This window comes from Vitis vinifera, chromosome 9 (assembly GCF_030704535.1).
Source record: "Vitis vinifera cultivar Pinot Noir 40024 chromosome 9, ASM3070453v1".
Classification (NCBI taxonomy): Eukaryota; Viridiplantae; Streptophyta; class Magnoliopsida; order Vitales; family Vitaceae; genus Vitis; species Vitis vinifera.
In genome coordinates this window covers 8125097-8186044 of record NC_081813.1, presented here as the reverse complement: position 1 = coordinate 8186044, position 60948 = coordinate 8125097, and the positions used below count along the sequence as shown (strand labels likewise).

Genomic DNA, 60948 nt, shown 5'->3' with positions numbered 1-60948 from the left:
CTAATTCGCAAAAAAGTATTTTCCAAGGAAACACTACAAAAGGAAACACTTTAAAGAAAAACGTTTTTATTAGAATCACTGCCAAACAGACTTTTAATCTCATAATTTCTTCTTTACTTGTACAAATATTTTATACGACTACAATTTATCACTTTAATGATCTTATGTTATATTTGAAAATATAGTTGTGTAATATTATTGTATTGTGTATGTTGTAATTATTTATGCATTGTTGAAATTATATATGCAACAAATTTAAAGATTACTTTTCATGGATCTTGGCCTTTATTTTTGTTGATGCTTTTATTTATTTTCTATTTAGTATAGTTTTTTTTTACGTCACACCAATATGCTTCTTCAAAATAATGATACAAAGAGAAGGCCCTGGCCAAGGCCCAAGGGGAACTCAAGGCCTTGAATATCTTTATTGAGAATGTTAACTTCTATAATATTAAAAAATATTACAAATATTAATTGATACTAAATCAAATAAAAATTAAATATTTTTCAAGTGCATATATTTTATAGTTTTCTTTTTATAAATAAGTTATTTATTGAAAACAATAATTTTTAAGATTTGATAAATAAAAAAAGTGCATTCTAGATTTTAGTTATTTTTATTAAAAAAAAAATCACTTTGTTGGAGAAAAAAAAAAAGATTTTTGCAGTTTGATTAAAAAGAAAAAAGAAAAAATTGTTTGCAATAATTTTTTTTTTTTTGCAATTTATTAAAAAAAAAAAAGACATTTTGCAATTTTTTTTTAAAAAATAAATTGCCTAACATTTTAATCTTCATTACTTTTGTAGGGTTATATTACTGATTTAAAAGAAAAAATTAATCGTGGTTAAAATTTTTAAATAAATCACCATTTAAGCAGTATGCATCAAGTCAATGACATTCACTCCATTTTGCTTCCTGATTTGAGATTATAAATTCATATTTGAAATGATGAAGCTTCATTCCTGAACTCACCCTTACTTTTGCCAAATCAAAATACGCTCACTTCAAAAGCTATGAGATATAAGATGAAATTTATTCATTTCTTCGTGGTATATAACTACTTTTTGTGTTAGTTCCAATTTGTTTCGTACTTTAAAATCAGCACTATAAGCATAAACCATTCTGGCAACTTAAGTTATATTCTAACTTCAAATAAGCAATATATGCTTTTTTCGTTTTTTACATCAAGCAATTTAATGGAAACCACTTCATGGACAAATTCAGTGAAGAACCTCTCCATTCATCCACCCATGCTGGTTTCAAATTGATAGGCATTCCTCATTTGCTGTTCTGGATCTTCAAATTTTCATGCTCAAACTACAATCAACTCAAGCAGCACACCTTCAATCCATGCAGGTTTTTCATTCGCCTTCAATCCCAGTGCCAGGGTAGAGGGGAAGACTCCAATAAAAGAAAATACTAGGTGACTGCATGCAAGGCTCAACTTTGGTGGAATGGTAATCTTGTCCTGACCTTTAGGGGCGCTGGTTTCTCTCACATCCAAGCTCTGGTTTCTTAGACAGTTCTACCTAACCGTTTCATACATTTTTGTTCAAACTTCAGATAAGGAAGGTAAGCTCATTTGTGGAGGTTGGAGAGTTATGATCTGTTTGCACATGAAAATTCAGTTTCAACCATCTTGAAGCTTTAGATTCCAGTAGTCTAAATGTTTGGACTGGAAGGCTGGTTTTTATTCTCAAATGACAGGCCTACATAAGAAATTAAGCATTGACCATCTAGGCCTGGGCATCACACATTGTATCAGATAGTAGATGCTCATTAAGAGTTTTAAAATCATGTCATCCCTCTGAGGCATAAGATCATTCATAACCATAACATAATTGAATGCACGGTATCTTCCCAACATGCTTGCTGCTTTCCATGAGCTGGTGAGCCTCTGCTGCTTCCGTCAATGGAAAATACTTGTACGCCTGTGATTGCAGGCCAAACATTCTTCTCCGCCTCACTCACAATTACAGCTTTGTTTTCCAGACTTCTGTTTAAACAATTGCCATTTAGTACAAACTCATCCACCGTATTTACAAATTATTTAATACAACCTAATAACCACAGTTACTGACACATGGAGTTTTGTGCATAAATTTACTAGTTTGGGTAGTGATAACAGGGCTGACAAAGCAAGGTGCATGATCCAAAACCAATAAAGAAAGTATGATATAGAAGCAACTTGTCAAGAAATCTATCGAAAAGCAAGACAGACCCGATTAAAAGCTGTGTCAAGAGAGAACAAACACCTAAAAAATATTTTGGGATGATACAAGAAAAACAAATGTTGTAATTAGAAAACCATTGCTATTTCAGAGGAAAATATTAAATTCCTGAGTGTTTCCAATTATGGAAAATGTAAAACATATTTTCCTTGGAATTTCCATATACCTGACCAGATCGAGAAACAGGATTTCCAAGAAGTAAAACAATCCAGAAAAAAAAGAATTTATGGTAATTTGGTTTTTCCTTGGCTTGCCAGAATCCACCTTAGTTCTGAACTTGGATGAGATTAATCAAATTGATTCAACTCCAAAACTACAGAAAAATCTTCTATAGAGAAAGTGGTACCTTGCACTGTAAGGCACCTTGCAAGTAAACCTGAAAGATTTACTTCTGCAACTGTTCCACCCTGAAAACCAATAATAAAAAGCGTTCCATCAACATTTAAACTATCGATGTCTCCCTCAAAGTAGGCCCGTCCAATATTATCCAGTATAACATCAACACCTGTCATTCAACATTTTTGGAGTTAGATCTTCACAATCGGAATCAAGTGGAAGATGACTATTTATCTTTTCAAACATACCAGACTAGTGGATTAGGTGCACTAAAAAATTAAAAGCAATTCCATCTTCAACTGAAATTATTGTTAGGATACAATAGAATATACCTTTCCCTCCTGTTTCCTCCACCCAAGCAACAAAGTCTTCAGTCTTGTAATTGATGCACACATCTGCTCAAAGATCCTTACAAACAGCTAATTTTTCCTCGTTTTCAGTTGTAAAAAATGGTCGAAAACATGTGAAGACAAGGAATTGGTGCCATGAGATGAGGTAGAATAGTGATGGCAAACCTGCTGTAACAAATACCCTTGCTCCTCGGTATTTCGCTATTTGAATAGCAAACGTACCAATTCCAATTGAACCCCCATGAACCTGAAATATTATCAGTCCTCATTTCACAATTCATCCATGCATAAAAATTCCATCTGGATAAAGGGGGAAAAAAAGTTTACCATTTGGATTGTGCATCAATCGCCCATTTGATGATAGGAACAACCAAAAGTAACTCTTTGTGGTACTCATCTTACTTCAACATAAAATTTCTTCTTTTGGGGTAATTAATATCAGCCATCCAACATAATTTTCCAGAGAAGGGTTGAGAAATTATCATGACAAACCATGCAATAAAAAATAACATGGCCTTGGATGCAATGAAATTGTGAGACACGATGTATCTAAATAAGAATATGATGATGTAATGTTTTAATTAAAACCATGGCTCTTCTGCCTCCCTAATCCAATATTGACGCACACACATTAAACACCAACAGTGTAAATTTGTGCTGGTAAATATATCAGGCATCAGAAAATTTTCAGTAAGCAAATTGGTAATGAACCCATGAACCCATAACCTTACACTGACCAATTTTCTTACAACCATAAATTTGAAAAACCAATAAGCTCAATAATTAACCTATATTGATACACAAAATTAATCATAAAATCACAAACTAATCATAAAATTCTCAACAAAGACTCCTTAACACAAACACAAACAAAAAATTCCCGTTTTCGCAATCAACTAACCTCCTTATTTACACGTTCCTAGTGTTTGATAGCCGAGAAAAATACAGGAACAGAAACGAAATCAAAATATTAGGCAATTGAAATACCTGATCGCCAACCTTCCATCGAACGACGGCTTTTCCAACAGCTTCGATGATTTCAGAACATTCGAGACCCGGGTAGGGACTGCCGCCTTTGAGGAAGGGTGCAAGCCCTTCCTCTGAAGCTTATCTGCTCGGTAAATGGCAGCGGCGTCCACTCTAATTAGAACTTCATCATCTCCAATTTCAGGGTTTTCGACTTCTTGCACTTGGAGAACTTGGGGATCACCGGAAGTAGTGATCACTACGGCTTTCATGGCTACAGGCCTGACTGTTGAAGCTACTTTCGGGATATGAATGAGAGGAAGATGAGGCAGTTGGGGTTTGGCTTCGAGGTGAAAATTAATTCTGAAGAATTATGAATCTTCCGATTCCGGTGGGTTTTCGGAAAGAGAAGAAGAAAACGAAAACGGGGGCAGCAGTTAGGGTTTGGATTGGAGGTGAAAATTAATTTTGATTTGGGTTCAGTGTCTCAAAATGTGAAGACTCGAGAAAGAGGATCGCACACTTTTGTTTTTTTCCTTTTTTTTTTTTTTAAATTAAAGGAAAAAAACCCAATCAGCACATAAAAATTAGGTTATGAGATTCTTATTATTTTCTTTTTAGATTAGCATATTTACCTGGAATTTGGAAAAATTAGATTATGAGATTCTTATTATTTTGAAATGGGCAGCCCATAATTAAATTTAAATATTTTTAAATTTAATTATTTTACAAAATATTAAAAAGAAAACTCATTAACAATATTATATCTATGTTTTTTTATTTTTTTTAATAAATGTTAAATATAATTCCAAAAAGAAAATAATTAAAACTAATTTTATTTAAACAAAAGTTTAAATGAACAAATAATCTAGGGGGAATGATGTAATCATGTGTCATTTAAAAAAAATTATATTTTTTTAAAACTTTGATTTTTTATTTTCAAAGAATATGTGTTTCGGAAAAAATAACCTTCAAAATATCTACTTAGTGAAAATAATTAATATTCCTAACTTACCCTCAAACCCTCCTCTCTCACCTTCGGCCAACTGCCACCTTTTTTTGTCATTTTGTTTTTTTATTTACTTTGATAAGACAAATGAGCTCATCATTACTATTATTATTTTTTAAAGAAAACAACTTTGACACGTGGCAATTATCATACCACATGATTTTTCCTTTATCTTTTTCCCGATGACCCAAAATACTTCGTTTAAAAAAAAAAATCCATAAACGTCATATAGTTGGTAACTACGATTTCATTTTTTAAAAATAGTCAAAACCCGTAGTCACCAACCATGGTTTTAACTTTAAGTTTAAAACCGTAATTTGTGACTACGACTTTGACTATTTTAAAAACAATCAAAGCCGTAGTCACCAACTACGGCTTTAACTTTCCTTTACCTTTTCCCCTATTCCTAATTAGTTTTATTCATTTAAACTAATTGGTTTTAGGTTTAAATTTAAACTAATTATATTTATAACTAATTAGTTACAACAACACTATATTGATATAGAAAAGATAATATATTAAAAAAAATTTACAATCTAAACCTCCAATCAAAATAATTTTTAAAAAATTGAACATTCATATGATTTAAAATTTGAACTTAAAAAATTGGCTTTAGGTTTAAATTTAAAGTTATGATCACTAACTACTATTTTGACTATTTAAAAAAAAAAAATCAAAAATCATGATTACCAATTACAGTTTTATGATGTGAATACCCACATGAATAAGACACACATCACATTAAAAATTATTTTGAGAATAAAATTATTTTATGAATAAAATTATTTTATGAATTTTCTGTTTTAAAGAAATTATTTTTGCCCAAAACTCCCATTAGTACCCAATAAAAAACATTTTTCTTATTATCAATGAATTTACAAAAATATTTCAAAAGCATTTTCATCTATTTACTAAAACAATTAAACTAAATAGCGAATTGATTGGAAAAACAAAGGTATTTTCTTTCTACAATTCTATATTTTAAGAAGTGGAAAAACAAATTCTTTTAGGTTGACATTTTAAGTTTAACATTTTAAGTCTTTCCATTCCATTTTGATCCCATTTCGAAAGGAGAAAAATGGAAAAAAAAAATTTATTTTTGTTGTATTTAAGTAATTTTCCAATTATTTACCCACTTGAAGTCATATTATATTTTGAACAAGTGCATAATTGCCTTTAATTTTTGCACAAAGTTACAAAATAATATAATATTCTTCATTATGAGGGTATAAAATAGTATATTTATAACTAATTATATTTATATTGAATGTAGTGCCAAATATTTTCATAAAATTATCAAAATATATTTTTATATCAAATTAAAGACATCAATTATTTAATTTTATATATTACTATTCTTTAAATAATGAGATCAATTAAAGTTAAATATTTTTATTACACCACTTACATATTTTTAATCAATATAAAATCAAAATAATATAATATTTTATTTAAAAAAATATAAGTTAAATATATATTTATATATAAAATTAAAATTAAAGTCGTAGTTGGTGACTACGGTTTTGACTATTTTTAAAAAATAAAACCGTAGTTACCAACTACGGTTTTATGACGTGGCAATCTATGTAGCACAGAGACATTAGATTGGACATTATTTTAGAAAGGGTGGTACTTTATGAATTTTGTTTTTAGAACGTAGTATTTTGGGTCAAAGCTCCTTTTTCCCCTCCTTTATAATATCCCCATTTTTTTTTGCTTTTTTTTATAAAAAAAAACATGTTAGCTTGATGAAATCTTTTTAATTTAATTTTTTTAATATTTTATTTTTTATATTTTTATTAATTTTAATTATTTATGAACATTTTTAAACATAAATAATAATATATAATAAATAATTAATGATAATAAATTTAATATAAAAATAATACATGATGAACAACTTTAGAAATTTAGGACATAAAATAATAATATATTCAATTTTTTTATATATTGGTTTCCTAAGGAATTAAAGAAATTCATGATTATTTTTTTTAATATTTCATACTTTATTATTAAAAATATAAATTAAAATAACAAACTCATGATGTTTTAATCTCCCTTAATCTGATAAAATAGTTCAAAAAATGATGCAAATAAATTAAAATAAATAATATTACACCCTAATTAGATGGCTTATTTACCATCACAGTTTTAGAAATATTTCACGTATTATATTTGTCATCCCTCCCTTTTTAAAAACAAATAACTGTGTAAAATATTTATCAATTATTACTATCAAAGAAAAAGTGTTAGTGCCCTACAAAAGAAAAGAAAACATTACTTTGTGATTGATATTTCAATCATTGCCATAATAAATAAATAAACATGTCTAACAAATTGAAAGATTATTTTTTAATTCCCATACTATACCAAACAATTCTAAGATGATAATTTAATACTCCCTTGAATTGTTTTTCCAATTATTTATTATTTTCTTTCTTTTTTATTTTTTAAAATCTGATTATGAAATTATTTTAATGCTAAAAGTTCCTAAAAATTTGAATTTGTTTTTATAAGAGTAACATAATATGGTTAAATCTTGAAATAAACAATAAATAAAAAATAACGAAACTTGAAAATAAAAGCAAAGGATGCCGAAATTTGAGCAAAGTACGTAAGTTTCAACTCATAGCAATTATACATCCCATTTCTTTCTATCCTCTGGAAACAAATAGTAGTTAATTATGCAAACATCATCCAACTAAAAGTATCTAATTATACAAATATGTTGATAACTTGGAAAGACTATCGGAAACAAAATAATAGCAGGAATATATACATTCCTCGATAAAATTGAACCATCTATGACGCCAATAAGGATTGATGTAAAGGATGGTAGCAAATCCTAACAAGATAATGATATATGAAGTAGTAAAACTTGCAAAGAAAACAACATGATTGATATCATACCATTTTGCCTCACTTTCAAAAGATTGTGATGGTGCGCATGGTGACTCAATACTTGTGTTGCATTTCCTCTTTAATAGTTCCCCACAAAGGAAAGGATTACCTTCATAGTTGCTTTCATCAAATGTTGCAAATTGTGCTTTGGTATCTGGAACTCTACCGGAGATGTTGTTGTAAGCCACACTAAACACCTCTAAAAAATTGAGTTCAACTAGCTCTAGAGGAATTTCTCCACCCAGTTTATTATAAGAAAGGTCTAAGCTCTCTATTTGAGAAAGATTGGAGAAACTCTTTGGAATGGAGCCATTCAATTGATTGTGAGACAAGTTCAATGCACGAATCCAACTTAGCATTCCAAGTTCGTGAGGTATTTCGCCTGTCAAGTTGTTACATGATAAATCCAATCCAGACATGAATTCAAGGATGCCACCTTTGTAGGAGTCACGCCTGTTCTTGGTGACAAAGTCAACTTCATCTTTTTCATTATATACTAAAATTGGGGAGCCTAGATCTTTCACCAAGTAACCTGCATATGCAAGAGAATTCCATCCATACTCACTTTCAATGAACTGTCCAAACACGTTGTCCTCCTTTTTCATCTCCCCAAATCGGATATGGCCAAAGAATTTGGGAATTGGCCCTGAAAAAGAGTTGTTTGAAAGATCCATCAAGCTTATTTCAGTCAAATGACAAAGATGATTTGGAATAAAACCACTTAAAAGGTTTCCTCCCAGCAAAAGAATCCTTAGCCTCAAAAGTGCAGAGATTGAATCTGGAATACTTCCAAATAACCTGTTTTCTCTAATATCCAAAGTCAATAGATTTGAGGAATTGAGAAAATCTCTGGGTATTAATCCTGTAAACATGTTCCCTTGCAAATGTAGATGCTCTAAATACTCCATGCTCTTCAAAGAAGGAAGAGATCCTGAAAGAGCATTTTGAGAAATGTCAAGAAACATCATCCCCGACAATTGAGAAATCTCAGGTGGTAATTTGCCTTTAAAATTATTGTTGCCCATGACCAATGTTCCCAATCCTGTCATGTTACCTATCCAACTTGGAATTTCACCTGACATGTAGTTGTTGCTCACATCCAACACCCTCAACAAAGAGCTTCTGCAGATTACATTTGACAGAGTTCCCGTGAACTGATTATTACCCAAATACAAATGCTTCAACCAAGTCAAGTTAAAGTCCCTTGAAAATATTTCACCATGAAATTTATTATTTGATAATTTCAGAATCTCCAAATCTTTTGCTGCAAGCAATTGCTTTGGTACTTCTCTAGAGAAATTATTGGTAAACAAATCCAACATCGATAAGGCTCTTAGTTCAGCTATTGAGGATGGGAGAATACCTTCAAAACCATTGTTGGATAAATTTAGAGACATAATATTTGGAATCATATGGGCCACATTTTCTTGAAGTTGTCCGTCCAACTGATTGTGTGAGATATCCAATGAATTGATACGGGTATTAGGTCCCAGGGGAAGTAGTTGACCCATTAAAGAGTTATTCCTCAGGACTAGAAATTCTAGTCTCGTATTGTTTGCAAGCAGCCAATTGGGGAAACTTCCTGTCAAGTTATTATGGGAGAGATCAACCCCCACTAACCTGAATTGGTATTGAAGAAAACCAGGAAGGTCACCGGTGAGCTTACAGCTGGATAGAGAGAGAACCTTCAACTGAAACAGGGGAACCCAACCAACTGGATATTCAGTTTCTACCTCAAATTTGTTGTTATCCCTTCCAACTTCCTCAAATATGTTGTTATCCCTTCCAAGTATGACCACTTGAAGCTTGGAGTGATTAGCAAAAGAGCTGAAAGAGAATGAACCCTCAAACTGATTGTAACTGAGATCGATGTACTCCAAGGATGTGAGATTAGGTAATAAAGGGGAAGAAAGATTTCCGGAGAATAGGTTGGCAGAGATATCCAATAACCTCAGAGATGTGAAATTATTCAAACATGGAGGAAGGATCCCTTGGAATAAGTTGTAAGAAAGATCTAACTCTTGAAGCTTATTCAATTGGCAGAAACCTACAAAAGAGAATAAGACATGTAACTAATCATCTCCTTAACATGTCTTTGACTCCAAACTTACAGCCAACTATTACTCACCATTACATTAATGAGGTCTTCATGAATTAAGAGCTCTAGATGAATTAAATTAATGTTTTTCATTAAATATTAAAAATTACAAGACATCAATTAATTACCATAAAAAACAACATATTAAAAAAATTGTTGAATATGATCTTCTTAGACATCAACAATGATGGTAATATTTATGATCTTAAATAATAATCTTTAAATCTAAAAATTATTCTTCATTGAATAAGTTTATTCCAAATTGTTGAATTTTTCAAATCTATAAAAAGAAATATGAATATAAATGATGTTAAGAGATTTTTTACATGATTTAGTATTATAATCTAGAGACAAAAATGTTTATTCCTTTCCTTGAATTTTCATTGAAAGAATTTTTATTCAAATTTTGTATCAAATGAAGCAATTTGATTATACTTACTTTCAAAAATTCAATTTCCTTAATTTTTTGTTATTCGTGATTCATTGTTTCTCCTTAAATTTATCTTAACTCCTAATTAAAAATTAATTTTCTTTTAAAGTGTGATTCATGTATGAAAAGGAGCAAGAAAAAAAAAATAATTTTCCTATATTTGCATAAAATACTACAAAGTAAGAAAACATTCTAAAAAAATAAAAATAAAAAACTGAAAATTTTCTTCCCCATTTATCTTAGGTTGTGTTTACTACCAAGAAAGTTTGAGGGAAAAGAAATAGAGTAGGGAAAAAAAGAGAGAGAGAATGAAAAAAATAAAAAAGGAATTATAAAATAATTTTCTTGTTTGGTTGTCCATAGCAAAATTAAAGGAAAGAGAAATAAATTTTTGAAAAATATACTTTTTTTAAACTTTCTTTTACCTTTTTCTTCCTTAACATTTTTTAATGGGAACAAAATAATTTCCTAATTCCTTGCTTTTCCCTCATTTTGTTTTCCTTACTTTTTCCACAATTACTTACAATTAGTTGTTATTCACTGTTAATGAGGTCTTTATGAATTATAAACATTGGTAACTCTAAATGTTGTAAAGATTCATTAAGAACAAACACATGCTTATATAATTTATAAGGCAAGATACTTATTTCTAGCTTACATTAACTACAACTTTTTTTTTTTTTACAATATTTATCTTCTCTAATCTATATGAAACAAACAAATCATAACATATGTACCTTGATTTTGTAAAGAACCATTGAGATAATTTCCGGCCAGGGATAAAGACTTGAGATGAGGCATCAATCTTATAGATGATGGAATAATCCCACTTAAGGAATTAAAACTCAAATCTAGCATCTCCAAATTGCTTAAGCTTGCAAAATCTGTCAAAAGAAAATTAAAATAACTAGTATAAGAAAAGACATTGTTCTTAAATACAAATAAAATAAAACGTTTGTTACTTTAAAAAAAATTACCAATACCTATCGCTTCATTTTTTTATACCAAACTAAAGAAATTCATTGTTTTTATAAATTAGAATACTTGTCTACTTTTCTATAAAATTATCTAAATTCCCAACAAATATTTTTATCTACTCTTTAGGAGCTATACCTATTCTTGGTAACAAACTCAACTTCATCTACTTCATCAGGGAGTTCACTAGAGAAAAATAAATATTTTATTAAGTAACCTGTATATATAGAAGGATTGCTTTCTCAATACGAATCCAACATCGGTATATTCACATTGTGCTCAGTTTTGAAATCTCCAAATCCGATATGACCAAAGCATCCAGGAATTGACCTAGAAAAATTGTTGTTTGAAAGATCCATCAAGCTTATTTTAGTCAAATGACAAAGCTGATATGGAATGAAACCACTTAAAAGGTTTCCTCTTAGCTCTAAAAGTCTAGAGATTGAATTGGGAATACTTCCAAATAACCTGTTGTCTCTGATATCCAAAGTCAATAGATATGAGGAATTGAGAAAATCTCTGGGTATCAATCTCTGGGTATCTAAATACTCCAGGCTCTTCAAAGAAGGAAGAGATCCTGAAAGAACGTTTTGAGAAACGTCAAGAAACTTCAACCTCTGCAATTGAGAAATATCAGGTGGTAATTTGCCTTTAAAACTATTGTTGCCCAACACCAGTGTAGTCAAATGGGTCATGTTACCTATCCAGCTTGGAATTTCACTTGACATGTAGTTGTTTTTAAGAAGTTTTTAAAAATTTCTTAATAAGAAGTTTTTAAGTTTAGCAAATATGAAATTATCAAGTTAATAATAGAAAAATTCTAAATGAAATTTATTTTGAAGAGGGGGAGAAAATTAAAGAAAAATCCATATGCTAGATTGTGAAGCTTGAATCAGTGTTGTTGGACTTCGCTCAAGATGTTGAGAGTCGAGTTGTTTGGTCAATTACAACTGCAATTAAAAGGTTTTTTCTTTTTTTATTTAAAGTTTAATCATTGTAACTTTTTTCATTCGTTTTTTTATTAATGGATTGTTAAGTGTTGATGTACTCTATAGACTAAGCATTTCCGACATAAATATCATTAATAAAAGCACTAAAAACTAAAAATATTTTTACAAAAATCACTAAAAAAATATATAATTAGTGAAATTAATATATTGGTAATACGTCATTGAATAAACCTTGATAGTGAATAAAATGAGTGTGGGGGCCAAACACATCCAATCCCATAACCTAGAGATTCTGGAGATTACATTTGACAGTGTTCCCTTGAACTGATTATTGTCCAAATGCAAAAACCCTAACTGAGTCAAGTTAAAGTCCCTTGAAAGCATTTCACCATGAAATTTATTATTTGATAATTTCAGAAGCCACAAATATTTTGCCGCAAGCAATTGTTTTGGTACTTCCCCTGAGAAACTATTAGCAGACAAATCCAACGACTCTAAGGAACTCATTTCGGCTATTGAGGATGGGAGAATACCTTCAAAACCATTGTTGGATAAATTTAAAAACATAATATTTGGAACCCAACATACTGGATATTCAGTTTCTATCTCAAATTTGTTGTTATTCCTTCCAAGTTTGACCACTTGAAGGTTGGAGTGATTAGCAAAAGAGCTGAAAGAGAATGAACCCTCAAAATGATTGTAATTGAGATCGTTGTACTCCAGGGATGTGCGATTAGGTAACAGAGAGGAAGAAAGATTTCCGGAGAATAGGTTGGAAGAGAGATCCAATAACCTCAAAGATGTCAAATTATTCAAACATGGAGGAAGGATCCCTTGGAATAAGTTGTAAGAAAGATATAACTCTTGAAGCTTATTCAATTGGCAGAAGCTTACAAAAGAGAATAAGATATGTAACCAATCATCTCCTCGTCTTGTCAATGCCCCCAAACTTACAACTAGCTGTTACTTACAGTTGATGAGGTCTTTATGAATTAAGAATAAAGTTTTTTATTAAATACCAAAAATTAATAGACATGCATGACTTAATTGGCATAAAGAACAAACAAGATATTAAAAAAGAAAACAGAAAAACTTGTAATCACAATATATGTACCTTGATTTGCTAAGGAACCATTGAGGAGATTTCCAACCAGAGATAAAGACTTGAGAGAAGACAACAATCTTATAGACGATGGAACGATCCCACTAAATAAATTATGACTCAAATCCAATAGCTCCAAATTGCTTAAGCTTGCAAAATCTATCAAAAGAAAATCAAAATAACTAGTGTAATAAAAGTTATTGTTATTAAATCAAAATAAATTAAAATGATTTAAACAAACTACCTTAAAAAATGATCAAAGCCTATCATTTTACCTTTTTTCATATCATACTAGAAAAATGCATTTGTCTTATAAAAGTATCTAAATTTCCAACTACCTTTTTTTTTTTTAATCATTTATCATATTCAACAATGACTATAATATTTATGATCTTCTTAAATAATAATCTTTTATTCTAAAAATTATTCTTCCTTGAATCAGTTTTTTCCAAATTATTGGGTTTTTCAAATCCATAAAAAGAAAGATGAACATAAACGATGTTAGGAGATTTTTTAAGTGATTTAGTATTATAGTCTAGAGATCAAGTTTTTTTTTTCCTTTCCTTGAATTTTCATTGAAATAATTTTATTCAAATTTTGTATCAAACAAACCAATTTTATTATACTTACTCTCAAAAATTAAAAAATTAAATTTCCTTAATTTTTAGTTACCAGTTGTATTGTTTCTCTATAAATCTATGTAACTCTTAATTAGAGTTTAAAGTATGCTTGATTCTTGAAAAGCAACAAGGAAAAGAAAAAAAATAAAGAAAAGTAGTTTTCTTATATTTGGATAAAATACAAAAAAAGGTAAGAAAAATACTAAATAAATAAATGATAAAATATTTTCTTCCCTATTTATCTTAGGTAATGTTTACTACCTAGAAAGTTTAAGGGAAAGGAAATAGAGTAGAGGGAAAAAAAAGAATGATAGAAAAAGGTCAAAAAAGAATTTAAAAATCATTTTCTTGTTTGGTTGTCCATACCAACTTTAAGGGAAAGAAAATTCAATTTTTGAAAAATATACTTTCTTTAAACTTTCTTCACCTTTTTCTTCCTTAGCATTTTTTATGGGGATGAAAAAATTTTCCACTTTCCTTGATTTTCCTTTATTTTTCTCCTTATTTTTTTCCATGGTTACTTACAATTAGTTGTTACTTGTTGTTAATGAGGTCTCTGTGAATTATAAACATTAGTAACTCTGAATGTTGTAAATATTCATCAAGAACAAAACACGCTTACACAATTGAAAAAGCAAGTTTTTTAGTTTTAGCTTACATTAACTATGACAACTTTTTTTTTTTTACAATGTTTTCCTCTCTAATCTCTATGAAACAAAGAAAGCATAACATATGTACCTTGATTTTGTAGTGAACCATTGGGGGAATGGGACACATGGTTGTTGATTGTCCTTGCCTTAAAAACATTAGGTATGAAGGCTATGTAGGTGACTTGGAGTAATTCCATGTTTCATGATTGTAGGGCTAAGAACTCAAATGAAAGTAAAGATGTACAAAATGATAATCTTATTGTTTTTGTTCATATGCAACTAATTTTGATTATGATCCACTGGGTTAATTGAATCCTAATGAAAAAAATGAGTTTTATTTTAATGATGTACATGGGGTCTATGATGCATTATTATAGGAAAACTAAAAACAAAGGTTGAAAGCATAAAAGTGAATAAAAAGACATTAAAATTAATGAGCTCTATGATTCTTTGAAAATTAAAAATATCAATATATTAAATGAACATATTGTTAATAAGGTGAAGTTTCTAGGGACTAAACATAAAACTATCAATGATAAAGATAAAGATTTAACTCTAAAAGTTGAAAAGTTGAGGAACGACATGACCAATACTAATGAAATATTTAATTTTAGGTTCAAGATCATTAAAGAAATATTTAGTAAAGAAAAATTTGTATATGATAAACATGGCATATAATATATTAGCAAGGTTAGCATTCCCACAAGTGGGAAAATAACCTTTGTAATAGTTAAGTAGGGTCTTTCTTATGTGGAAGCATCCTCGACCACTACCCCTTTTTGCACCATGTGCAATAAGTTTGGATATGACCAAAGTAAGTGCTATTGCAAATTCTTCAATAGGTTTTAGTCATATGTTAAATTGCTAGTAAATGAGTCCAACTTCCTTATATTTCTTTTTTTACAAGGCCATTGCATGAAGTACCCAAAACATATGTTAAATTGTTCCTTAGTACTTTCATTGCTATTAGATGACATAGATTCTAGTATTATATTGAGCATTGTGGGTCTCACTGCATATACCACCCATATTGGCTCATATTATACACCTTGTCATTTTTCATATTATTTTAGGAAGTTGTAAATGAGAAATTAAAAGTAATTACTAGAGGTATATAATTTTCATAGGTAAAAGGAATTTCCTCAAGGATTATAAATGGATAACTAATAATTAGTTCCAGAATGTTAATTAAATTATGTTTTCAAAATATATAAAATGTTGGTCCTAATGTGAAATTCCACATCACCTAAGGAGAAAAGTTTCTACGACTTTATATTTAGTAGACTTCTCATAAACGTATAGAGATATTTTAAAGTAGGCCTCGACCCAAAGTGAATAACATCTATATAGGAGCAAGCGAGCCCTTACACTTAGGCTAAATTTGTATATGATAAACATGGCATAAAATATATTAGCAAGATTGAGACTTTCATAAGTGGGAAAACAAAGCATCCTCTAGCAACACCCCTTTTTGCACCATGTGCACTAAATTTGGACATGACCAAAGTAAGTGCTATTGCAAATGATTCAATAGGTTCTAGTCATATGTTAAATTACTAGTAAATGAGTCCAACTACCTTAGATTTCTTTTTTTACAAGGCCAATTGCATAAAGTGCCCAAAACAATTGTTTTTATTACTTAGTACTTTCATTGCTATTAGATGACATAGATGCTAGTACTATATTGAGCATTGTGGGTCTCACTGCATATTCCACCCATATTGGTAGATATTGTACACTTTGTCATTTTTCATATTATTTTAGGAAGTTGTAAATGAGAAATTAAAGGTAATTACTAGAGGTATATAATTTGCATAGGTAAAAGGAATTTCCTCTAGGATTATAAATGGATAACTAATAATTAGTTCTAAAATGTTAATTAAATTATGTTTTCAAAATATATAAAATGTTGGTCCTAATGTGAAATTCCATATCACCTAAGAAGAAAAGTTTCTACGACTTTATATTTAGTAGACTTCTCATAAATGTATAGAGATATTTTAAAGTAGGCCTCAACCCAAAGTGAATAATATCTATATAGGAGAAAGTGAGCCCTTACACTTAGGCCAAAACTTTTACTTGACACGTGTTGACCAACATTGAATATAGTACGAATTTAATTAATTATGACCTACCATTCATTTTGTAGTTTCGTATATTACATAGTTATTTGAAGACTAATTTCAAAATTTGATTATTTGTGTGTGTGGGAATATAATACTAGTCTATGAACATCTATTAATAAAAGAGTTTAATTATGCTAGTCACACCTTTATGTAGTTATGGTAATTTAAATTGAAGTTCTTTTTATCAAATTTAGGAAACCCTATCTTCAACAAATATTGACCATTAAATCCAAAAGTAGTCTAACCTCTTCAATCAATATAAGGTATAAGTTAAATTATGTTATTTATGACTTTTCTCTTTGATTAAATTGGGAAGACAAATATACTTCTAGCCCAGTGCTTAAACACTAAGCATGGGTTGATTTTTCCATTTCATTTTCCTATGTAAAATGCTAAACAATATCAAGAAAATCCAAATAACCAAGTAATGATAATAGATAAAATAATTTAATTAATTTATTATATGCCCTAAATATAATGATAATTCTGATTAGAATTTACCTTGGATTGATAGGGAGCCATTGAATCTATTCCAGCTTAAATCCAGTGTCATCAAGTTTCCAAAAATAGATAATTCTGTATGGTTCAAGAAAGAAAATAAAATTGAAAAAAAAAAAATCATGGTAGAGTGGTTACTAAGGATATTAAAAGAATAAGCAATACCTTGGGAAGGAAAAAGTCCCTCAATATAGTTGTACCTTACAACTAGTGTTTTAAGGGATGTGAGTCCACTCAACTGTTTTATAATGGTCTTGTTGAACTGATTATCACCAAGGTTTAAGATTTCCAGCTTTTTCAGCTTAGACAAACTTTTAAAACCTACAAGAAGATCAAAGAAAGTAAAGATATTAATATTTCATATTTTTAAAAATAAAAAGCTCGTAGTTGATTATAACCTTGGTAGTTGCTAAACCTTTAAAAATATTTTCAATATATATTGTTTAAACTCTCAAGAAATAATATAATTACCATTAGTACAACTATTGTCTCAATGTTAAGTAGATATAATTATCACTAACACGTTTGATTACTTTTGTTTGTTTCTTCTCTAATTTAGTAGAAGACCTAAACAAGATCATTAACTTAATGCTATTACAATCCTATCACTTCTACTTAGCCTATTTATTCTCTTTCCCAATTAATTAATATAAATTCATAGGTTCATCTAAGCCTTAAACTTGATTGAATAGAGGAACTGTGTTGTCTTACATCACTTTTGGTATCAAATGTTTCTTAATAAGAATGTATTTGATCATTTCTATCTTTATTGTCTAAGATAGGAATTGAATAGATACCTAATGCTAGCTATTTTGACAAACCAATTTATTCTTTTACCTAGATAACAAAGTCTAGACTCACAAGTTCTTGACTGTATAAAGTACATGCTCTCTTGCATAAATTTTGGTATCTAAGTCTGGTTATTGATAGTCATAAAAAAGAAGCTTTAGAGCAAGACCAACTGATGATGAACAAAACATAATACTCTTGAATCATGGAGGAACATAGGCCCGCTTGTTAATGGACAATAAGGTTCTATATTCAAGAACAAGTAATGATAATAGTGACAAGGATGTGAATCAAGAACAAGTACACCAGGTTTTAAATTTACTTGAAATGCATGGATTAAAGACTAATTGAGTTCAAGAATTTATGCAATATCCCATGCTTTGGACTGATTATAGACTTGTTAGAGAATGATAAGTACTGCATAGTCTTATCATAAAAATAAAAATTTGTTCTAAACTTTCAAAGAAATGTAGATCTCACTCTATATTTAGATTTGTCTGCAACTATACTCAAGGGTTTTGATTTTTCTTTATTTTTCCAACATATGGTGCCAGTCAATGAGTTTGGATGGAAGTCTATACCTTCAACCTATTGAGTTCTGAGACTCAGTCAACTTGTTAAGTTAAAAAGTTGTTTTTATTCTAGTGTATATGCAAATTTATTTAGAAATGAAGGAATTGATCAATTTCTTCATTGAGCTAATATGTTGTACCTAGCAAGCTTTCCAAAGTGCACAAATAGTGACAACGAATGAAAAATTATAATTTCTAGTGATGAGTAATATTATTGATAACACCTATTATATATACATTTTTTCTTATTGATATGCCAAATGGTGAGTGAATACAAAAAAATTACATTTACCATCTTTTTTTATATTAGTAATACTATTTATATGCATGAATTATCACCTTGATAATCCCTTGTTGTGTAAAAAACTAACATATGAATTTAACCCAAATTGAAAGACAAAAAGACCCACTTGTGACTATGCATATAAAGTTGAATTTAGTTTAAGTTCGACAATGGATTTGGATATGTTTTTTTATAATGCCATACACTATTGGTTGATTTTTATGTAATATATTAAGTTTTAAAACATCAAGGGCACTTTGAAAACAACATGATTTATGTGATTTGAAAGTGGATGTTGTTCATAGAGCTTTTGATAAATGGACTTAGTTGTGCTATTGAAAAGTTTTGGGTTTTTTTTTTTTTTTTGTAGGTGAAGTTGTAATTGTATTAATTAAAATTTTTAGCCATTTTAGGTTTGAGGACTAAAATACTTATTTTCCTTTTTAGAAATGTTATTTTTACTTTATTATGCAATTATTGTTTATCGAATCTTTAAAATTAATCAAATCATCCTTTGTATAAGATGAACCCTCCTTCACCTCTTAGTCATACACACCCAATAGCCTAGTGTCCAATAATTTTGTTGTCTTACAAATTTTTAGGAATTATAATTACAAAACCTATTGAATTTTAAATCCAACACTAGTTTGTTCTTGTTTGATGTATAAATTAAATTCAATTAATATGTACTTTTTAGGAGTTTTTATCATTTTTGTCTTTGTTTAAAGCACAAAAAATAAAAAATAAAAAATAACAACTAAATCCTAATGCTTAAACATTGTTTCGATGATTGACCGACTACATTTCGCTATCTTGTAAAACAAGTTTCAAAGGGAGACTTATTTATCATCAAGTTAACATTGATTAGTGACTTAAATTCAAGTAACTTTCAACCTACTTGTAATTGGTAAATTCTCAATAAGGAGATTAGTATGTGAGTAAAAAGATAATGAGATATGAATAACTACTTAAATATACCCAACAACTAGAAGGTATTTTGAAAAAATTATGTGTTTTTTACTGTGTTCAATTGATTAACTACATCCATTATAAACAAATATCAATAATAACTTTAAATTCAAATCAAGTTATTCTTTAGAAGCATTGCTTTTATAAAAGTTTTAAATTGGACATTATATTTATTGATCAGTTAAAATCTAACAAGTGATTTCTTAGAAAAGTTCTTACTTTCTATCTAGAACTTCTATTGTTCATCTAATAGGCATTTAAAAAATCAATAAATTTTAGTTAAAGTTTTACTTGACAATCTTAACCCTTGGATTTGTTCTTTTATTTAATTATGATTTCAACTTGCTCAAAAGTAAGTTCATCAATATTTTCTACATCTTCATGAATGCTATACATAGCTTGAGTACAATTCTCTTCTTGAATTGGTTTCTCTCCATTTATTAGAAGCAAATTAACATGCAATTTAAAATATTCTTTTAAAACAATTTGACCAATTAGAATCATGATACCAAACTATATTGGTGAAATTTCTTACTAACTATGTCCAAGGTTATGAATTTGTTCTTCTTAAATTTATCGACCTAAGTTATCATGAACATATGTAGAGGTGCATGAATATTTCCACAAATAATGCTCTATGGGCTACCTTATAAGTAAATACTCATTAATTTAATCAACTCATATTAGCATTATCAACATCAAGTATGCAATTATTACATCTATCTCTTGATGCAATCACTCAATGTATTTTATTTTCAAACAAAGTTGTTGTTTATAAGTATCAATTGACTCTAAAAAAAATGAGCATTCTATGTTTGTGACCATCATAATGGTAGTAGCAGATATAGTGTTCACTATTTAGTATTTGACTTTAATATAATAAGGCTGGTTTAAATACCAATTAATATGAATATAAAAAGATTACGGAGACTCTTGAATTAACATTTATTAGAGAGAAAATTTTCACCTAAAAGTTTATAAACTTACTTTATTTAGTTGGTCAATTTATAGGCTCTATAAAACCCTAACATTAATCAATGAATTGGGAGAAAAATTACAAAGATGGGCTCAGGGTTGGTTTAAACGTGGAGCTGAACAAGGCCCAAGGACCTAGGTGCAACCCAAGCTTGGTCCTAAACTTGAAACCACTTTTTAGACTTGAACAAACCAGAAAATTTCTTTAGCTTGCCTACAAGTAGCCAAGAAAAGTCATAAAAGTCATAAAAGTCATAAAATAGTTGGGAATAGGTTCTTGGTCAAATTGCATATCACTGACAAGACCATAAGTGCAGCCCATTTGTGATTATAATGCTTTTCTACTCATAGAACCTCCATTGATCCTCAAAGAGTTCTTTAACTTAGTAGCAAAAAGTGCATCAAAACATTGAAGCTCATGCTTTAGTATGTAGAAATGTGAAATATCTTATAATATTCGATTCAAAATTTCGATGGGCAATGGATCCTACGAGTTACATTCTAATTTGAAAAGAAAAAGTTGCAAAATTGAATGAAGGAAACATGGTTCTTGTATATATAAGGTTAGAACATTATGGTTATGGTTATGTTATATTTCTCTACTTGCCACTAGATCAAATAAATGCTAGTATTGCCTCTATATTTTTTATCCTATGACTCATATACATGTGAGACCTTATAATCTTCCTATTGCTTTCTCACCCACATATACATTTGAGAGAAAAAAATTGAAGATTAGAAATTCAATTTTTGATAATTGGGTAGTTTCAACTATCAACATGCTTGCGAATGAGTAATGATAATCTCCACAAAGATCTAGGACCTCATTTTTTCTAAATGTACAATAAAAGGTATTAAGTGTCATCACCATTATTATTCTTCATAGTTTTCTTAACTACATTTTTTATGTCACTACACTCAGAATACATTTAATACACAAAATAATAATTCTAGGCAATAAAAAAATGTTAAAAAATAATAATTACTCTTTATTCATTTGGCTATTTTAATCCAATATTTAGCATCTAATTAGTTTTTATTTCTTTGAAATTTGTTTTTTTTTTTAATATCCATCCAGTTCAAGTTTAACTAAGTCTATCTCAAAAATCTTCATTTAGTGTTCATGTTAATCTATGTATTTTTTTTCTTTTAAATTTTTATTTTTATTTATTTATTTATTATTTTGTTTACATCTCTATTTGTACTCTTGACCTTCTTACTATTTTTTTTTACTTCTTAAATTCTTGTTTTCATTAAGTTTTTATTTTTAAATTTTAAGAAGATTAAAATTTTCTATTTTATTGTATATTGTTTCTTATTGATATTTTTATTTAAATAATTATATGTATAGTTATGGGTGTCTACCCTTGTCTCCATATAATATTTTTTTATTTTTCCTATATATATACATATGTGTGTGTGTGTGTGTGTGTGTGTGTGTGACTCATAAATGCTTAAATTCTTAAGAAACTCAAAAGCCCATATAACTATTTGAAACTTTTTGTTCTAACAATAAGATGAAATAATTGTTTTAAAATGGAATAGTTATTCCATATAACAAAAGAGATATCAAACTAACTAATACCATGGAATTATTATTTTGTTTCTTCACCTATTATATATATCAAACAAGATTCTAGGTTTTTTCCAATTAAAGTGTTATTGGATTTCTTTTGTTGATAAATGAGCTTAGCAATGCTACTAATACATTTTGTAATCTTTTGTAGCACAAGTTGTAGCTTTATTGATCATCAAAAAATTGCAAACCTAACCATGGATTCAAAGTCTAAAGTAATTTTATTATATTTTATTCATAGTTGCAATTATAGTTATAAAGAACATTATTTCATTAATTTTTATATTTCAAAATTATATTACTAATATTAACCATCTTCACTTTTCAGGTTGTAAACTCCTTGTTATCTAGAAAATTTTAGGATAAGTTAAGGAACTAATCTTTTTTTTTTTTTTTTTTTTGTCTATCGATATATAAAGTCTAACTAATATTCATTTTCATGATTTTCTCTTTGTTCTAACCTATACATGAACATAAAATTACAACAAAATTCTTTTTCAACTATTAGAATTTTATTGCATACATTGATTACCATGTTTTTCATTGTGCCATGCAAAATTCTTAAATGTTGTACAGCTAGACATTCCTTCAATTATGTTGATAGACAGATTGATAGACAAAGAATGTTGATTTTAGTTATGTTCTTAGATGATATATACATAACCAAAACTTCACTTTGTATTTACCTTGCATGCCAATAAGGCCATTCCCACTTAGGTCCAACATCACCAAGTTTTCCAGAGTGCATAATTCTGTAGCACCATTGAGAGGAAAAAAGATAAGAGATGTTGATAATTTTAATATTTTACCATTAAAAGTAATAATAATTACACAAACCTTGGAAAGGAAAAAATCCTTCAAAATTGTTCCATCGTAGAGAAAGATTTTTAAGGGATGTCAATATATTCAATTGTTGTAGGCTGGTGTTTTTGAACTTATTGTCATCGAGGTTCAAGGTCTCGAGCTTTTTGAATATGGACAAGCCTTTTGAATCTACAAGAAAATTATAAAAAATTATAAAATTTCAAATTTCACATTTGCATATGTAAACAATTCAAACTTTTAACCTTCATAGAACGATTGAACCTTTAGCAAAAATAATTTGTGTTCAATATAGACTATAGAAAATTATCATAATTAACTTGCTTTTGAACTTCCTCATGTTGAAAACTACATGCACTTACTTCTAAATAGTTTATTTATATTTTTATATTATATTTCAATAAAGGAGCTACAAGATTCTTAATCACATAGGTACAAGAAATAGAGAAAATGTTGATTATCTTATAACCGACATTTATATTTTATTACAAGATTTTCACCTCCTATCATCCACTATTCTTTTCTACATATTTATTATAAAGGAAGTCTTATTCATATTTTTATTTAGATATTAATTTCTTACAAACCAGAACCTGCCATTGTATGTTATGCAAGAAGGTGTTTTCTTTCACCTTCAAAAAGTAATTGCAAATGTTGAGTAATGCAAACTCTCTGCAACTTTCATTATCTCTTGATTTGACAAACATTCTTAATTTAACAAATAAGTTGTATTTTGGATACATTTCTATTTTTTTTAAACAAAAACTTTTATATAAAATATAGGAATTATTATACTAAAAGTACAAATTCTTAAAAACACTTCTCAAAATTTTTAAAATTTGAAGAAGATAAATTCTTTTGCTTTAAAAATTTTTGAAAATAATTTTTTTATATAAGTCTTTACTTTTTATGCATATAAGAGTTCTTATATTTCATTAAAGAGTTTTTTTTTTCAAAATAAAAAAAAAAAAAATAGAAGAAAGGAAGTGTATTCAAACCATATCTAAACTATCACTTGTTAGTTCAACAAAAATTGATACTTAATTTCTTTTGCATTATCATTAAGGAAAAGCTTTCTTCTCATGTAAGTACTATAGTTCAAAGTGGTAACATGAATTTAGCTATACAATTAGGAAGCACTAGTGGATGTTTTCAAGTTGTAGATCATTAATCATTACAATAGCACCCAAGCTACTAAACTAAATTACATAGTTGTTTTAATCTCCATATGAATTATTTCGAAACCAACTAGTCTTAATTAGATTACAAATGGTTAATTAGCTTTATAGCAGTCTTTTCCATAATTCCAAAAGTATGATTTTTGACTTGTTAGCTTTATGAAATATAATTCATTCCAATGCATATAGAAGTGATGCAAAATGGGTATTTGTTGCAAATTTCTAACAATTAATAATGGTAGCAATCAAATAAAATCAAAAGCAATCACTTCAAATCATCAAGTATTTTCATTAGAATAGTTTATTTTTCTTTCTAGTGAATTAGATAAAAGACTTCTATGACTATTTTAAAATATTTATGAAACTACATCAATATCATATATGGAAGTATTCATTGATAATCAAGTTAATTGATTTGTAGAAAAAAACTTCAATTACTTATAAAAAATATTAGTTATATCAAATATGTTGCACATGCTTGATACATCTAATTGGAACTTGAAAGTTGAAATGATGACCAAGACTACTTTATATCAAATTTTATGACATTACAAAAGAAAAATAACTAATGAGAAGAATTTGTTGGTTAATTTGATAATTAAGAGTAATATAATGTTACAAATAAAATAGTCCATAGAGCAAGAAGGAGCTTTCGTGATCTTTGTGAATTTAAACATGAAAATTCATGCTTTGTGCCCTTTTAATATGAATCCTAACTAAATAAGGAAAATTATCTTTTGAACTTAAAATTTTGTATACATTTCTAATAGGTTTAATTGATCAAAGTTTGTCCATGTCGATAGGTTGTGGATGGATGGAAATGCACAGATGCTCATAAGTTGGGCTTTACTTAATCTAGTGTCAAACCAGGTGGACTACATCTTAAAATAATAAAGCGTGGGCCCTAACCAAGGCCAGGTTATTTAGGCTCCAATAAATAGATGGGTTTTTATTAGTTGGGTCTAATATTTAGTCTTAGGCCACCTAGTTACATTTAACAAGGATTAGGTCTAATTGAGGTCCTTGTTAGAGTCAAAATTTATGATATTTCATTAACGAAACACTATCAATCAGAAATATTGGAAACCAAGACAGAAACGACCATCAGAATCCTACTAACTATATTAATTATTACATGATTGTATAAATAATAAGGGTGCATGTATGTGTTAGGGTAATGTGCTTTCAGTCAATAGGCTATTTAGGAAGGTATTTCATTTTTTAGTTTCAACAAAAATATTTTCTTTCACCTGAAAAGTCATTGTAAAGCTTGAATAACACAAACTTCTCTGTAATTTCCATTATTATTTGCTAGAAATGAGTTTAAATAATTTAAAATAAGTGAAATAAGTTTAAAGTAGCATATAAAAATAATTTATTAATTTTAAATTTACTTTTATTTTACTTCACTTTTCCTTTCCTTCTAATTTTCTTCTATATTTTCTTTTCCTCATATTTTGTGCAAACCAAACATAACTCAAGTATTAAGATTTTATGTTTGGTTGTATTGTAAAAAATATTAAATAAAATATAATATAATATAAAATAATTAGAAACTTATGCATTTTCAAATCTTTCATCTTTATATTGAAGAATTAAAATAAGTGAAACAAGTTTAAAGTAACACATAAAAATAATTTATTCACTGTAATCAATTTTATATTTTTCTTCACTCTCTTCTTTTCTTTTAATTTTCCTCTCTACTTTTTCTCCTTTCATTTTCCCTCAATTGTTTTGGGAACCATACATAGCATAAAAGTATCACACACCTTTCATTTTCCCTCAAATTTTCTTAGAACCAAACATAGCATAAAAGTATGTTATGTGTGTGTGTGTGTGTTGTAAGACAATTTTAAAATACTTATGAAACTATATTAATATTATACATGTAAGTATTTATTGATAATCGAGTTAATTAATTCATAAAAAAAAGTTTTCAATTACATATGAAAATATTAGTTATATCAAACATCTTGTGCATGCTTGATGCATTTATTAAAACTAAAAAAATTGAAAGGATGACTTAGACTACTTTATATCAAATTTAATGATATTACAAAAGAAAAATAACTAATGAGAAGAAATTGTTGGTTAATCTTACATTTAATTTAATAACAAAAGATCATAAGTTTTTTTAACAAGTTAATAAAGTATCTTGCACTAGTTGAAAGCTTTCCAAATTATTATAGCTTAGATCTAGCACTTTCAAATTTCTCAAACTAGTTAATTCTGCATCAAATACAAATCAAAAGAGAGATGAAATTGTTGGCTAATATTGTTAATTTAATAACAAAATATCATAAGTTTTTTTTAGCAAGTTATTGAAGTACCTTGCACTAGTTGAAAGCTTTCCAAATCATTATAGCTTAGATCCAACACTTCCAAATTTCTCAAACTAGCTAATTCTGCAACAAACATGAATCAAAAGAGAGATTAACTAAGGAACATTAAAAGTTAGAAATATATTATACTTAATTTTGAAGAAACAATGTGAACATATAACATGCCTCGAATGGGAAAAGATCCAGCCAGTCCCATGCTGCAAATAGCCAATGTCTTGAGTGATGTTATTGCGCTCAAAGATTTTAAGGCACTTTTGTCAAACTCGTTACCACTTATGTCCAAGATCTCCAATTTCTTTAAACTTGATAACCCTTTAAATCCTATAAAATAGAGTAATATAACTTTAATTAGAAGCATGTAATTACAAGTTGAGATCTTCATATTTAAATCTGTAAGCTTACATGTCTTTAATATAAGAATATGTATCCAAATTATTAATTCAATTTTGTGATTTTTGTGTTTAAATGTTAGAAATAAAAAAGTCCATAGAGCTTCAAAGAGATTTTGTGATCTTTGTGAATTTAAAATGAAATTTTTCATGCTTTGTGCCCCTATAATCTGAATCCTAACTAAATAAAGGAAATTATTTTCTGAATTAAAGTTTTTATATTCATTTTAACATTGTATGTAGAATCCATCTAATAGGTTTAATTGATTAAATTAAGTCCCTGAAAATGTCATATCAATGGGTTGTGGATGGGTGGAATTTGGAAATGCGTAGTAGTCATGGGTTGGGCTTTACTCTGTTCATTGTTAAACCAACCCAACATCAGAATAAAACAATGAGGCCTGGGCCCTACCCAAGGCTAAGTTTTTTTTTTTTTTTTTGTAAATGTGAAATTCTAAAAATGGTGATTCCTCATTTGAAAGCAATAGTCAATTTTTGTGATCACCTTTCTTTAACCAATCTCTATCAATTTGGAATATAGAAATCAAACTTTTTAGGAATGGAAGATAAAGAAAGACAATTAAGCAAAAAGGATAAGAATACGGGAGCCTAAGTGTTCCTGTTAATTAATAAATAACAAGTATGCTTATATATATAAGGCTAATGTAATCTATAATATTTTAAAATAATAATTTTTTATTGTTCTATTTAAATGTTAATTCATATTTTAAATTTTAATCATTAGTAATTTATATTAAATTCAATAGTTATTAGTGACCATTTGGTCTCCATTTGAACACTCTTAAGAACATATGCTAGTAGTTCCTTTAGAATGTTTGGAGTATAAGTGAAAAGAAATTTGAAAGGTGAGAGGTAACATACCTTCATTCTCAATAAACCCATCAAATGAGTTTCCAGACAAATTTAGATGGTGAAGTTCTTCAAAATGAAGGAATATAGAGACATTTAGTAACCAGAATTTGACATTTTCATAACCGTACCAACTGACTTCCAACCAATTTTGTTGTTGCCTTATATCATTGAGGGAAAGCTTCTTAACTCGACCTGTGGTGGGATTGCAAATAACTCGCTCCCAATTACAACATTCACTAGTGTTGTTATCTATCCACGAAGGAAGAAGAAAATCTGTGTGCTCATCATTCACTTTAAGAAAAGCCTTGAATTCAAGCAAACCCATCTTCTCTTCTTCGATGCAACCTTTGCATCCACATATTTGAACCAAGAGTAGTATAAAAACCCACATCAAATATTTAGATGACAAACTCTCCATTGAAAGTTCAAACATGAAGTACATAAGAAAGACACTACTAAATTGCTCTTGATATGCAAATAGATGAAGAGTATTTAATCTAGTTGGTTCATCATTCTTGCTTACGAATTGTCTTGACTAGTAGTTTGATAGGGTCCACCATACATGCTAAAGTCTATATTCAATTCAAAAAGGCTATTTATGAAGAAAGAAATTGTGATAGATACAAATTATAGGGAAGACTTGGTCTCACTTTAATATGTGCCACATGTTTAAAGGATGAAGTCTTTCAAACTAATATTTTCTTGTGAGATTCAATGAAGTCATGATGTTCATGTTAATATCAAATCTAAGAGTCTTCATTTACCAATTTAATAGTGGTAAAGTTAAACTAACTTAATTCAATTGTTTAATTTATTGATTTTATTTCTATTTCCTTTACAAAATAAAAATATGAAGTGAAAAATAAACAATAAATTTTTTTTAATGGATGTGAACATTTTTTAAAATAGAAAAAAAAAATAAAGAAATTAATTTCATATCAAATACACTCTTGATCTTGAATATCTTTTTAAGTATGTTAACTTCTTTTGATATTAAAATATCTTACAAATATCAATTATTAATTCGAATAAAATACTAAATTAAATAAAAAAAAAAAACTAAATGTTTTTCAACTGCATATATTTTATAATTGTTTTTTAACAAATAAGTTCTTATTTATTGAAATGATAATTTAGTAAAAAATAAAACTCAATTAATAATTTTGCATCTATAACAATATATTTACAAAATTTTATCATATAATAAATAAATTATTTATATTTTGTACTAAACAAAAAAAGAAACCTTCACCAAATATTGTCACCTTAGACCTCATACAATATGGAGAGATATATTTTCAAGTGAAGAGTATATATATATATATATATATATATATATATATATATATATGTATATTATATTAATGATATTCTTTTTAGGTGTAAAACAAAAAGTTCTTAACTTTGGCGATATTTCCAATATCTTAGTGGTCGTTACGAAAATGATCAACTTCTAACACCACAACTACAAATATACTACCTATAAATATTTGTAAAAGGACTAATTTTAGTCTACGCCCCCTAAGATTTAGTGCAAATACATTAAATCGACATTGGTTTTAAATTTTATTAGTTGGAACTTCCATGAATGTATTCCATCTATATAAATTGTTTTTAGAGAATTGTTGAACATATATACCAAAAATATTTTTACTTGCAATTCTTCTTAAAAATAAAATTTAAAAATAAATTACTTCTATAAGGGTGCTACAAATTTGAAACCATTGGTGGTCAAGTATATTTACCGAGTAAAATTAACTTATTTGTAAAATGATTGGTAATATGAAATACCAATTAATAGGGAATTGTAGGACCACTAGACATAAAGGATTTGAAAGTTTCAATAATAGAAGAAAATTCTTTGAATTAAAAAAGAAAATATCCTATCAAAAAAGACGTGATGATTTTTGCAATCAATCAATATCTTATATAGTTGTCGTAATGGAGAAGGCTAGATAGAAATAATTGTAAATGACTTGACTTTAAGAAAGTGATATAAAGCTTATGAGAAGCTAATAAGTTGTGGGACCACTAATATATGTGTATTTTTATTTTTATTATTACTTTTTTTTTTCTAGAAAAGTCATTCTAATACTATTTTAAAAGATTTATCAAATTGTGTCAATGCCATACCTACATGTAGGTATTCATTAATAATCAAGTAAATTTTTTTCAAAAAAAGTATTCAATTGCTTAATAAAATATTAGTTATATCAAATATGTTGCACATGTTTGATGCATCTAATTTGAACTTGAAAATTCATAAGATGACTTAGTCTACTTCTCTTCTTTGATGCAACCTTTACATCCACATATCTGAACCAAGACTGGTCTGAAAACCCACGTCAAATTTTTAGATAAAGAACTCCCTATTGAAAGTCTAAAAATGAGGTACATAAGAAAGACACTATTAAATTACCATTGATATGCAAATAGATGAAGAGTATTTAATGTAGTTGGTACATCGTTCTTGCCCATGAGTTGTCTTGACTAATAGTTTGATAGGCCCCACCATGCATGCTAAAGTCTATATTCTATTCAAAAAGGCTATTCATTAGGAAATAAATTGTGATAGATACAAATTATAGGGAATACTTGGTCTCACTTTAATATGTGCCACATGTTTAAAGGATGAAATCTTTCAAACAAAAATTTTCTTGTGAAATTCAATGAAGTCATGATGTTCGTGTTAATATCAAATCTAAGAGTCTTCATTTATCAATGTAACGGTGGCAAAATTAAACTAACTTAATTCAATTGTTTAATTTGGTGATTTTATTTCTATTTCCTTTACAAAATAAAAATATTGAAGTGAAAAATAAACAATAAAAAATTTTTAATGGATGTAAAAATTTATTTAAATAGAAAAATTAATTAATTAATTTCATATCAAAGACTCTTGATTTTGAATGTCTTTTTAAGTATGTTAACTTCTTTTAATATTAAAAGATCTTACAAATATTAATTATTAATTCAAATAAAATACTAAATTAAATAAAAAAACTAAATTTTTTTTCAACTGCATATATTTTATAATTGTCTTTTAACAAATAAGTTCTTATTTATTGAAATGATAATTTAGTAAAAAATAAAACTCAATTAATAATTTTGTATCTATAATAATATATTTTACAAAATGTTATCATATAATAAATGTATTATTTATATTTTGTAGTAAACCAAAAAAACTTTACCTAATATTGTCACCTAGCTACGACTTCATACAATATGGAGAGACTATACTTTCAAGTGAAGAGTATATATATTAAATTAATGATATTCTTTTTAGGTGTAAAACAAAAAGTTCAAAACTTTGGCAATATTTCCAATATCTTAGAGGCCTTTAAGAAAATGATCAACTTCTAACAACACAACTACAAATATACTAGCTAATTTCAGTATACACCCCCCCCCCCCCCCCCCCCCCCCCCCCTTAAGATTTAGTGCAAATACATTAAATCGTCATTGGTTTTAAATTTTATTAGTTGGAACTTTCATGAATGTATTCCATCCATATAAATTATTTTTAGAGAATTATTGAACACATATACCTGAAACATTTTTACCTAAAATTCTTCTAAAAAATAAAATTTAAAAACAAATTACATCTATAAGTGTGCTAACCAACTAAATTTGAAACCATTGGTAGTTAAGTATATTTACGGAGTGAAAAATTCACTTATTTATAAAATGATTGATAATATGAATTACCAATTAATAGGGAATTGTAGGACCACTAGACATAAAGGATTTGAAAGTTTCAATAATAAAAGCAAAGTCTTTGAATACAAGAAAACTATCATATCAATCAATATCTTATACAGTTGTCATAATGGAGAAGGCTAGATAAAAATAATTTGAAAGTTCTTTGAATTAAAAAAAACTATCCTATCAAAAAAGACATGATGATTTTTTCAATCAATTAATATATTGTACAGTTGTTGCAATGGAGAAGGCTAGGTAGAAATAATTGTAAATGACTTGACTTTAAGAAAATGATATAAAGCTTATGAGTAGCTAATGAGTTGTGGGACCACTAATATATATATATATATATATATATATATATAAAGTATTTAGTTGCTTGGTAAAATATTAGTTATATCAAATATGTTGCACATGTTTGATGCATCTAATTTGAACTTGAAAATTTGTAAGATGACTCAGCCTACTTCTCTTCTTCGATGCAACCTTTGCATTCACATATCTGAACCAAGACTAGTATGAAAACCCACGTCAAATTTTAAGATAAAAAACTCTCCATTGAAAGTCAAGAAATGAGGTACACAAGAAAGATACTACTAAATTACTCTTGATATGCAAATAGATGGAGAATACTTAATCTAGTTGGCACATCATTCTTGCCCATGAGTTGTTTTGACTAGTAGTTTGATAGCTAGGCCCCACCATGCATGCTAAAGTCTATATTCTATTCAAAAAGGCTATTCATTAGGAAATAAATTGTGATAGATACAAATTATAGGGAAGACTTGGTCTCACTTTAATATGTGCCACATGTTTAAAGGATAAAATGTTTCAAACTAAAATTTTCTTGTGAGATTCAATGAAGTCATGATGTTCATGTTAATATCAAATATAAGAGTCTTCATTTACCAATTTAACGGTGACAAAATTAAACTAACTTAATTCAATTGTTTAATTTGTTGATTTTATTTCTATTTCTTTTACAAAATAAAAATATTGAAGTGAAAAATAAACAATAAAATTTGTTTAATGGATGTAAAAATTTATTTAAATAGAAAAATAAATAAATTAATTTCATATCAAATACTCTCTTGATTTTGAATGTCTTTTTTAAGTATGTTAACTTCTTTTAATATTAAAAGATCTTACAAATATCAATTATTAATTCAAATAAAATACCAAATTAAATAAAAAAAATTAAATTTTTTTCAACTGCATATATTTTATAATTTTCTTTTAACAAATAAGTTCTTATTTATTGAAATGATAATTTAGTAAAAAATAAAACTCCATTAATAATTTTGCATCTATAATAATATATTTTATAAAATTTTATCATATAATAAATATATTATTTATATTTTGTAGTTAACCAAAAAAATTTCACCTAATATTGTCACCTAGCTACAACTTCATACAATATGAAAAAACTATACTTTCAAGCGAAGAGTATATATATTAAATTAATGATATTTTTTTTAGGTGAAACAAAAAGTTCAAAACTTTGGCGATATTTCCAATATCATAGAGGCCTTTAAGAAAATGATCAACTTCCAACACCATAACTACAAATATTATAGCTACAAATATTTGTATAAGGGCTAGTTTTAGTACACCTCCCCTAAGATTTAGTGCAAATACATTAAATCGTCATTGGTTTTAAATTTCATTAGTTGGAACTTCCATGAATGTATTCCATCTATATAAATTGTTTTTAGAGAATTATTGAACACATATTCCTAAAATATTTTTACCTACAATTCTTCTAAAAAAATAAAATTTAAAAACAAATTACATCTATAAGTGTGTTAATCAATTAATTTTGAAACCATTGGTAGTTAAGTATATTTACCGGGTGAAATAAACTTATTTTTAAAATGATTGGTAATATGAAATACCAATGAATAGGGAATTGTAGGACCACTAGACATAAAGGATTTGAAAGTTTCAATAATAAAAGCAAATTCTTTGAATAATAATAATAATAAAAAACTATCTTATAAAAAAAGACATGAAAATTTTTCCAACCAATCAATATCCTATACAGTTGTCGTAATGGAGAAGGCTAGATAGAAATAATTACAAAATGACTTGATTTTGAGAAAGTGATATAAAGCTTATGAGTAGCTAATGAGTTGTGGGACCATGCACACACACACACACACACACAGAATATATATATATATATATATATATATATATATTCTTTTTTAATTTTTAATTTTATTTAATTTTATATATATAGATGTATTTTTATTTTTATTTTTACTTTTTTTTAGCAAAGTTATTCTAATACTATTTTAAAAGATTTATCAAGTTGTGTCAATACCATACATGTAGTTATTCATTAATAATCAAGTAAATTTAAAAAAAAAATTGTATTCAATTACTTAAGAAAATATTAATTATATCAAATATGTTGCATATGTTTGGTGCATCTAATTTGAACTTGAAAATTTGTAAGATGATTTAGCCCACTTCTCTTCTTTGATGCAACCTTTGCATCCACATGTCTAAACCAAAACTAGTATGAAAACCCAAGTCAAAATTTTAGATGAAGAACTCTCCATTGAAAATCTAGATATGAGGTACATAAGAAAGACACTACTAAATTACTCTTGATATGCAAATAGATGAAGAGTATTTAAATGTAGTTGGTACATCGTTGTTGCCCATGAGTTGTCTTGACTAGTAGTTTGATCGGCCCCACCATGCATGTTGAAGTCTATATTATATTCAAAAAAGGCTATTTATGAGGAAAGAAACTATGATAGGTACAAATTATAGAGAAGACTTAGTTTTACTTTAATATGTGCCACACGTTTAATGAATGAAGTCTTTCAAACTAAAATTTTCTTGTAAGATTCACTGAAGTCATGATGTTCATATTAATATCAAATCTAAGAGTCTTTATTTACCCATTTAACGATGCAAAAATTAAACTAACATAATTCAATTGTTTAATTTGTTGATTTTATTTCCATTTATTTTTCTGTTTTTTTTTTTTTTAATATCATTAAAAGTCCTAGATCAAAATCACAAGGATAAAGTAACTTTTTTTATATTTTCTTTTAATGCTCTTAAATTAATAACTAGAATGTGCTAAGTGACTTCTAAGTTTCAAACTGATGTTAAAATGATACCATTGTCTTATATAGAGTAGAATATGAGAAAGCTTATATTGATTTTTGAAATCTAGTCATTGAATTTGATCTTTAAACATTATGTAGTCTAGATGAATGGAGCTAAGGTACCTCTATGGTACCTTCTTGGATGACTTTGCTCCTCATCATGTCTCTCAAGATGTTAATGGAAAGTTCGTATATCTATTGTTACATAAAGTCTAGTCCATCGTACCCAAAACTCCAGAGAACTATTGTTTCAAAAATATTATCTTTTTATATTATTGTTACCTAAATTACAATTTTAGAAGTATTTCTACTTTAATTGGTCTATTTTAAGTATATAGCACTTGCTAATAGTCCTACAATGTAAACTTTAATTTTATTGCAATATTTCTTTTTTAGGAGTGTTCAAATCTTTTTTTTTTTCACATGTAGGAAAAAATCTTTTCAAATGTCTATTACAAAATAAAAATATTGAAGTGAAAAATAAACAACAAAAATTTTGTAATGGACATGAAAATTTATTAAAATAGGAAAATAAGGAAATTAATCCAATATCAAACACTCCCGATCTTGAATATCTTTCTTAAGTATGCTAACTTTTTTTAATATTAAAAAATCTTACAAATATCAATTATTAATCCAAATAAAATTCTAAATTAAATAAAAAAACTAAATGTATTTCATATAGTTTATAATTGTCTTTTTACAAATAAGTTTTATATATTGAAATGACAATTTAGTAAAAAAATAAAATAAAACCCAATAATAATTTTACATCTATAAAAATATATTATATAAAATTTTATCATACAATAATAAATTATTTATATTTTGTAATAAACGAAAGAAAAACTTCACCTAATATTGCCACCTAAGGGCTCATACAATATGGAGAGACTTTACTTTTAAGTTAAGAATATATATGTTAAATTAATAATATTTTTTATTAGGTGTAATAAAAAAAAGTCTAAAACTATGGCAATATTTCCAATATCTTAGAGGCCTTCAAGAAAATGATCAATTTCCAACACTACAACTACAAACATATTAGCTACAAGTGCTTGTAAAAGAGTTAATTTCAATCATACCCGATAAGGTTTAATGTAAATACACTAAACAACCATTGATTTTAAATTTCATTAGTTAGGACTTCTATAAATGTATTTTATCTATATAAACTTTTAGATAAGAAAATTTATTTTTTAGAGAATTGTTGAACACATATACCTAAGATATTTTTACCTAAATAAAAAATAAAATTTAAACACAAATTACATCTATAGGGGTGTGGCTAAGTATATCTACCCTAAGTGAAATTAACTCACTTGTAAAATGATTGGTAATATACATAAAAGATTTGAAAGTTTCAATGATAGAAGCAAATTTTTGGAATAAAAAAAATAAAAAAAATAAAAACAACTATCCTATCAAAAAAGACATGTAGATTCTTGCAATCAACGACTATCATATAAAAGTTGTCAAAATGGAGAAGACTAGATAGAAATAATTGTAAATGACTTGACTTTGAGAAAATGATATAAAGTTTATAAGTAACTTTATATTATTTTCTAATATTTGAGAAAAAACAAAGTTATTCTAATATTATTTTAAAATATTTATCAAACTATGTAAATATATGTAAGTATTCACGATAATCAAGTAAATTTATAGAAAAAGAAGTGTTTAGTTACTTAAGAAACTATTAGTTATATCAAATATGTTGCTCATGTTTGATGCATCTAAGTTACAATTTCTAGATGCATGCTTGCTTTAATTGGCCTTTCTAAACATAAACACTCGTTAAAAGTCTGATAATGTAACTCCAATTTTACTACAAGATTTTATTTTTATAGGTGTTCAAATTTCTTTTTGTTAACATATGGAAAAACAATTCCTTTTCAATGTTTATTGAAAAATGCAAAAATTAAATGAAAAATAAACAATAAAAATTTTGTTAAACATATATACCTAGAGGGTTAATTTCAGTCACCCTTCCTAATGTTTAGTTTAAATACGCTAAACCACCATTAGTTTTAAATTTCGTTAGTTAGAACTCTTGTAGATGTATTCTATCTATATAAGTTATTTTTTAGCAAGTAAAATTTATTTTAGAGAATTGTTAAAGACATATACCTAAAATATTTTTCCCTAAATTCTTTTAAAAAATAAATTTTGTACACAAATTACATCTATAGGGGTACTAATTAATGAAATTTGAAATCATTGGTAACTAAGCAAATTTACATCAAATCTCAGACATAAAGGATTTGAAAGTTTCAATAACAAAAGCAAGATTCTTTGAATACGAAAAAAAGAAAAACAATTATCCTATCAACAAAGGCATGTAGATTCTTCCAATCAATCACTATCTTATAAAGTTGTCATAATGGAGAAGGCCGGCTAGATAGAAATAATTGTAAATGACTTGACTTTAAGAAGGTAATATAAAGTTTATGAGTAACTAAGGAGTTGAATGGCTACTAAATTCAAATAAACAATATAGTTTTTTCATAAAAGACATACTAATGAGTATTATGTGTGTGTGTGTATTTGATAAATTTGTTAATTGGGAAAAAGAAAAGCCATTCTAATACTATTTTAAAATATTTATCAAACTATGTCAATACCGTATATGTAGGTATTCATTGATATCAAGTAAATTTATAGAAAAAAGTGTTCAATTTCTTAAGAAAATATAAGTTATATCAAATATGTTGCACATTGTTACGTTGGTAGAAGCTTTGATGCAAGCATCATTAATCAAGAACACAAAGATAAAAAAAAATCAACACAAATGGTATTTGAGGTTTTAACGTGGTTTAGCAACTTGCCTACATAGATGAGAGAGAATAATTCCACAATACAATAAAGAACATTACAGAGGACAAAACCAGAACATTATAGATGACATAAGAAAATTGATAAGGAAAAGGAATTCTTGGAGTTAATATTTTTTAGAAAAAAATTTCCATGGCGAATAGATGTTGAGATTTATTTTTCATCAAGTTAGATTGAAAACCTAAATTCTTATCTAAACCAATTTTAGATTTACCTTTAAGTCTAAACCTAATTTCTCTTCAAATTAGGTTATTTAATCCAAGAGATCAATTTAAATTATATATTCAATTCATCTTAAATCATTTTCCAATGATTCATACAAATGCAACTATTCAGTCTCATTAAATCTAGCTTTAAGAATTTAATGAATCTACCTAGTTTGCAATGTAATAGTCATTCAGGACAATTTAAAGAGAAAAATCCTCAAATTTCAATTAATCAATCAATTGGATCAAATTACATTTGCAATTAAAACTCATTTCTATAATTCACCATAGATCTTACCTCTAGATCCTCATTCCTCTGAGAAAAACGAGATTTAGCCACTCATACTTGGAGATTTGGTCTCACTAGGCATGTTTGGCTAATGAGAAAATGAGGGAAAATTAAAGAAAATAAAGAATTCTATTTAGAGAAAGAGTTTCTAGAAAAATCTAAAATCAAAAGTATCTCAAAGCCCTTTACATGGGAAATTCCAGTTTCTATTTATAGACCAAGGTCAAGTGGACACTTGGCAACCTCTCATTGGTCTTCTAAAACCTTCCAAATTCACAAATCTAGAGTTTAGCATCAAAATCATGATTTCACATGAGCTTCAACCATTTTGCATGAAAAGATCGATTTCGCATGGTGGTGAGAAATTAGTGGAGCAACAACAACATTAGAGAGCTTTTTGGACCATTTCACATGATTGTGCAAAATTTTCACATGTTCATGCGAAATTTTCTCATGTTCATGTGAAATCAACTTAAGCATCCTCCTTATACCATAGTCAATTTTCCTTCTCTAATCCATTTCGCATAGTCATGTAAAATTTTTGCATGATCATACAAATCTGCAACATTTGGTTTTTAAGGTCCTCTTTGTCATTTCTTCCATTTTCTTCTTTTGACTCCACCTTAACTACCTCCAAATTAGCAGCAAATCCCGATCAATCTAATTATATTGCTTCTTTCATTTTACATTTGGATCATCATCAATATTATTTGCCTTCTTCAAATCAGTTCATCTCTTTTGTCATCAATTTATTAAAATCATAACTTGAAATGACTCCAAAACTTTATAAAACTTGTTAGTAACTCTTGCGAGGGCAACAACATGTTAATTGAGCATTTTTAGGCATAATTAATGCTCAAAAGATGTGAAACCCATGAGAATTACTATCTAAAATATGTTCTTTTTGAGTAGTAATCAAAACTCTCTCAACCTTTCTCTATCTAAAACCCAATGCACTCTTTGCCTATCTCTCTTCACTTTTTCTTACTTTTTCTTACTTTTTCTTTCTTTTTTTAAATCCTATATAAAACTACAAATTTATAGAGCCTTATGGATTAATATTAAATTAATAGTTTCCTAATCTTAGTCAAACTTAAAAAGATAATTTACCAAATATAATTAAACTCTATAAATAATGGTTTTCCTATAATTTTAAAAATAATAACAATTTGCGTCAAATACCAGTAAATTCAAATAAACAAATATATATAAGTTAATTTAGTAAATTTGTTAATTGGGAAAGAGCAAAGCTATTCTAATACTATTTTAAAATATTTATCGAATTATATCAATACCCTACATAAAAGTATTCATTGATAATCAAGTAAATTTATAGAAAAAAGTGTCCAATTACTTAAGAAAATATTAGTTATATCAAGTATGTTGCACATACTTGATGCATATCATTGGAACTTGAAAATCTACAAGATGACTTAAAGTAATTCGAACCAAATTTTATGATATAGTCAAAGAGAACTATTGTTTCAATATGACATCTAAATCACAATTGTAGATGCATGCTTACTCTAATTGGCACTTCTTAAGTATAAAACATTTGCTTAAAGTTTCACAATGTAATTTTGATTTTACTGCAATATTTTATTTTTAAAGACATTGAAATATTTTTTTAACATGCAAGAAAAAAATTTGTTTTAATATCTATTACAAAATGCAAACATTGAATGAAAAATAAACAATAAAAATTTTGTTATGGATATAAAAATTTACTAAAACATAAACAATAAAGAAATTAATTCAATCTCAAATATTCTCTTGATCTTGAATATCTTAATTGGGTATGTTAACTTCTATAATATTCTCTTGATCTTGAATATCTTAATTGGGTATGTTAACTTCTATAATATTAAAAAATATTACAAATATTAATTGATACTAAATCAAATAAAAATTAAATATTTTTCAAATGCATATATTTAATAGTTTTATTTTTACAAATAAGTTATTTATTGAAAACAATTATTTAAAAATAAATAAAACTCAATTAATATTTTTTTCAAATCTATAAAAAATATATTATAATAATCTTTATTATAAAATAAATAATATTATTTATATTTCGTAATAAATAAATTTTAAGAAAAACCCTCACCTAGTATTGTCACCTAAGGCCTAATGTGGCCTTTACTTTCCGGTTAAAAAACATATATGTTCAATTAATGAAATTCTTTATTAAATGGAATGAAAAAAATTTCTATTTTAGAGGTCTTCATAAAAACGATCAACTTTCCACTCTACAATCACCAAATATACTATATACAAGTATTTGTAAATGATTATACTTTGAAAATGTGATATGAAATTACCAATGGATAGGGAATTGTTGGACTACAACAATTTGAAAGTTTCAACATTAAAATCAAGTGAACAACTTCCCACAATGCAATTGCCAATATATTAACTACAAGTGTTTTTAAATGATTAGACTTTGGAAATGTAATATGAAATTACCAATGGATAGGAAATTGTTGGACTACAATGATTTGAAAATTTCAATAATAAAAGCAAGATTCATTGAGTGAAAAAATCAACTATCCTATGAAATAAGACATGTAGATTCTTTCAATTAATCACTATGTAATAAAGTTGTCATAGTAGAGATAAGTAGCTAGATAGTAGTTGTAAAACAACTTACTTTGAGAAGGTGATATAAAGTTATGAGTAATTAAGGAGTTCAGGGACCATTAAATTCAAATAAACAATATACCCACTCCAAGGGCATAACGGTCATTTCACACCCTAAGCCTGAACGCTCAAAGTGGAAACGACACAAATATTCATCTTGTAACTGGATGATCTCCAACTACTAAATTTCTGTTCAAAGTAGTAAGATAAATAAATTCTATAATTTTCAATTCTCAACTTTAAAACTAACACATCAATCAAAGTGTTATCGTCCAAATAACTCCAAACTCAAATAATTTAAATGGCAATTAAATTTTAACATCTAAACAATGTCCAAAATAAAGATTGAACCAAAATCATAGCAAAGAAAATTCCCCAACCCAGTCATCACTCCTTACCCAAACTGAGAATACCAAAAAAAATTCTCAACAAAGGGGAATGAGCTCAAAGTCCAATAAGGAATATTAATACAGTTTCATGGATCAAACTTACAAATAGGGGATATAACATATAATCATTTTCATAAAAACTTTTGAATTCAACATGCATTAAACATTTGAACTTTTCAACCAAACATTTTCATATTTATATCAAAACAATTTCATATCAAATACATTCAAAATATCTTTACTCTGGTTATTAAATAACAAATGGTACTTAGTTAAGTGGGACTTTACAAATAAATGGCTAGCCTTAAATTTGTTCTTTTTAAGATGGGCAAAACCAAAGGTTAACAATTATATCTGTTGACTAGGGCTATAAGGTCAACTATTATACCCGTTGGCTAGGGTTGAAAATCTCAACAATTATAATCGTTGATTGGAACCAAAAATGTCAACAATTATAATCATTGACTGGAGCTGAAAATGTCAACAATTATAACCCATTAACTAAGGTCATATAAACTAGAGTCAAAAAACTTTATTTCATTATTTTAAACTTACAAAACAAAACATTATATTTCCAAAGTTTTCATTATTTATTTATTTATTTATAAACAAAGAAATTGCCCAAACATGTTTCTCGTGAAAAAATATATATTTGATCCATGCATAAATAAAAATAAAATTTTTCATAATTTAAAATAACTTATAAAAAGAAATATTTTCATTTACAAAATCAGTATTAACATCCCTTACCTTAAAGAAACACTTAGAAACCTTAGAGAATTAATCTCAAAGAATCCATTCTTCACTTAACATAACATAAAAAATAAAAATAAAATAAAAATAAAAAATCATCTATTACTATTAACTATTTATCTAAAATTGTAGGTTTGAGAATCTGAATCATTTCCTATATTAATAATATTATCACCTATATTATATTCAACTTCCAAAACAATAATAATCTAAATTAGTAAATCTCGAAATTTTTATGAATTCATATTCCTTCCAAATCTTATTCTAATCATCTATTTCTTTTATATACTTAAACTAAATTAAAACTTTTACTAGAAGCAATTATTATTATTTCAAGTCCTAATGTTTCCTAACAATTAATCTCATACCCTACACTACCTAACAATTACCCCTACGAGCTTTTACAACAACTCCACCAACTCTACAAGTGCTACCTATTTCTCTCCTACATTACCCAATCTTTTTTTCCCCACAAAAATCAACATCTAAGCATTTATCTCTCTCTCTTTGTCATATCCTATTGCAAGCAACCTTGTATTTTTTTTCCACTAAGGAGGCATGTACAACCACAAAACCTTATTCTTTTTTTTTTTCTTTGCTTTCAACTCTCATATTTTTCTACCTCCATACTCATAGGTTTTATTTATTTATTAATATTAATTTTTTTCCACATCCAAAGCTATAATTTATTTTCTTCTTTTTTTCTAGATTTTTAATTCAAATATTCAAAAAATTTCAATCTTTAATAATAACTCTACTTATGTTCATAAATTTTCAATCTTTTTTATTTAAAAATTAAATTAACAAACCCTAACATAGATTCAGATTTTCAAAGAATATCTGAAGTGTTTAAACTAATTAACGAATCTAAAATACTAATTTAAGGGTTAGAATCTTACCCGGAAAACTAATCTTCAACCCTAAACCTCCAAATCTTCAACCCTGCGTTGTCCTATGTTCTCTAATATTTGATTTTTGTGTAATAGGGTTTTTTGAATAGAGAAGACAAGAAATATATAATTGATACCTAGGAATTTTAAATACGAAAATACATTTTTACCTTAATTAAATTTATTTAACTTTTTATTTATTTTTTTCTAAATTATTTTTTTTTACCCATAAATTAGGTTTGGGGCATCACAAAAGGTATACAATAGAAGAACTTTATTCATAAATCATAGTCCAAGGTAAAAAAACGAACTACTTTTCAAGTGATGCCTAAACCTTTTTACTATTGGATGAAAATATAAAGGTTTGAAAATAGACAATCCACTTTTCTACTATGTCATTGATTTGACGCCATCAATATCACCATTGGCTTACATATCCCTTATTTGATTCTTACTTACTATGGCTAATGGATGAAATTTTCCTAAATTTACAATATATATATATATATATATATATATATATATATATATAAAGATGTTTGGTTAAGTTAATATAAAATCCGTGATAATTTTTTCCCTTAGTTTTATAATAAAGTTGAGAGATAATTGAAGCAAACTAGTTATGCCGATAAAATGACTAGACTTGAGAAGTTGAATCAAAGATTACAGATTACAAATATTCAAGGAGTTGTGATACCATTAGATTCATAATGAACTTGGATGCATTACTAAATTAACTAAATTTCATATATGAAATGAATCACCTATCCCATCCTACAAGATATGTAGCCTCACAAAAGAGAAGTCAATTACTATTCTAATATGATTTAAATTCAATAATGCAGTTAAAGTGCAAATGGTCCACTACTGAGTCGTCAGAAAAAGTTGTTAGTTGTTATGGAACCTTAAATAAATTTCCAACATGTTAGAGCTTTCAGATAAGATAGTGCTTGGTGATATGTTGCTAAATATGAGTTTCTATTAGATGTGATCAAAATCTTATATAATATCTCTCTTTTTCCTTTTTTTTTTTTTGTGGGAATGTGTAAGGCTTTGGATTAGACAATATTGTCTTCTAACACCTTAAACACATAATATTTCACGCTTTATTTTTGTTTCTTTCAAAAAAAATCTAAAAAGGTTCTAAATTGAATACTTCCTTTGAAACTTTTAAAATATTTACATATTAATAAATAATTTGATTTAAGTTAGTAAGGACGCTCGAGTGCTAATCTGCATCAAGCACTCCTATAAGCTATATAAAGGTCATCCAGGACGCCATATTCATTTCAAACTTTCCTATTCCTCTTCGAGCCCTCTGGGTTACTGTCCTTTTGTATTCTGAGGTCAGTTCGCTTCATATTTTTCATTTCCATTTGTATAGTATTGTTCGACGCATTGAGTTTAACATTTTTAGTGGTTTAGCTTTTCTCTGGATTTTCTTTAGTTTTTCTTTAGCTTTTGTTTTTTCATATTATATACCTTAGATATGGCTAGTCATAGATGTCAAAGGGAGGTGACCTTTCCTAGGTCACTGAAACCGTCTAGGGCATCCCACTCCAGGGTCTTTTTAACCTAGATGCACTTCCGGTTGAGCGCTTTCACTGCCAGGTGGCACGGGACCATAATTACGCTTCTTTCACATATCGGTGTGTCGAGCCTGAGCATGCCATTAACCTCTAAGCTTTTCAGGACACTGTCTTCCCTATCATCATTCAAGAGTAGGGTTAGGAGACTGTTTTCTCTCTAGGGGACTTCCTATCCCCATCTTGTTCACATGTTCTATGAGAACATGCATTATATTATGGTCGGAGTCAGCTTTCAGGTGACCATGCATGGTCAATTTTTCCTTATTTCCTCTCATTCCATTCAATGTGTCCTTAGCAAGTCGCAAATTAAGGCTCTCATTCCTTTGTTTTCCCCAGAGGTTCAGGCTCTCACCCGAGAGAAACTTGACACCATTCTGACTTCTCTTTATGGCAGTCTTTGCCTCTTTCCTTCTTATATCCTGATTGTTGGCTTCTCCAAGCAAACATGGTTGTTTGCAACATTATTCACTTACTCCTTCTACCCATTTACACACTGCACCCAAATCCGTTGACCATCTGCTCACTTTATTCACGCCATTCTCTCAAGCCAACAATTTGACATTGGCTAGGTCATCCTGGATACAATCATTCCCCTTCGTGGTTTATCCTTTAGAGGAGGCACTCTCCCCTTTACCCTCCTCATCACGCGGATACTCGAGGATGTGGGATTTAAGATTGATCCTACACTAGGGGTCTAAGCTACCCATGCCTTTTTGGATGGGAGTTCCTGGGCCAAGCACTACATTCATGTATACAGTTTGATGGTTGTTCCAGCTTATGAACTGCATGATGTAGGCCAGCATGCAGAGGCAGTTGTCCAGGAGGATGAGCTTCGAGCTATGGAGTAGAGTGGAATTCTAGAGACAGACTATTTAGAGTCTGCTCCGAGGACTCACTCTAGAGTTGAGGTTGTGTTAGTTCTTCCCGAGCTACACACAAGGCTTTTACTTCTGTAGACCCAACGCCCATGAGGCTCTAAATTCCATGGCTCGACTTCATCAGAAGATGGACTCTTAGGATCTCCAACTCTGAGAGATTTAGGGATAACTTAACTACATCTTTTCCTGTATCCATTCTCAGGGCGCTTCAAGCTCTATCCCTCTACCGCCACCTAATGCATAAATGTTCTATTATTTATGTTTTGGTATACTTGATTTGAATTATTGTATTGATTGTAATTTAAGGGGAGTTACTATGAGTTAAAAATTTTGAATTCTTTAATTCAATTCATTCATTCATTCATTCATCCATTAAGGGAAATTATTGAAATATTAGAGGAAATTAAACTTGAGAAATTGGAGACAACCATATCAACTGATGAAAGCATAACTTAGATGGTTTAAAGAGATACCTGACACGAATGTTTCTTATAAGATATTTATGTTTGAACTATTTATCACTCTAGAACTATTCTGAGTCATAGAAGCTTCTTTCCATGGTTTTCACTACCCATTATCTGGTTGGAGATAGACTTCTAAGCATTATTATTGATCTATTATGTCTTATCAAGCTTCTATTATGTTTTCCTGATTTGTGTGTATCTATATTCCTCTCAAGCTTTGCTTTGTGCCTTAGTGTCTCTACAAAAATCTGTTCCATTTTCATGTTTTCACAAGTCATCAAGCAAAACCTCAAACTATCCTGTTTTGCTTTCTCAACATTACTTTATCCCTCACACTACTTTATGTTATGTCCACTAGCAAGAGGAGGCAGAGGAGTTGCTGAGTAGGATTGTGTTAGGATTATCTCATTTTTTATTTAATTATCTTATTTTTATTTGTTTTAGGATAATAATAGCAATCTGAATTGTTATCAGATTAAAGTATTAGGAGTTTGGTTAGGAATAGTGTTTATCCTTATCTAGGTGATGAGTAGTTTAGGGATGTTGGAGTTGTTTAACTTTGTAAAGCTATTTATAGAGCTTCACGACATATCAATGGGGAACAATCAGAATATTATATAGCAGTTTGCTATTGGGAGGTCTGGTTTTTCCTCGAATTAAAACCATATTTATTCTCTTGATCAGGTTTGTTACAACAAAGAATCACCATAGCTCCTCGTGGCAAACGTGCTGGAAGCCATGGTAGAGGCGGTCGTAACAACTTGGTATCAGAGCAGGTTATGGATGAATCACGCATTGATCGTTTGGAGACAGAGATAGGCTCTATAGCAGCAGAGCAAGATAGGAAGTTCCAGGAGTTACAAGAAACACTGATGCAAGTAATAACGTCAATGAATACCCGATTAGATCAAATATCGGGCAACCAAAGTTTGGAACGAGGAGAGAGTTCACACAATGGTGGGGGGTCTCGGCGATTCAATTATAGAGGCCCTCGTGACTCCACTGAGTCTTATGGTGCGGTAATTCCAAGGGTCACTAAACTTGATTTTCCTCGCTTTAATGGCAGTGAAGATCCAACGAGTTGGATTTGTCGAGTAGAGCAATTCTTCGAATTTCAGAAAATTGCTGAGGAAGAGAAGGTTCCGCTAGCGACGTATCATCTAGAAGGCGAGGCACAATTGTGGTATCAAATACTGAAGGAAGAAGGGGAAGTTGCATGGCTCACGCTCAAGGAAGGGCTGAATTCCAGGTATGGGCCAACGAAATTTGATGATTTTTTTGGAGATCTTATAAGGCTCAAACAGGTTGGTTCAGTACGGGAGTATCAAAGCCAATTCGAGAAACTCCTCAGCCGAGTGGGGAAGTTAAATCAGTCTCAACAGGTTGCTTGTTTCATTGGTGGTCTAAACGAAGATGTGAGGATAGATGTTCAAGCCATGAAACCACCAACGTTGTCTGCAGCAATAGGTTTGGCTCGGCTCTATGAGGTTAAATATCATAAGCGATCCAGTTTCAACCTTGAGCCAAAAAAGACTGTATCAACGAACTCAACAGTCACCAGTCGCCCACTTTCATCTACTCCCGCCATTCGAAGATTGTCACCAACGGAGATGAAAGAACGTAGAGATAAGGGCCTTTGCTTCAATTGTGACGAAAAGTTTGCCCCTGGGCATCGGTGTAAGAAGCTTTTTTTGATTGAAGGATGCTGGCCAGAGGAGGATAACGGTGACGGAATTGGAGATATCGAAGAAAATGTTATGTCCACTAGCAAGAGGAGTTGTTGTATTCATGAGGCTTCGTTTTCCTGATATCACCCTTGAGGACAAGGGTCGAATCTAAAGGGGTAGGAAATGTTATGTCCACTAGCAAGAGGAGTTGCTGTATTCATGAGGCATAGGAGTTGCTGAGTAGGATTGTGTTAGGATTATCTCATTTTTTATTTAATTATCTTATTTTTATTTGTTTTAGGATAATAATAGCAATCTGAATTGTTATCAGATTAAAGTATTAGGAGTTTGGTTAGGAATAGTGTTTATCCTTATCTAGGTGATGAGTAGTTTAGGGATGTTGGAGTTGTTTAACTTTGTAAAGCTATTTATAGAGCTTCACGGCATATCAATGGGGAACAATCAGAATATTATATAGCAGTTTGCTATTGGGAGGTCTGGTTTTTCCTCGAATTAAAACCATATTTATTCTCTTGATCAGGTTTGTTACAACAAAGAATCACCATAGCTCCTCGTGGCAAACGTGCTGGAAGCCGTGGTAGAGGCGGTCGTAACACTTTACCTTTAGTATAGTTTTTTGTATGTGTGTAGGTTACAGGGTTGAAATATAAGTACTATAAACTAATACAAAGTTTTCCCTTAATTTAGTTTTAATTGAGCATTAAAGTGTGTTATGTAAACTCCGTTATGAGAGTTCAAGTGGGTTTATGTAACGATTTTTTGTCACAAAATTGTCAAAGGGAGAGATTGTTAAGACAGTAAGTCTTGCCTATATGTTGGCAATTTTGTTCTTTGTAATGTTTGGTCATAGAAGTCTTTCTAGTTAGTGACTTACTCTTCATTGAAGATCAAGGGTTGTTGTTTGTCCAATTGAGAAGTCACATGTTTAAAGAGGTTTGACTTATGTTAATTAGGCTATGTTGAGGTATTAAAGAGGATCAATTTTGTTTTGAACTTAAAAAGATTTTAAAATTGATTTTTGAAATAGAGCAAGACTGCTCAAGTGGCCTAGAGTGCTCAAGCACTAAAGACTACTCAAGCGCTTAGGACCGCTCAAGTGAGCCATACCACTCAAGTGCTTGAGGCGCTTGAGCAATCATGTTGATTCTACCAAGTTTTTCACGAAATTTCAATTAAGAAACCTTCCAAAATCGAAACTCTTCAAACTTTTGTCTATAAATACCTCCCTTATAACCTCTTGAGGGTTAGAGATCTTGAAGAGATTCGAGATAGATTGTTGAGAGACTTTATTCTCTAAAAAGGGTCTCCTAGAGACAAAACCTAGATTGCCACACCATTCTCAATTTCTCATTCAAGGATTTGTTCTTTAAATATTATTTTGAAGACCTTCATCCTTTCAAGGAAGCTGAAGTGATCCACTGGAGCAATCAAGGGTTGCTATGTTGTGGATATGAATCAAGTTGTACCTACCGGAGAGTAAATCTTTAAGGTAAAGCAGTCAAGTAAATCTGTGTAACTTGATTTCATCTAGTGCATTTAGATTAATAGGTCTTAGACCTCGTGGTTTTTATCGTCACAGTTAGTGTGAGGATTTTCCATATAAAAATCGCATACCTTATTGTTCTTATCTTTTATATTTGATATTTTGTTTGAATTGCCTAAGATTGATAGAAAAGGTTATCCCTAACATCTCACAGGGTAAAATAAAATTGGATATAACATATAGATCTTTATTGAAATTTTTTAAATCATCCACCTCCTCTCCCCTCTCTAGGTGGAACCCTAATGGACTTTCAGTTTTTCATCTTTTATTCAAATTAGCTTTAAATTAAACTATGAATCAATAATTATTATAATTAACTTTTAATTAATTTCTAAATTTATTATAAATAAATTAATTAATTCCTTAAAATAACTTAATAATCCTTAACCAAAAATAATTAAACCATAATTTTAGTCATCTCCCTCATTTTGTATCTCTAAAACCCCAAATAATTAGGCAATTGATGTCACTTTCCTTATCTAGTCCTCATCTTAACCTAAATCATCTAAATGATATTATCTTCCTCATTCTAACTTTCTAAGCATTATCTTCATCGTCATATTATTTTATTTTCTATATTTGTTATAATTTATTTTGTGGTGACTTTGCAAGAATAATAATGACAACCTCTTCTTAATTTTCTTTTTATTCTTTTAATTATTTGTAAAAAAAATAATTTGTGTTAAAATGAGGGTTTCAAAAATTGATGAAATGATGTATTTTTAAGAATTAAAATATTTGGGGGTTAAGGCTCTTTGTTTGTTTTATGGAAAATTTAATGAAAGTTTCTATGGATAGTAAATTAAAGTGTGAATTGAAAATAAGTGGTGCAATGGTAATTTGTTCATGAATGTGGAATCTATTGCAAGTATTAACATTCATTTTCAAATTTTGATTTATCTTAAAAGTCCTTTAACATTGAATATCTTTCTTTTCTTTTTCTTTTCTTTTTTAATTTTATTTTAGAAGAAGTTTTTGAACGGAGGGTTTCATGCACCTTCTTGATGAGACTCTTTCCACAAGTTTTCTTATTCAGTCTTAAGTTGATTTTTTCTTGTCAAAATTTGATTGCAATTTGGGTTTGATCTAAGATTGGATAGGTTGATTAGCAAAGGTGATATTGAGACAAAATGAGACTTGAAATATTTAATTATTCTTTAAAATTTGATTTGGGTTAGAATGATGACAAGTTTTTTTTTTTTTTTTTTTATCTAATTTATTTCAAAATATTTTATTTAAATTAGGTTTCTATAATATCAAATAAGGAAGGTTTTAATTTATTTCAAAAAATTTCATTTAAATAATGGGTATAAATTTTTGCAAATTAGCATGTATGGAGGAAGAAGAAGAAAATTGGAGAAAGAAGACGTCGTTAATAATGATTAAGAAGCATTATTCTTAGTAATTGTAAAAACCAATATCTAACAAGGGAGGTCAATATAATATTTCAAAATAGAAAAGAAGTCTACGTAACAAGGCCAACCTTAGGAGAGGTTTGTTTAATTTTCTATAACAACTCGCCTAGAAAAGGCTTACTAAGGGGATAATAAGCCTAATTTGAATTAAATTTTGAAGTGAAATCACCATCCAAAAGAGAATATAGAGAAACTAAATAAAATTGTAACACAAAATGAAAATACTAATAAAACGAAATATGACTAAAACCAAAAGTAGTAAGTGTAACAAAAATTAAGTCATAAGGCAAAGTACCACTAGAATGTATTTAAAAAGAAGAAAAAAATTGAAAAAAGGGAATACATGTCTAACTACTAATGATAATTAAGTACATGTGTTAGGATGGTCAATGCATTATAAAACAAACTTTCATTTCTACTAACATAACTATTATTTACTAACATAGTCTGGCATTTCATATAACAATATTTTAAAGACAATAAAATATTCTCACCAAAATCATATCGCGACCAAATCACATGCAAGTCCATTGTTGTAGTGCCCTTCTACTCTAAACACAAATACATATACATTATCTACTATGGATGCTCTTCATTTTCAACATACTACTAGTGGGGTGTTTGATAAATCAACTTAATAACTTAATTTAAGTCGTTAAGTAAATTAACCATGTTTGATAAAATAACTTAATATTGCAACTTAAAGTTATTTTTAACTTGAAGTCTTAAGTCAAAATAATTAACTTTACTCTTAATCTCAAATCATTTTTGCCTTATTTACCCACACTCATAAGTGTATATTTTTGAATTATAATTCTACATCCATGACTCATTTTTTATAGTAAATATTTTATGGTTATTATGTATCTACAAAAATATAGATGTTTTATGAATAAATTTATTGTTTAAAATTAATGAAAATAAATATAATTAAAATTAATAAGGGTAAATGTGTCAATTTGATGATTTAGAATAAATTTTAAGTCGATTTTTTCAAATAACCTTAATACTTAAATACAGAATAAGTAATAAATTTTAAATTAAGAACTTAAGAACAATTTAACTTAAAGTTAATCATTAAATAATAAGTATTAAGTTTTACCAAACACCCACTAAGTCAATTGACTACCAATTTCTTTCTAATTGAAATATTAGAGGAAATTAAACCTAAGACATTGGAGAAAAACCAAATCAACTGATGAAAGCATAACTTAGAAGGTTTAGAGAGATACATAACATAGATGTTTCCAGCAAGATATTTATATTTGAATTGACTATCTCTCTAGAACCTTTCTAAGTCACAGAAGGTTCTTCCTATGATCTTCACTCCCTATTTTCTGGTTGGAGATAGACCCCTAGGCATTATTATTGATCTATTGCATCTTATGTAGCTTTAATTATGTTTGGTTGATTTGCATACATATATATTCTTCTCGAGTTTTGCTTTGTCCCTTGGTATTACTATATGAATTTGTTCTTTTTTCATGCTTTCACAAGGCATCAAGCAAAATTTCCAATTATCCTATTTTGCTTTCTTGATCATATCTTATCTTGCACATTGCTTTACCTTTGGCATAGTTTTCTATATGTGTGTAGGTTACAAAGTTGGAAGACAAATACTACAAAGTGATACAAAGTATTCCCTTAGTTTATTTTTAATTGAACGTTAATGTGTATTATTAAACTCCATTATGAGAGTTCAGGTGGGTATATGTAACGTTGTTTTTGTCATAAAATTGCCAAAGGGGGAGATTGTTAGGACATTGAGTCTTGTTGTTATGTTGGAAATTTTTTTGTTTTTTTATATTTGACCATATAAATCTTTTTAGATAATGACTTGCTTTCCATTGAAGATTAAGAGTTGTTATTCGTCCAACCAGGAAGTCACAAGTATATCTAAAAAGGTTTGGTTTGTGGCAAGTTAGGCTCCTTTGAGGTATAAAGGGAATCAATTTTGTTTTGAACTTAAAATGATTTAAAATTAACTTTTGAAATAGAGCAAGATTGCTCAAGTAGCCTGGAATGCTCAAGCGCTTGGGACAACTCAAGCGAGCCTTACCGCTCAAGTGCCCGAAACGCTCAAGTGGGAAGTGTGTTGGCTCGAGCAGTCATGTTGATTCTGCCGAGTTTTTCACACAAATTCAATTGAGAAACCTTCCAAAACTGAAACTCTTCAACTTAGTTGCTTATAAATATCTCATTATAACCCCTTAAGGATTAGAGATTGTGGGAAAATATCTCATTTTGTTTAAGAGGTTTTCATTGAGGAGATCATTTTAGAGTTCTTAGAGAGAAAGCCTAAAGTGGCACACCATTCCTGATCTCTCATTCAAGGAATTGATTTTTGAATCTTGGTTTGAAGGCCTTCATCCTTTTAGTAAGCTTGAAGTGATCCATTGGAGTAATCGAGGGTTGCTACGTCGTGGACGTGAATCAAGTTGTCAGTACCGAAGAGTAAGTCTTTAAGGTAAAGTTGCCAAATAAATTTGTGTAACTTGATTTCGTAAAGTGAATTTAGATTAATAGGTCTTAGACTCCATGACTTTTTATCTCCATGGTTAGTGTGGGGGGTTTTCCACATAAAAATCTTTATGTCTCATTATTTATATCTTTTTATTATTTGATATATTGTTTGAATTGCCAAAAGAAAAGAATTGATAGTCCCTAACAACTCGCAAGGTAAAAGAATTGGGTATAACTTATAAATCATTATTGAAAAAATTTAAAATCACCCATTCACTCCCCTTCTAGGTGTTCCATTTGGTTTTGAAACAAGAAATTAGGATAAAAATTACTTTATATTTTGTAATTTAGTTTATATTGTGTTTTTAATTCGAAATTTTGTTTTTGTTAAATTTTAATATTGTGTTTATCTCTAAAATTGTTATTTGATTCTAAAAATGATTTTTGTAATGTTTTTAAAACTAAGAAACTTTCTATAATTAAATAAATAAATACTGGGTTTTAGATGTATAAATAGATAAGTTTTATTTATCAAAAGGTGTGAATTTTCATGAACCCTAAGAGAACATGGTCGTTCATAAAAGACTTGAACCTCCATCTCTCAAATCTTTCAAGATTTGTCTTGAAAGCACATTTGGGTTAAACAAAAGTCAATGGTTTCATCATGAAACTTTGATAAGGGCTCCAAAGGATCCACTAAGGAACACATGAGACTGGTGATTTTTCCACATTATACCCTATGATATGGAATCAATTTTATTTATCTATTAATGAAATGTTTACTCTCACCAAGGAATTCATGTAAAGGAATAAACCAAAAGTAGGCAATAAAGAATTTAATTTGGGGATTCAGGGACTACCTATTCAACCCCTTTCTTTCAATAATAACAATAATAATAAAGGATTTATATGTATAATTGGTAATCCAAACAAATAAAAGCTTAAATCTAATTAAAAATTTAAAATATACCAATAAGTTAATAATATTTTTATTTTTTTATGTTTATAAGAAAAGAAAAATGCTAAAAATTATTTATTAGTTAAGCATATAGAAGAATCTAGCATTAATGAAATTTTGAAGGATAAAAATGTAAATCTAATATTATAAAATTTTAAAAACTACTTAACCTATTTTGCTATAAGTGATAAGCCAAGGTTAGTTTATTTAATAGAGTAAATGATTTTTTAAGAAAGGAAAAAATAATAAGTGGTAGGAAATTTGTGCTACCATATACACTTGTGGACCCCGCATTTCGGCTCATGTGTTTCCCACTCGATGACGAACTCGATTTTTGTTAGAAAAATGATTTTATTTGATTAAGAAAAAAAAAATGACTTGGAGTCGCCACTTATTTTTGTTTTATTTTTAAAGGGTAAACAAAATAAGAAAGAAAAACCCTAAGTGTGACTCCTTATTTTGAAAAAGGCGGTCTGCGAAAAACCGGGTCGGGTTCGGGGGTCAGGTTACTTATCGGGAAGGTACGGTAAGGACCGTAGCACCCTTCTAAGTCCCTAAAGTCGGGTCTCTACTAATAAAATGAAGCAATCATGGCAATGGACGAGTAGATCAATGAGTACCCAGAATAAATCATGCACACGTGAGAATCAAAATATGCTTGGGCAATTACCAGAGTGAAAGTAGGTGCGTACCTGGGCGACGAGCCACCATGCGCTATCAAGAGAGAGGTTAGTGCACAAGTAAGAAATAATAGCATGCATGTCGGAGAGCAGGATAAATAAATCATGTATGATAGCCAAGTCAATCAATCAATCAATCAATCAAATCAATCAATCATGAGAAAAGCACGTATGGCGGGCCCCCACCAAAGCCCATTCATTTTTGCAGGAATTAATATCACAAATCCCATTATTCTGGAATTATGAAAATAGCATTCATGTTTATATAAAACCAAGAGAAATCGAAGATTATTTGAAACCCGAAGAGAATTAAAACTGTTAGAGAGAAAATTGAATTTTTGAAATTTATTTGGGAATTGGAGTCTCGAAAATTATTTGAAGATTGGAGTCTTGAGAATTAAATTTAAAAGTTGGAATTTTGGGATGTCAAACTTGAAGGAAATTAGAATCTTAGAAATCGGAAATTAAGTTCGAAAGTTGGGATTCAAAAAAAATGTTTAAAAATGGAATTTTGAAATAAATAAATGAACTAATAATAATAAGGACGAAAATAATGATTAAATAAATGAATGGGAATGCTGAAATTTTTGAAATTGGAAATTAGATTTAGAAGTCAGAAAGTTTAAAGAATTGTTTAAAATAGAATTTTAAGATAAATAAACAAATTATTAGTGATTAAATTAATGTGAATATGAGAATTTTCAAGATTAGGGATTTAATTTGTAAATCTGAAGTTTTAAAGAATTGATTTAAAATGGAGATAAAATACTAATGATTAAGTAAATTAATGAGAACATGAGAATTTTCGGGATTAGGAGTTTAATTCGGAAATCAACAATTTTAAAGAATTTGATTTAAAACGGAGTTTTGAAATAAATAAAATACCAATGATCAAATAATTTAGTGGGAACATGAGAATTTTTGGGATTAGGAATTTAATTCGGAAAATCAGAAGTTTTAGAGAATTCGATTTAAAATGGAGTTTTGAAATAAATTATCAAAATAACAATAATTAAATAGATTAAAGTGAGTATGAGTGTTTTCGGAAATCGAAATTGAGTTTTAAAGATCGGAATTTTGAAGTATTATTTGAAGGTTGAATTTTTATAAATTGGGCTTGGAAATTGGAAGTTAGAAAGTTTGAATTAATAATAATATGGTTTTGAAAGCTTTAATCAATGATAATGATAATGATAATAATAATAATAATAATAAGATTTTGAAAGTTGAGGTAATAATAACAATAATAATGAGATTTTTGGAAGTTTGGATTAATGATGATAATAATAATAACAAATAGATTTTGAAAATTGAGTTAATAATAATAATAATAATGAGATTTTTGGAAGTTTGGATTAATGATGATAATAATAATAATAAATAGATTTTTGAAAATTGAGTTAATAATAATAATAATAATGAGATTTTTGGAAGTTTGGATTAATGATGATAATAATAATAATAAATAGATTTTGAAAATTTGAATGAATAATAATAATAACAATAATGAGATTTTTGGAAGTTTGGATTAATAATAATAATAATAAATAGATTTTTGAAAATTGAGTTAATAATAATAATAATAATGAGATTTTTGGAAGTTTGGATTAATGATGATAATAATAATAATAAATAGATTTTGAAAATTTGAATGAATAATAATAATAATAATAATGAGATTTTTGGAAGTTTGGATTAATAATAATAATAATAATAATAAATAGATTTTGAAAATTTGAATGAATAATAATAATAATAATAAATAATAACGATGAAAAGATTTGAAAAAACTGAGCAAATAATAATAATGACAATGATAATAATAATAATAATAATAATAATAATTAATAATAATAATAGAAATAATAATAATTAATAATGATGATATCCGTTAATAATAATAATAATAATAATAATAATATTTTGCTAATAATGATAATAATATTCGTTAACAATAATAATAATAATAATAATAATAATAATAATAATATCACCCTATCAACCCTATTTCAGTCCAAGTCCATCAGCAAGCCTCAAGCCCAAATCCAAGCCTCCAAGTCCACTAGCAAAGCCCAAGCCCAAGCCCATCCCTGTCTCAACCCATTCATTGAGAAGACATTGACTTCCATCACCTTGCTTGGGCTGGGCTCCCACTTAAGCCCAAACCCAACACCATGGGCAAGCCCAAAAGCCAACTTCATCTTCTTCCTCACCTCCGAAGACGGCGACGGAGGAAATGAAGGTGAGAGAGGCAACGCCGGAGGGCCTCGAAATCTGTCCAGGATGCCCGATTTCCACGCCGTCGCCTCGATTATCGCCACCCATGCCGCCTTCGCCATCGCGTTCCAGCGTCGGCGTTCGGGAGTGGAACCTGTAGCTGCGGCCTAGTGTCTGTGTCCGAGGACGGAGCCGGCAGCTGTGGCCTTTACAGGAGCGTGCCACCTTTGCATGGCTCCCATGCACGCATGCATGGAGCTTCATGTACACGGAGAAGGAATGAAATGATTGAATGGGTGATGCTTGGGGCAGGTGATGGAAAGTGGCGGGGAGGAATGGGTTCGGTGGGTGTGAGTAAAGGGTAGAGAGAGAGAGCATGAGGTTGAATATGAAAGTTAATGGAGTGGGAATGTCGTGATGAAACAATGCACCCAAAAGAAGCCACACGTCCAGATAAGAAATGGAAGCAGGGGAGAATAATAACAAAGAAAGAAAGAAAAAAAATAAATAACTTTAGAAATAGAACACAACATGGAACACAAATCGGCGGGTGATATAAACCAATGCCCATGTCATGATGAAAACCACTGAACTTATGAACAGGTAGAATCCAAAACCATAGAAAGAGCAACCTGAATAACCTAAACGCAGCCATGGAAATCTCAGAGGAACAATAACAAATGGGCACATAACCAATAATATCCATGTCCAAGCAATGAAAGGGAGCTAGAAACAGCAGCAAAAATGCATGAAGACTAAAAAAAATGTGGAAGAAAACGAGAGATCGATAGTGTTCATACCTCGAAGGTTCCTCTGTCCACAAAATCCTCTCCAGTCAGCTTTTTCTTTTCTTTTTCTCCCTCCCTCTTGTCTGAAATCCCCCTCTCCTTTCTCTTTCTTTTTCTTCTTTTCTCCTCTGTTTTTCTTCTGTTCCTGTCTTCCTCAGCAAGCCAGCCGTATCCCGTCCAATCTGCCCCCCCGAGAGCCGCCCACTTGAGTCCCCTCTCTGCCCCAAAAATCAGCTCCTGACCATCATGTCGGGCCCCGGGAAAATAAAAATAAAAATTCAAAAAAAGTCCCTGCTTCCGGGGGTCTACAAATATGCCCCTCTTTGATAGAGTTCACGAGTGTAAGGAATGTGAACACTAGAGTGAAAAAGAAGTGTGAAAAGAGAGTGAAATGAAGTGAACTCTATCGAAGAACAAAGAAAGACCCCCGAACCCGAAAGGTACAAGTAGAACACAAACTCGCTCGAGGCTCTAAAATTCTAAGAGAGGCTCAAGGCGCCTCGAAAGCTGCATCGAGGACCCAGATTCCCTCTAAGACATCTCTACAGGTGACTCAAGAGATCAATGTCAAAGATGAGTAACGGTCGAACCACCCTGGAGTACGAGATGAATATGGGATAAGCACCGGGTAACGAAGTGAGGAAAGCCGAGGACGAATGCAAAACCCTGAAGGTAAGATGTGCAATGCCAGTGGACATGAACGCCAGGAGTTGTGACTCTGGATGACAAGACCGACTCTAGGCACTAAATTGAGAAAATAAAAGCTCTGGAAGCCAAACCGAAAAGCTAACTCTAATCACTAAACCAAGAAAGTAAAAGCTCTAGAAGCCAAACCAAAAACTGACTCTAAAAGCTAAACTAGAAAATAACAGCTCTGGAAGCCTAAACGAGACGACAATGATGGCTCTGGAAGCCTAAACAAGATGATAGTAGTGGTTTTGGAAGCCTAAACAAGATGACAGTAGTGGCTCTGGAAGCCTAAACAAGATGACAGTAATGGCTCTGGAAGCCTAAACTGAGAAGCGATGATGGCTCTGAACGCCACACTGAAAATAGTGATGATGGCTCTGAACGTCAACGAAGATGTGATGATGGCTTGGAACGTCGAAACTGAGGATGTGACTCTGAATGTCGATCTAAAAACCGATGATGGCTCTGAACGCCGAAACTAAAAAGTAATGACGATGATCTTGAACGTCAAACTGAGAAGTGATAACGACTCTGAATGTCGAAACCGAGGATGCGACTCTGAATGTCGATCTGAAAACCGATGATGGCTCTGAATGCCGAAACGGAGAAGTGATGATGATGACTCTGAACGTCAAACCGAGGATGCGACTCTGAACGTCGATCTGAAAACTGATGATGGCTCTGAACACCGAAACTGAGAAGTGATGATGATGACTCTGAACGTCAAACCGAGAAGTGATAACGACTCCGAACGCCGAAACCGAGGATGCGACTCTGAATGTCGATCTGAAAATCGATGATGGCTCTGAATGTCGAAACTGAGAAGTGATGATGATGACTCTGAACGTCGATTTGAAAACCGATGATGGCTCTGAACGCTGAAACTGAAAGGTGATGATGATGACTCTGAACGTCAAACCGAGGATGCGACTCTGAACGTCGATCTGAAAACTGATGATGGCTCTGAACGCCGAAACTGAGAAGTGATGATGATGACTCTGAACGTCAAACCGAGGAGTGATAACGACTCCGAACGCCGAAACCGAGGATGCGACTCTGAATGTCGATCTGAAAATCGATGATGGCTCTGAATGCCGGAGCTGAAAACACGGTGATGGCTCTGAACGCCGAAACTGAAAAGTGATGATGGTGACTCTGAACGTCAAACTGGAAAAAAACAATAATAGCTCTGGAAGCCAAATAAAAAAGCTAACTCTAAACACTAAACTAGAAGAATAATGGCTCTGGAAGCCAAACAAAAAAAAACTAACTCTAAATGATAAACTGAGAAAATAATAGCTCTGAAAGTCAAACCAAAAAGCTAACTCTAAACACTAAACTATAAGGCCCATAGGTGAAGACCTACGGTGGTGATAAATCTGAAACAAAGGGAGATGCCCTAAGCGAACTGACGGTAGGGGAATGCCCTAAACAAACTGAAGATAGGGGGATGCCCTAAACATAAATAACAATGGGGAGATGCCCTAAACAAAATGACAGTGGGGGGATGCCCCAAACGAAATGACAATGGGGGGATGCCCCAAACGTAAATGACAGTGGGGGGATGCCCTAAACGTAAATAACAGTGGGGAGATGCCCCAAACGTAAAGACAGCGGGGGGATGCCCCTAACGAAAATGACAGTGGGGGGATGCCCCAAACGTAAATAACAGTGGGGAGATGCCCCAAACGTAAAGACAGCGGGGGGATGCCCCTAACGAAATGACAATGGGGGGATGCCCCAAACGTAAATGACAGTGGGGGGATGCCCCAAACGAAAATGACAGTGGGGGGATGCCCCAAACGAAAATGACAGCGGGGGATGCCCCAAACGTAAATGACAGTGGGGGGATGCCCCAAACGTAAATAACAGTAGGGAGATGCCCCAAACGTAAAGACAGCGGGGGGATGCCCCTAACGAAATGACAATAGGGGGATGCCCCAAACGTAAATAACAATGGGGGGATGCCCCAAACGTAAATGACAGTGGGGGGATGCCCCAAACGTAAATAACAGTGGGGAGATGCCCCAAACGTAAAGACAGCGGGGGGATGCCCCTAACGAAATGACAATGGGGGGATGCCCCAAACGTAAATGACAGTGGGGGGATGCCCCAAACGAAAATGACAGCGGGGGATGCCCCAAACGTAAATGACAGTGGGGGGATGCCCCAAACGTAAATAACAGTGGGGAGATGCCCCAAATGTAAAGACAGCGGGGGGGATGCCCCTAACGAAATGACAATGGGGGGATGCCCCAAACGTAAATAACAATGGGGGGATGCCCCAAACGTAAATGACAGTGGGGGGATGCCCCAAACGTAACTAACAGTGGGGAGATGCCCCAAACGTAAAGACAGCGGGGGGATGCCCCTAACGAAATGACAATGGGGGGATGCCCCAAACGTAAATGACAGTGGGGGGATGCCCCAAACGTAAATAACAATGGGGGGATGCCCCAAACGTAAATGACAGTGGGGGGATGCCCCAAACGTAAATAACAATGGGGAGATGCCCCAAACGTAAATAACAGTGGGGGGATGCCCCAAACGTAAATGACAGTGGGGGGATGCCCCAGCATGACGACCCGCAAAGATCCAGATGTGGATCAAGTGATGAGAAAAATCGCAAAATACCTGGTGGACTCAAGGATGGGGGTATGCCCCAGTATGACATCGGATGTGTGATAGGTCAGAAGAACCAGATGAGCTCAGATCACCCGTCA

At 29.7% G+C, this 60948-nt stretch overlaps 2 protein-coding genes across 2 annotated transcripts; both read right to left on the bottom strand.

The window, feature by feature from the left end:
• Positions 1-1610: 1610 nt before the first annotated feature.
• On the bottom strand, positions 1611-4503 carry LOC100259222 (uncharacterized). Its single transcript, XM_059739628.1, is given in 6 exon segments — positions 1611-1997; positions 2579-2737; positions 2901-2963; positions 3084-3165; positions 3906-3997; positions 4000-4503. Coding segments are annotated over 6 exon segments (576 nt in total). The 5' UTR covers positions 4157-4503; the 3' UTR covers positions 1611-1974.
• A 2447-nt stretch (positions 4504-6950) lies between these two features.
• Positions 6951-28492, bottom strand: LOC100264399 (cuscuta receptor 1-like). Its single transcript, XM_019222313.2, has 10 exons — positions 28021-28492; positions 26915-27070; positions 26738-26812; positions 23245-23400; positions 23094-23159; positions 17409-17564; positions 17247-17321; positions 13362-13508; positions 11060-11206; positions 6951-9841 (listed from the first exon to the last, which is right to left on the bottom strand). Exons 1-10 carry the CDS (start codon positions 28451-28453, stop codon positions 7605-7607), a joined length of 3648 nt encoding a protein of 1215 aa, XP_019077858.1. The 5' UTR covers positions 28454-28492; the 3' UTR covers positions 6951-7604.
• Between the last annotated feature and the right edge of the window lie 32456 nt (positions 28493-60948).

Coding starts and splice junctions, on each gene's coding strand:
- LOC100264399 (XM_019222313.2), bottom strand. CDS start 28,453: ATGTACTTCATGTTTGAACTTTCAATGGAGAGTTTGTCATCTAAATAT. Junction 17,322..17,408: donor GGGACTTTTTCCTTCCCAAG/GTATTGCTTATT, acceptor TGAACCATACAG/AATTATCTATTTTTGGAAAC. Junction 11,207..13,361: donor TGGTTCCTTAGCAAATCAAG/GTACATATATTG, acceptor TTCTTTTGACAG/ATTTTGCAAGCTTAAGCAAT.